We start from the raw sequence: 56,823 nt of genomic DNA, 5'->3' as shown, positions 1-56,823 counted from the left end.
ACGACACCAAGTTGGGCAGGAGTGTTGATCCGCTCCACGGTAGGAAGGCTCTGCAGAGGGATCTGGACAGGCTGGATCGATGGACCCAGGCCAACTGTATGAGGTTCAACAAGGCCAAGTGCCGGGTCCTGCACTTGGGTCACAACAACCCCATGCAACGCTACAGGCTTGAGGAAGATTGGCTGGAAAGCTCCTCCGCAGAAAAGGACCTGGGGGTGTTGGTCGACAGCCAGATGAATATGAGCCAGCAGTGTGCCCAGGTGGCCAAGAAAGCCAAGGGCATCCTGGCTTGCATCAGAAACAGTGTGGCCAGCAGGACTAGGGAAGTGATTGTCCCCCTGTACTCAGCACTGGTGAGGCCGCACCTCGAATACTGTGTTCAGTTTTGGGCCCCTCACTACAAGAAGGACATTGAGGTGCTGGAGCGTGTCCAGAGAAGGGCAACAAAGCTGGTGAGGGGTCTGGAGAACAAGTCTTATGCGGAGCGGTTGAGAGAGCTGGGGTTGTTTAGCCTGGAGAAAAGGAGGCTCAGGGGAGACCTTATCACTCTCTACAACTACCTGAAAGGGGGTTGCAGAGAGGTGGGTGCTGGTCTCTTCTCCCAAGGGACTAGTGACAGGACAAGACGAAATGGCCACAAGTTGCGCCAGGGGAGGCTTAGGCTGGATATTAGGAAAAATTTCTTCACCGAAAGGGTTGTCAGACATTGGAACAGGCTGCCCAGGGAGGTGGCTGAGTCACCATTCCTGGAGGTATTTAAAAGATGTGTGTGTGGATGAGGTGCTCAGGGACATGGTTTAGTGGTGGACTTGGCAGTGTTAGGTTTACGGTTTAACTTGATGGTCTTAAAGGTCTTTTCTAATCTAGACGATTCTATGATTCTATGATTCTAAATACTGAAGAACTTAGAGAGCTTAGTAAAGCACCAGAAGCATCCCAGTTACATCAGCAATTATATAAATCTGACTGCATACAGAAGACAGTTAATAATGAAAGACGTTCATAATTTCCAGACCAAAACAAGAGCCACAGCTGCATAAAGTGTCAGTAATCATAGAGGTGAGAGAAGCAACCAATTATCTCTACAGCAATTCTCAGTACAGTATAGTAGCTCCATTGAAAGAGCTAATTCTGCATCAGAGAAATTCTGAAATACTAAGAGGAACTACAAAAGGAAAATATCTAACTGAGGATTCACTTTTTCTTCTTTGAGCTAACATGTAGAAAAAGATTAGCCTTGTCTGGTCACCTGAAATGAAGGGACAGTCATATGGACACCAAGAGCTCTTCAAGGTACATGAAATTTCATACCAAACTAGTATAAGTCTACTTTGCACTACACTGATAATCAGAATTACATAATTTTTCTATTCAGCAAAATACAAGGTTGTTAAAATTTAAACAAGATCACTCTATCAATTTTTACTGATAAAGTTTCCAAGTGAGGAATGAGCTGTTATGAAAAAATATAAAAGTATTTTTCAAATGTGAAGAACAGACGTTCATTCTCCAGATTGAGGAACGGAGGTTCTTCAGGTAGACATAACAGAACTGATAAAAGTTAAGTTCCAATTTCAGACTATAAAAAAAGACATGATTTGTATATATGTATTTGTGTTTTTAGCTCATGAAACTGAGAGGCCAAAAGATTTTTGCAGGGTCACACATAAAGTCTGATCCTGTCAGGCTTTCTTTGAAGCCAAATTGGACTTGACTTGCAAAAAGCTGATGTAAAGGATTTTCTTTTAAATGGTGTTATGCCCCGTTTCACTCCTTACACTCGAGTACATACTGGAAACATGAAGAACGCCAAGTGCAGCTTTCCATGATCTTTTTGAGACAGCTCTGCAAGGTCTCAAAGCATATATATACTGTAAGGTCCAAAGTTTTACTGGAAGAGGATGAAGCATTGCACTTTAGATGTTCTTCCTTTTCAGTATTTAGAACTCAGGAAGTGACAAAGAGCACAAATCTGTTGAAGCGTCAAGGAATAAAAATGAACGATGACGCTCCACTTTAACCCTATTATCAAGCTGAAATTTCCCCACCCTCCCACCGGCCGCTCTGCCCCCTCACACAGGCTGCGTTCCCCCGCCTTGCAAACAGAAAGGTGCTTCCCCAACTCGGAGGAAACGAAGACCCCAACGCGCACAGCGCCCAAATGCCCCCCATCTTCCCTCCTGCCAAAACCGCCTCCCCAGTCCCGGCGGCTGACGGGCCAAGGCGGGACCCAGCGGCGCCAAACAAAACGTGGACAACTTTCCGCGGGCGCCGCCGGGGCTGCCCAACTCGCCCGGGCCCCGCGGAGCCGACTCGCCCCACGCCTCAGCAACGGAGCTGCCGCGCGCTCCTCGCCACCGCTGAGGGCCAACAGGGACCCCCCTGCCCGGGCACAGGGGCCGCGGGCCCCCGGGACCCATAACGAGCCCCAGCCTCCGATGAAGAGCGGAAGGGGCTGCGGTGCCACGGGACACCCCCGCCACCCAGGCGGAAAGGGTTAACCCTGCCTCGCCCGGGCGGTGAGAGCCGCCTCGCTCCCCTCCCCGGCGCCGCAGCTGCGCCCCGTAACTCACCTCGATCCCACCCGCCTCCTCATTGCGCCGCCACCAGGCCCCACCCCTCACCGGCCGGGCGGGGCCGGGGCTCACGCGCGGGCAGCCCCGGTGCGTTCTGGGATCGTCTCTGCGCCTCCTGCCCCTCCTTCCCTCCCCGGCGGCGGGAGCAGCTGGAACTACGCTTCCCGGCGTGCCCCGCGCAGCGCAGGAACCCGGAAGTGAGCGGCGGAGGCGGGGAGCGCGGGGCCCCGCGGTGGAACTTGCCCGGGTGTTTCCTGGCGACGGGGGAAGTGAGGAACCGCCGCCGCTGCCGCGGAGAGTGGGAGCCGCGTTTCTCCCCCTCCCGGGCGCCCGATCTACCATGAGACCCGCCATCTTCCCGCTCCTGCCTGACCCTGGCTGCCTCCTCCTCCTCCTCCTGGTGAGCGACCGGTTCCCCATAGCCCTTCCCTCCCCCGCTGCTCCCCCGCCCGGCCTGCCGCGGTCCCGCCGCGGGGAGCATCGGCCTGGGCTGGGCGGCGTGGGAGTGGCTGGGGGGCCTCGGGGCTCTTCCCTCCTGACCGCCAGCGTCCTCCCGCTTGCGCCGCTTGTGCGCGCCGCGAACGTGCCTCGGGCCGGGTGGCGGCCCCCAGCCCCGGAACGGTGCCGCCCCTGGCCTCGCTGGGGGCTGGGGCCGCTCCGCCGGCACCTGCTCGGCGGGGGAGGGGAGGGAGGCGAGCGGCGGCTGCGGGAGCGGCCCCGGTTGGCGGAGCCCGGTGTTGTGGCCGAGGCTGATAGGCCGCGGACCCGGAACGGGCCGGCTGCGGGGCGGGGCCGGGCCTGGGCTCGCCGCTCTCCGGGCCGAGGCTCGGGAGCCGCCGCGGGCCCGCGGCATTGGCCTGGCGGGCGGTGGGGCCTGGCCCCGGCTTCTCCGCGGAGAAGGCCGGCGTCGCGCCTCCCCTCTTCAGGAACCGAAGAGGGAAAGAGAGAGGAGGGAGCGGGCCCGGGGGGGGCCGCGCAGCCGCTCGGGCGGTAGCGGGAGCCGCGGCTGCCGGGAGGGAACTGCCTTAACGGCGCCTCTCCGGAGTCCTCTTGTCGCCCGTGTTTCAGTGCCGCTGCCCTTAAACTGAGGCGAGCGGGCTCCCGTGGCCGAGCGAGGACGGGGCTGCTTGTGCACTCTTTCCGTGAGCACGCCTGCAGCGAAGTAGCCCTGTCCGAGTTCAGTGGCAGAAGCTGGGAGAAGTTCCTGAGCTGTCTTGCACCGTTGTCACGTTTAACTTTAGCTGTCAGACTACAGCATTTTTATTTTTTTTTTTTAAGCTGGCATTATATGTATGACCTAAGCCACCTTCTGGCTTTGCACACACAGAAACTGAAATCACTGGTGCTTGTGTTCTGTGGAGATAAGTTGTCTGTGTTATATTTTAGCTGATTTTTTTTAAACAGGCTGATGTAGTGATTGTTACTTTTCCAGAATTGTATTGGGCCAGATTCTGGGCCTTTCATAGTATAAGTGACTTGCAGAGCTAAAGGGGACTTGTGTGAACAAGTTTAATAGGATTTGGTCTTAAGATACTAATGAGTTTAATCAATCTATTTTAAACATTTGGGAGAATAAAACTGGCCAGAAAATGAAGGAATAATTGGAGGTAAAGGTAGACAGAGCTTTGGGGATCCAAAGCGAAGTACATAGTAATATAGCTACTAATGAATGAATTACAGAATCACAGGATCACTAAGGTTGGAAATGTGAGGACAAGTACTTAATGAACAGAACAAGTACTCATTATCCCTTTGAAATGTGCACTTCTACCTGGATAAGCTCTGATTAAATTATTATAAACTTGCTGTAGTTTCAGGGTTAGTAAATATACGTGATTGGTATGGTTTGAAAAACACATTTGAAATATTTATATATAGATGACTATTTATAGTGTGTTAGCTCACTATATGAGAGACTAAGGTGAAGAACTAGCGTTTTCCGGTTACATCTGTGCGTTAAAAAAACAAGAATGTTGCTTTTGCGCTAGGTTGGTTTTTACCATTGTTTTAAGTACAGACTCCAATGAGCAAAAACAAGGAGTGTGTACTGTTTTAAAATGTCATTTAAATGAGTAAGTACAAGTTGGAAAAAGTGCACATGAGTTAATGAAAACATTTTTCTCTCTTCATGGTACAGTTGATCAATGCAAATTTAATATGCATCAGTTAGATCTATGTGTGCCAACTACAAAATAGGAAATGGCTAAGATCTGAAATTTCCCCATGTTTTAGTTGCTGTTTCTTTTTGTATGGATCGCTTAAAACAGTTTCTAATGTGATTAAAAAGAACTGTATACATAAAACCTCAAGAAGAATACAGGTCAGAGTGGTTTTTTTAATAAAATAAAATGTATAAAGTTATCTGTGTAATTCTTCAGCATCGTATCAGGCGTGGCCCTGTGTTGTAAGGTGCCTGGTTACATACTTGGATCAAGCCAATGAATCATTGCTTTTAGTAGATTTGTTAAGAATTTTGGAAAAGTTGTCCTCAGCAGACTGGGAGGGATCCTTTTTCTTTAAAATAGCTGGAAAACTCTTTTACAAAGTATGGTGCTGTTTTCTTGTGGCATTCGGAGAATCTGGTAGGGTGTACCAGATTGGCTTTAAAGTTCTGGTAAATTTGTTTTTCTTGTTACCGACAGCCATGAGTAATTAAGACTAGCAACAAAACCATGGTCTTCGTTGGTAAGGTTTGGGAGAGCCTTCTGCTCTGCATCCAAAGGATGTGCCATCTAGCAAAGCCTCTTTGAGTGTGGCAGTTGGCATATTTTGTGGATAAGTGAGCTTATTATTGTTACATCAATGGTTCCTAAAACAGAATACAATAATAAGCTGTTTTCACAGCTGCATATAAAGCTGGCCTTTCTTAGTAATAGCAATGAAGTTAAAAATTATTTAGATTTCCAGACATTTGGATAACCATATTTCTTTTCTAGATGGGGAATTAAAATGCTGCAAAAGGAAAAAGAAGATACAATGTCAATATCAAAAGAAGTTCTTTTGTTTAAGAAGTTTGACAGTAAGAGATCACTAAAATTTCAGAGGGCTTTGGGTCTCACTCTAGTATTCTTCTCCCTGGTCTCACTGACAGTTGGGCTTCTAGGACGGAGATTGCAGCGCAAAGTGTTACAGGGATACCTACCAGTCCCAGCACAACCTTTTTCCCTTCCAGCTTTTCAGCCTCATGTACAACCCCGTTGTACTGGGCTGCTGGGAGACAAATAGGGGCTGGAGAGAGGACTGGGGAAGCACAGGCTGGTGTGACTCCTGCCTCTGCAATACTGGAGTTGAGTGGAAGGGCGAGCAGCACACAGCACAGGCTGTAGAGGATCATGTACAGCTGATCACAAGACGGGAATAAGAGATGCATAGTAATATCATGTGGTCCCTTGTGCTCATAGATTAAGATGTTTCTGCCGTGTTGACATATTGCTTAATGGTGGGTAGGATAGATCTTTAAGATTAATCCAAGACAGTGGAATAAATGCTGACAGGACAGTGGCTCATCACATTCTCCTCTAAGGCAAGGTGTGGTTCTTTGGCTTTGCTTTAGCCAATCGTTCTGTATGTTTGCCTCTACTTGCAGGTGTGTATACTTCTCCTGTGAAGAATATGCACAAGACACTTCTTGTACGTGCTTCCTCTGCATATGTATGAAAGACATTTGTCATATTGCTCAGTACTTCACTGGGAGGCTCATGCACAGTATCCCTGAGGAACAGATGTGTCTAGAGGAAACTACTAACTGGTAGTGAGGGAGATGGAGGGGGAAGTTCTCTGTGGCTTTTTCTTTCCCTCAAACAACTGTAAAAGGATTTCCTAATTCTTGCACTTCGATCTGTGGAGGTTTATTAGCTTTCCAAACGCCACTACTGTAAGTTTTCTTTGTAGCTTGTTTGGAAAGGTGTCATGGACAAACTAAGAACGCTTACTTAACATATTTGGCAACACCTTTGGAAGAGCGTATTTGTCCTCTCATATTCTGAGAATGTGAAAAGTTGGAGTGTTTTCTGAGTCATAAAGTTTACCTAGTTTTCTAATAAGTAGTAACTTCTCTTCACTTGGGGTTATTACGGAAGCCTGTTGTATGTTCCACTTATGATTCAGTAGCCCCACTATGTATGCTCTACCCTATAAGTTGATGCAGTTTATCATTGGCAGGTAATACTTAGTGTTACAGTTGGTCTTACACTATAATGTTTTTAGTGAAGCTTTCAAAATACTACTTAAATAGCAATGCAATTTCAGCTGTTAGGAGTAGTAACTTAGAAAAGGCACTAGTCAGTGAACTTCAGAATTTCCTATTACACTTTTAACTGGAAAAATACTGTAGGGTAATACTTCTCTTTCTTGTTTGACTGCCCCTGCCTTTCATGTCTTGTTAATATGCCACCAAGTACCCAAACAGTGAAAGTAAAATGAAATAAAACTATGTCTTTTAACTTAATATTAAATGCTGTGGTAAGTAGTAAGTTGCCAAAAGAGAAGTTGAACTCTCTGTACATTTTACAACGTATGGAGCATATTTCTGTGCATTTGCCTCTCTCTGTGTATGTATTAACAAAGAAATTTTATAGCTGGGAATCCTGCTCAAAATGTAATATTCTGAATTTGAGCATTAGTCAAAGATTGTAGTTACAAGCAAATTTTAGGCCACTGAGCCTTATGCAATGAAAGGGGTTCCCTCCAAAAGTAGCATGGGAGTTCTGAGTTTTTCATCATCTGTCATGCCCTCTAAAGAGTGAAATAGTAGTTAACTGAGGACCTTTCCCTAGGTTGGGGGTGGAGGGAGAAGGTGGGGAAGCTTAGACTCTTGCTATGAAGAAGCATTGCATTCTTCTTGCTATGCCATGTGATGGGCAAGTTTCCTGTTTGGAGTGCTCAGGGGGGAAGAGAGGAGAAACTGAACTGATTCTTCAAACAGAAGATTCGGACAACACTGGAAAATGTATAAATGAGTTATTGACAGTAGGATGTCAGAGATCCTGTTGCTGGCAGCTGAAGAAATCTGTGGTCACACACTCCTTCATTTTCTTTTGATATCCTTACTATTCTCCGTAGTCTGCTTTGGGTTTTTTTGGCAAGACAGCTTTCTTAAGCAAGAGACTGGTCTTCATACTGCCTTCTTGGGAAAGCAGAATTACCGCTGGTTATTCTTCTACATGCCCAGCAGTTATCCCCTGTGTTTTAATCAAACCTATTTCTTCTGAAAGACTTAAGGATTATATGCTGCGATTCAGGAGGACCAATTGTTCACCTTGCAGGCTCTTTTGAAAGCCTCACTTATATAGATTCCAGATACTTTGTTTGCTTGAAGGGAGGGAGTTGTCTCATGCGAAAAGCAAGTGTACAAATATGCCGTAGATTTTATACCAGACATTCTTCAAAAGCTCCTCAAGAGAATCTAGAGATATTATCAAGTAATAGATGCTTCAGTAATGGAGTGGGTTTGGATGCATTAGCAATACCTCTTTTCTTTTTTCTCTCTCTTTTTTCTTCCTGTCCCCCACCCCTGCTTGTTTGAGAGTGACTTCTCAGTGATTTGGAGGAGGAACATTTAGGAATGTAAGCAGAAGCAATGTAGGGTGTTGGTGCCAGAGCCCAAGCAATGTTTTCTTCCAAAACTAAACTGGAGAAAGCTCCCCTGAGAAGTAAAGGAGGGCATGTACATTGTAGAGAATTAGGAAAGGAAGTGAGATCAAATTTCCTTCTGAGAGTTCTGCATTTGCGCTTCTTTCCTCCCTGATGTGTCTTCATTCATCAGAAGCATGCTAACTGTTGGTAGAAACATAAGTAATTTTCTTTTTCAAAACTGTTAGTAATGTCAGCTGCTCATATAATCTAATTTAAAAAAAAATGTTCATAACTCTGAGATTGTAGAAGTTTGATTAAGTTTAATTATTTTAATTTACTGGCTCTCAGGTATTTCATTTTACATTGTTAAGGGTTATTCTGTAAAGCTGTTACTATACTCAAAACTACTCGGAATATTTTTTTCACTGCCAGTTCAGAATGCTGTATTTCTCCAAGCCAGCTGTAGGACCCTGTCCATATTAAATTATGCTCTGGTGACAACAAAAAGTGCCTTACAAAAAGCAACAAGATATATTGCAAGAGAATTCCATAGTTTTTCCTTTTTTAATATATGCTACTACTGAGAAACTGACTACCTTGATAATACACTGTTTACAGCTAAGAGCCATTCATGCCAATAAAACATGTGCAAAGTTCCAGTACCATGCCCTCCAGATAAGCACCTGTTATTTGCAGCCTCTTCTAGGAATGAACCAAACCTGGAAGTTCCTTCACATGCATGCACATACGCCTTTTCTTTAATCTGGTAGTGATCCACAAGATCTGCTCTTTGTGTAGCTGATAGAACATAAATGTTATCTTGTTGGCTGTAGTGGCACTAAGCAAAATGCAAAGTGCAGTGGTCTGTGTCTTGAACCATATACCGATTGAAATAGTGAAAGCAGTGAGGACAGAACATCATACACGGTTATCTAAATGCAGGTGCTCTATGCGTACCTTCAGCAAATAACTGGTTCCCAAGTAATTATGTGTGCAGCACAAGGTTTCTGGTAAACACAGTAAATCTGTGTATCTGGTTTTATTGTAGTAAATGTTTTGGGTTTCTTCCCTCCTCTTGTTTCTTGATGTACATTAGTTTGACTTTACCAAGAAAACTTTGATGAACAGGAGTATTGTGAGTCTCACTGTATTTACCTGATAGGGTCAAGTTGTAGAGTTTTGGTTTTTGATTGCCACTGGCAGTTTGATCATTTAAATTGGAAGGGATGTCTAAAGGTCATCTGGTCTTACTCCCTGCTCAATGCAAGACTAACTTAGATGAGGTTGCTCAGGGTTTTTTCCAGTAGAGATTTGAATATCTCCAAGGATCGAGGTTCTACAACTTCTCTGGGCACCTGTTTTAGTGTTTGATCCAAACCTTGTTGAAAGTTTTATCTGAAAAATCTATTTGGAGCTGCAGCTTGTGTCCATTGCCTCTTGTCCAATCATTATGCATCTTTGAGAAAAGTTTGGGCTCTGCCTTCTCTATAACCTCTAGTTAGGTCGTTGGTAACAGCAGTCATAGCTTCCTCTTCTTAAGGCTGAACAAATGCAGTTGTCTCAGCCTTTCCTTGTATACCCTATTCTCCAGCCACTATTCATCTTGGTAGCCATCTGCTGGACTTCATTCCCATATGTTGATGTCTGTCTTGTACAGACAAAAGCTGGACAGAATCCTTCAGATCTGGTCTTACAAGTGCCAAGTGAAAGGGAAGAATCACTTCCCTTGGTCTGCTGACTACACTTTTTCTGATGCAGCCTAGTATGCAGTTGTCTTTGCTGCAAGGGGCACACTGCTGACTCCTGTTTGATTTGTCCCCCAAGAGCTTTTCTGCAAAGCTGTTTTCTATCTGTTTGGCTCCCAACCTGTGTGGGGTTATTCCACCTGAGATGCAGGACTTTGCCTTTATTGAACTTCGTGAGGTTTCAGTCAGGCCATTTCTCCAACTAATTGAGGTCTCTCTGAATAGCAGATCTCCCCTCCAGTATATAAGCCACTTCCCCCAGTTCAATATCCTCAGGAAGTTTGCTGAGAGGGCACTCTGTTCCATCATTCTGGTCATTAGTAAAGACAAATCTTACACCTAATATTGATCTGGAGAAACTCTGTTAGAGACCAGTTGGACATGGTATTTTTGCTTACAGCCCTTTGAGCCCAGCAGCCCAGCTGCTGTGTCACTCACTTTGTAGTTCACTTATTCAGTTCATAAATCACCAATTTAGGTCTAAGGATACTTTGAGACACTGTGTTAGAAGCTTGCTGAAGTTGGCGCGAACGACATCCAATACTCTTCCCTCATTTACAGAACTAATCATCTCACTCCAGAAAATAGTCAGATTGATTTACTTATTCTAAATCTATGCTGGATGGGTGTGGCTTCTGGAAAGAAAATTTGTCTCCATAATCCTCCTGAGGACCCAGGAAAATGCATTTTGTCTGGTTCTGTGGCTCTGTGTATGTCCAACTTGCTTAACAGCTTTCTAACTTGGTCTTCCACTCATGTGGGTAATGCTTCTCTTCCCTGGTACTCTACTACTAGGCTCAGACCTCATCAGTAGAAAATTAGACAAAGATGACATTGGGTATCTAAGCCTTTTCCATGTCCTTTGTCACTATGTCCCCTGCTAGTTGAGCAGCAGGCCTACAATTTCCTTAGTCTTGCTTTTATTGCCAGCATACCTGTAGAAACCTTCCGTGTTACCCTTAACATCCTTCTCTAGTTTCAACTCCAGCGGAGCTTGGGCTTTTCTAATTTCATCCTGCCTGCTCAAGCAATGTTTCTATACTCCTATGAAGTATTTATTTTCTTACCTCTACTGTCTGTGTACTCCCCCCCCCCTTTTTTTTTTTAAAAATCTCATCCAGAAATTCCATGTTAACCCATGTAGGTCTTCTGCCCTACCTACTTTCTGCACAGTGGAGTGGATTGTTTTTGTGCTTTGAAGAGGTTGTCGTTGAAGATCAACAGGCTCTCATGGGCCCTTTTGGCTTTCAGAGCCATGTTCTGTCAGTGGGCTGAATTGTTATTAAGACCTGAGCATCATCAGTTCTTGTCACTTTTTTCAGGGTTCTGCAAGATACATTTTTTTTCTACTAAAAAATAAGTATCGTAGTAGATTATAGATGGTAATTATTGTGAGACCCAGTCATTGGTGAGCTGTATCTAAAAGTTTCATCAGCAGTGGAGATGAAATGAAACACTGGACATCCCAATGGCTTGTTTTCTGGAAGAAGCAGGTTACCACACTTTATGTGTTGGAGTCGCCCAGCTGTTTCACTTTGGGACCAAAATTAAGGATATGATAACTCACACGAAGGTTTCAGGTATATGGTTTGCTGCTTTCACTTTCAAAGGAAGATACTTCTTTATGGCATGAATTTCTTTAATCACTGAAACTTTGTATCCTAAATGGTGTTCATGAACAGGAACCTGAGCAGAAAGCAGAGCCCTGGAACTTGAGTATAGTAAGTGACCTGGTTCCTTGGCATACTTTTTGCAGCCAGCATGTCACCTGTCTTGCCTGACATCAGTGATTCTTGCCTGGTTTTAGTGTGTGTTTCATTGAGGTGCATCCAAAAAAAATAGTCTGTAGGGATGTCAGGTTTTTTGATTCTTATTTTTATAGATTTGTGAAGAGAAGTGAGGACAGTAAGACAACTGGCAGTAAAGCTTACGTTTCATCTCCAAGTGGATTTGTGTGGCAATTGGGCATAAACATGGAGAGAGCTTGTTTATTAGGAACTCTGCAAGAAAGTATTTTGAAAGGCAAGGAATAGGTGCCTGTTCCAATGGTCTTGAAAATGAAAACAACGGCTGTGATAGTGTTTTGCTGTTTCCTATAGCTGTTGTGATCATGAAGTGATGATATAATTAACTTTCTCAAAAGCTTCACAAAGGGAAGGCTTTTCAATGATGTATCCACGTTTGTAATCCCAGGAAGAGCTTTTTGTTCCTTTAGTCACTGTCTATCATTTCTGTCTCTTATAGTTTATTGAAATCCTCTTTCTTAAATCTTGCTGGAAACACTTAGCCCCTAAATTCTTTGCCAGTCATAAAAATTATGGATTTTCATAAATGTGTGTGTGAAAATACTTTTTTCTTTTTTTTTCTTCTCTCTGAGTCAATTCACTTGGGATTTTAGACAGAATGACTGAAAGACAAATTGGTTGCTTCACAAAGGTAATTAAGACAGTATGTGGTGCAGGGGGTGAACAGTTAGGGGTTCTTTCCCACTAATGATCTGTTAATTAGTGAAGGGAGCTCAGCTAGTATATAAGCCTCTCAGGAATTACCTTTGAATGACATTTAAAACTGCTTTGGTTAAGAACATATAATTGCGGGGGGGAGGGGCCTTTTTCTTTTTTTTCCTAGTATTTTTTTTCTGTCAACATAGGCCAGCAGAATTTGCTAAACTGGTGCAAATATGTACATATAATTATCATGACATAGCTATTAAACATTCTTTTAAAATAAGCCATTACATAGCCGTGATACTTTGCTGAGGATTTTGGTAACAATTTTGGTTACAGTAGTCCTCTGTGCTGAGAACAGCAAGCTCGCTACATGGAGCTGGTTAATTGCAGAGTCAGCGTGTCTGATACTTGCTACCAGTTCAAGCACTGCACCATGTGAATGTGTTAATATTATTTTTAGGACCAGTCTGGAATACTTGCTTGAATATTTTTGTGGGAGTCATGGTTGGCATGGTTAATATTCCTTGGGGGACGTAAACCAGCAGTGGGGTATCTCTGTATCATGTTATTTTATGCATTTCAGAATATCTGTGGCATGTGTACTGTACTCTGCATTATTTACTCTTCTGCTGTCCAGAGTTATCCAGGATAAATTGACTGCATATGTGCAGGCCCTTAGCAGCTGTTTAGGGCAGAAAGAAAATAGCTCTTACACAGTGTGAAATTAGCCACTCATTCTTCAAGCTACATGCAGATGTGGTCCTAAAGGTGAATTTTTCTCTTCAGATTCAGGCAGCATTGCTTTAATTAATCTTCTTCTGTAGAAGATAGCCAATGGATTAATTGTAAAACTTAACATCTTCTTTTTTTCTTCATTTAAATTGATATATTTTTCCAATGCCAACTTGTCAATTAGAATGCAACTGTGGAGTAGTATTTCTATTGCTGCTTATTTGGAAAGATCCTTGTCCTCTCATATGTCATTTTAAGGTAGCAAATAATAAATACGAACCTAAAAATTGAGGCAGAGCATTTGTTAAAGACAAGCTAATGGATTGCCAGCGAGCTTTAAACTACTATGTTTGTAGTTTGCATCTTTAGAATGGAAGTTTTTGGAGTGTGCATCACATGTTTGCCTGGAATGAAGAAAAGAAAATAATCAAAGTAACATAAACAAAGATGATGTTTTCAATTGATTTATCCTAAAGTTCAGAGTTGTGATGTTAAGGGAATGGGAAGCTGAGGCAACAAAACCCTATTGTATTTTAAAAGTTTATAATTTTGAAATTCTAAGGTGTTCTTCCTCATTTCATTTCCTCAAAAAAAGATGCAGGAGCAGCAGCAGCATAGGACTTAAATGGTTTTAATGTATAGACAAAAGCTTCATATACCTCGGACAGCTGTGTTGCAAAGTACTGTAGTTGTCTTTTCATAGTTGCACAAAACCTTAACCTCCTGCTGAAAGGTTAGGTGGTCATCTGAGGAAATGTGGCATCTCAATCATGCTGAAGGAGGAAAAAAATATGTAGCATAAGGAGGGTCTTTGTGGTATTGGAAGTATTATTGCTAAAAGCGCTAGATCTGAGGGTTAATAAATGGGGGTGGTTGCATGCGTATTCGTGAGTGGGTTAGTTCTGGCTGAGATTGCAGGGCATAGCACGACCATGTAATGCTAAAACTGGAAGAGGGTAAGAATGTAACTTGAACTGATAATTGTCATCCATACATTTGCTGCTCTGCGTTGGGAGTGTTGCTCTGTTGTTTAGTTCTGATTGTCATTGCCTTCAGCATCAAATAAGGATGAGCCAAATCAAGCTGGCTGTGCTTCTGTGCTTTCAAACTGCTTTTGTTATTTGGAAGTACAAATAGGCAGCAGCACTAGTATGAAGAGTACAATTTAAACAGTGTTATCAGAGACTGGTTTGTCCACGTCTTCCCTTACGTTGTCTTTAGAGTGGCAGTTAAACCAGTATGTTTTGCTTGCCTTTGGGTGGACTGGGTGAGGAGAACGACCCTAGCTGTATTTTTCAGTTACGTGTTTTGTTTGTCTAATTGTAATTTCTATTGCTTTTTTCAACCCAATGGCTCAGCTGCATAGTTTAAAGCAGTGTGGATCTTGCACCTCTGGAACCACAGGATTGTGGTACTTCATCTTTAACAGCTGATAACAATATGTGAAATGCAGATTTCTCCAAGACTGCACTTTCTATTTTATGAAAATTGCTTCTTAGGTATTTCTATCATGGAGGGCTAGTTTATATGTGTTTATCATAGCCTTTATTTTTCCATTTGAGCAGTTGGTTTTGGTAATTCATGCCTACTTTTAAAACAAGTTCCATCCTGACAGGTAAAACTGCACAAGCTTGTCTTTGCTTAACGTTTCCAACGTTCTTGATACCGCAAAGAGGTAGATAACTTGATGTTTTGGAGCAGAAGAGTGAAAAGATAACTTGATGTTTTGGAGCAGAAGAGTGAAAAGGTATTCAGTATTGCAAGTAGATGATATGGTTAATGAAAAGATAAGCAGCTAAAAGTGAGTAGGTGTTGAAATTGAGCATTTCTCTTAAAATAAGTTGGGTTTTGTCCTGTTGAACAATAATCTCAATATATATTAAAATCTACCAAAATAGAAGTTGTGTGCTATTTTTAAAGCAGTAGGATGTGTGTAGGCAGCAAGTATGGAAAATTCAGTTATCCACTTAAACGTTCAATCCTTCAGATTATTCCAAGGTAGCGAATGTTCATGTGACATAGGAAATACTGTTTCTCATGAAAACACTACGTCTACTTTTGGTTTCTTCATCCAAGATTATGCTTTAAAGGAGATATTCCAAATTCTCTGGCCACTCCTTCTACAGAATACCATAAAAGTTTTGGTTTCATTGTAATATCCATTTTCATCACTAGCCCAAGAATGAACAAAACGTGTGTGTGTGTGTGTATATATATATGTTATTTAAAAAAATAATAATTCTCATTTCTTGTTCTGCAGTGGCCCTGTGTGTAAAGACTAGAATAAAGGGCACAGGAAAGACTGTAGAAGATCATGGTGAATAACAGGATAGTATGTTGATTTCCATAATGATCCATGTGTCCCTCAAAACACAGTTCCTAATAAGCCTTCTGTTTAGACTCGGCTATTTATATGAAATGACTCACCATTTATTTTCTATTGCTATGCATCAAAATACTTTCCCAAAGATTTTAAGTGCAAAAATGGCTTTGATTTATCTTAAAACACAGAGAGGAAAGTATTGAGAAATTATTTGCAGTTCAAGGTTACATATGTGATCTGTGACATGAAGAATGGAGTTACGAGTACACACTCTCCAAGGTTTAAACTCTCTACAATGAACGTTTCTGGTAATGGGTTTTATGTGTAATAGCAATGGCCAAAATAGAGAACAGGCCTTTTTATTTGACTTAGTGAAAAGGGGCAGCAAACTATTGTGCTTTGGTAGCTTTATCAAAGTCTTGACAAGATAAGACCAAGCTACTGTTTCTTTTGTATTGCTGGATCGCACCTTTAACAAGTACAGAAACTTCAGGGTGCTGGCTTTCATATACAGCAACAGCTGCTTAACTTGCGCTAATCATTTCGGAGATTGCATTAGTGTTTTACGTGCTTTATTACTTCTTCAGAGTGAATCCTTGTGTTTCCAGATAACCAGAGCAGTTGGTAGTTCTGTAAAAGAATGAGTTATCAGAATATGAGGTTGTCTCTTTTTCCTAAGAAGCTGCACAAATTATACCTTTTTTTTCCAGGGGAATTCTAGGTTCTTGTGTAAGAGTAAGAAGCGTGGTAAATAAAGTATCTAAAGGTCTGGAGTTTTCAGTAGTTTCCTGGGGAGCTGAAATCATGGTTTTAAAGCTGTGGAACAGGCTTTAAGGTAGGCTCATATTTCTGAGGATGTGGAGCACTCTAAACATTATTCATTAATAATATAGTTGTTCAGGCACCTATTTACATCTTTTGTAGGTATGTGGACTGTGTTGCATCTAAGTGGATGTTTAAGATAAGGAAACCAGTGTGTTATGGCTCTGATTGGAGTTTGTCCTTTTCCCTCCAGGCCAAGAGAAATAACTGAAAATTGGAAATAGTTCAACTGAAAATAAATTACAGGCCTTATCTCTGTGACATTTTTTTTTAGGCAGGCCTCATGTAATTTTTTTTTGAGCCCTGACTTAAACATTTCTGTAACAGACAATGATCCTTAGGTTTGTGCCCAGAGACTTAAGCTTGAAAATTTTGTTTGGATTCATGGTTCTGCTATTAATAGCTTTATGGAAAAATGCAATGCATTGAACTGCACGTTGTGATAATGAGGTTTAATTTTCATCTCTGCAATGGACTTTTTGAATGAACATCTTGTGTCTTCTAATAATAATTCACAAACTGTTGAGAGGTTAACTTACCCATTTTTCTGGGGACCTTCAGTATTGTGGTAACAGGCCATTGAGATATCTCTGGAGCTATGAATCATTCCCAGTCATACACAACAATCCTACAGCTCCTTTTCTTGTGTGTTAAGTTCAGTTGTAGGAACTATTAGCTGTGAGGTTTTTCCTGATTTGGAGTGTCAAATCAATATAATTTGGAATTTCAGATACCATTATAAATTGTGAATGGGTTTTTTGTTTCTAACGTTTTCATTGGCAAAAAGTTCTTCAATATTAATAATACATGTACCTATGCCAAGTATTCCTGTCAGATGCTTAAAATGGGAGTAGATGACAAAATATGTGGAGGAAAAAAATCGCACTACCTCTTTTTAATATGGTGGTCTCTGTACCTAGCTCTGTGTAGTTATAGCACTGTTTGGCTAAATCATAAAATTGAACTGTCTATCAAGGCTAAAGAACTAAGTTTACTTTTCTAATATATATATTATCTGTATTTCAGTTGAGTTAGATTTTTATATCTGTTCTCATGAAAGTTAGTAACTGCAATCCTTAAATCTATTTTCAGTAGCTACCTTTTGAGTGTTTTAAATTTCCCTGATTAAATGTAAGATACGGCTTTTGAGAGGAAAAATAATAGGAAAAGGATTTTTTGGTACCAGTTTAAAAATTGCTCTGAGAACTTAAATATAGCTCAGAAGTGATCATTAGTTAGTGTTTTGCTGGTTTAGGCTGGGATAGAGTTAGTTTTCTTCACAGTAGCCGGTATGGGGCTGTGTTTTGGATTTGTGCTGGAAATGGTGTTGATAATTCAGGGATGTTTTGGTTACTGCTGAGCAGGGCTCACACAGAGTCAAGGCCTTTTCTGCTCCTCATACTGCCCCATCAGCGAGTAGGCTGGGGGTGCACAAGAAGTTGGGAGGTGACACAGCCGGGACATCTGACCCCAACTGACCAAAGGGATATTCCATACCATATAATGTCATGCTGAGCAATAAAGGGGGAAGGTTGACCGGGGGGCCGCTGCTTGGGGACTGGCTGGGCATCGGTCGAAGGGTGGTGAGCAATTTTTTTCATTTGCATCACTTGTCTTTCTTGGGGTTTACTTCTCTTTGTTATTTTCCTTTTCATGCAATTACTATTATTTATTTATTTATTTCAATTATTAAACCGTTCATATCTCAACCCACGAGTTTTCTCACTCTTACCCTTCCAATTCTCTTCCCCCCCATCCTACTGGGGAGGGGAGAAGTGAGCAAGCGGCTGCGTGGTGCTTAGTTGCTGGCTGGGGTTAAATCACGACAAGTGTTTTGAACTAATACAGTTTTGTTTCATAGTCTTGTAATGAAAGTAGCTTATATTACTAATAAAAATCCTACTTAATCAACAGATAAGGGATGGCGGCAGTTAGTCTAAATTATGAAAACGTTCAGGTACAGTCTGGATTCGAGTGGTGACAATTAGAGTTGAACTGCTCTTGCTGAGAGGGTGAATAATGTTCTTTTTATTTATCCCCACCATTCTCTATTTACTGTTATCTCTCTCTGCTCTGAACTTTGTGGTTCATTATGGGGCTTCTGGGAATGCCGCCAACGAGATGCTCCTGATTGATGGTGCTGAAGCCAAACTTCAGGGTCTCTTACAGCAACGCCAAAGCTGACAGACATTGTATCCCAGGATTGCTTTCAAATTGTATCATCCTACAGCAGGCTGTAAAACCGTCTGCTTCCTGTTGTCCAGGAGTTTAATGCAGACCTCAGAGCAGCAGCAGATTAGCGGCATGCATAAAGAAAAAGGTACTCAGGGACTGGAAGTCAACCGCAGAGTCCTGTGGAGCTAGGACTTCAGGTAGTAATTGTGACATGTCAATCTGGATTAGATGTGGGCTAGAGCTGCTTGCTGAACATAAAATGATTTTGTGGTAGATGAGAAAGATGATTTAGTCATGTGCCTTTAGGATTTCCCAGCAGGAGGAAAAGGTAAATGGAAAGTTTAGCAAGTGAAAATGAAGGCTGTTCTTGTTGGCTGCCTTGCAGGTGTAGTACTAATTAGAAATCATAATGCTCCAAGAATAGATTTTCTGTATTCTTCAGATAGTTTGCTCTGGAAATGAGGACCTCTATTTCATTATGTGAACTAAAAAATAAAGATGTGAAGAACTAAAATGCAACAGGACCTGGTTTTCTTCCTTGTAGTTTTAAGATTCTGCACAGTTAAACTGTTACACTCTTCTGTAAGGAAGTCATGTGTAAAGTAAGATAAGCTTGGAAAAGAAATACCACTAAACCTATAGGCCTGTCTCTTCTGTCCAGTTAGCAATTAAAGATCTAACAGTGCTAAGTGGTAAGAGTAAAATGTTGATAAAAGGTTGACCTAAATCTCCTGAATAACCAGTGGGCTTCATTAATTGGATGTGTGGAGTGGCAGTTGAACAGCAACACTGTCAGCAGAACATGAGTTGAAATTGGGTGCGCTTTTATTTCTTCTTTGGAAAAGGGATATGAAGCCTAGCAGAGGTCTACCTTTGGGTTGTGAATGGAATGGGTTTTGGCCAAGCATTTTGTTTTTTGGGTAAGGCTGCTTGCGTAGCCTTGTGTCACGTGTCAGAGGAGGATAATGTCTTACGGGCAGTGCTTTGAGGTCTTTCTTTAGAAAAAATCGGAATAAATGTCAGCTAATTTGTAGTTACTCCTCAGAAGCCAGTATGGGCTCCTGGCAGAAGTGGCTAAGTCATCTGCTAACTTCAAGTGAGGATCAAAACTGGATCAGAAATATTAGGATTTCTGTACTAATCAAACTTCCCAGTAAAAACATGAGCAGTGTTACTGTCCTAAACTTTCAGGAACCTGAGCTGATATATTCCTGCCTTATTTGACAGTGTTTCTGAGGCCCAGAAGAGTAAAAGCATATGTGCCATCTCCTCCTCTTCCCTTCCCCCGTATGAGCTAAATTTTATCTTTGTGAATGCATTGTTCAAGTCCTGACTTTTTTCCCTCAGCAATGCATTCTGTAAGTGTATAAAGCTTTCTGCATTCATTTGTTTTTTCTATAGTTCGTTTTCTCATTTTTCTATAGTGTTAAATGATTGTGAGTACATTGTAAACACGCTTATCTAACCTGTGCAGTTTCACACTCAAGTATTTAGTATTTTAATATTATACTATATCGTTATTTTTTTGAAATCTTTTTCTTTCATAACTACTTAGTTTTACCTTAGTTTAAGTGTTTTAAAAATACAAATATAAAAATATAGCTAATTTTATGCAATACAAAAGACAGCGACCTGAGTTGTTTTCAGGTGTACTTAGATAGCCAATTTTCCTTTTGAATTATTTTTGCGAGATGCTTTCTTCAGTGAGTTTATAGCCATCTTGTGAGATCAGTTTGAAAATTATTTTTTTCCCCAGTTACAAATGTGAACAGTCATCCATGTGTCCTTCTGATGTAGGCCAGTGGAGTAAAAAGTTTGCATTTAAAAGTAAGAAATTCTGAAGACATTCTTTAGTCGGTATGTTTTTCAGAACATATGTTCAATACCTGTTTTAAAAAGCGTGTAGCTGACATTCAGAAATTATTTCCTCAAAAATGTCTTGTTTTCTGCCCATGGGTATCAAGCACAGGCCTCATCAAAAGTCAAAAAATATTCTCAAAACAGTGTAGCTTCTTAGCAATTTAAATAAGAATTTGTATTCCTTCATGTTAAATATTAATACTGGCAATATCATAAACCTTCTTGCATCTACGGGACAGCAAGATTACTGGGTCAAAAGGATGTGTTTCCTTCCTTACAGGCATTATACCTTTATGAAAGCTTCAGCTGAAGTGAGTCTTGCATATTTATTGACATTTCTTCAAGGAATGCTTTTTTTCCCTGAGCCTATCTAGTTATTATGAAGGTTTTGGCACCCACAATTACTTAGTCATTATGAAATGCTTAAGAACGGGATTATGAATATATTTTGTCAAAATAGAATTTTTTATACTTCTAGTGGAAAAAGTATTTCTATTATCTCAGTTTTTGTGCGACTTTTGGGGAAGGACGTTCTTAGTCTCAGTCTTTTTCCGCTGCTGTTTAATATAAAGGGGCAATAGGATATACAGCTTAATTTCATTTTCACCTTCAGTATATGAAGATGTTTGGGGTCTTCGTTTCAGTACATACAGCTTGCACCACATTTTTCCACAATAAGAGTTAAGAAAGCAATCAAAACTTTTATTCATGCTATAAAGAAATATAATTTTTAATTTCCTTTTTCTGCATATAGCACAGTCTACTAGACAATTTTCTTGGTTAGTAAGCCCTGTGCTTTGATTTTGCAGTTAAATATTTGCATTGCAAGTTAAGGTGTCTTGTAGCAATCTACAAATGAAACTACAGTTCCTGATCTATTTAAGTATATCTGCTGAATAACATAGCCTATTTCCCGATTGCAAATAATATGCTTATCTATGTTATGTTTAATTTATGTGTAATCTATCCTGTTAGATAAGATTTGTGTTGCTGCTGTAAAATTGCATTAGAAAAAGCCATGTGGGTTTAAGAAATTGTTATCTTACCCGTTCGGTATGTTATAGCAATACAAACTTCTGAGCTCCTGTGAAAGTAGTTTCACCAAGGCCTACTGTGGAAATTCTTTCTGAGTATGAATGCTGATGCAGAGCTGTGTGCAGCAGCTAAAATGTTCCTGCTTTCTAGAGGCTTGTGTGGATTTTCTGTGTAAACAAGCATTGTCCAAGATTATAAGCAGGGTAAGTAACTCTGTGGTCTTCAAGAGTATGATCAGAGGTTCCTGACACCTTGCGAGGGCAGCTGAAGCCTTGGAACTTCGATGAATTAGCGAAGTCACCTGTGATAGGATTGGATGATCGCCAACTAAATGAACCTTGAGTCTTCTTTTGCCTAGAGCAATATTCCAAATGTTATTGTTAATCATAACTACTGCTTCAATTGTACACAAGCTATGTCTAACCTAATATTTGCAGGAAAACAGCATGTGTGTACGAACAAAAACTATGCCAGCTCATTCACATGCTTAACTGACCCATTGCTACGAATGTAACTACTACTACCAGCACCTCCCCATAGCAACACCATAGAAGTCCTCATCCCATGCACCACTCAGGGGGTGATGGGGAGGTATCTGCACTGATGGTTGCTGTCAGCTGTCACTCATCTGGGGGTAACCTGACCGTTGTGGACCAGGATCCATATACGTAGCTTCTCTCTGCAAAGAGTGAAGGTGGGGTCATCCCTTCTTGCTGCCCAGCAGTCAGCAACAGCAGCATCTTCAAAGGCACTTCCCCAATATTGGCCTGCCACAACTTGTGCACTGCATAGCTTGCTTAATCAGATTTTTTTTGGCAGACCATGTCATTATGCTGTTAGTTTCAACAATGGACCTTACAGCTCAACTGCTAGTTTTGTTTCTATACAGTCATCTGAAAGCCACGATTCAGACATTTGTGTCGGGCAGTTTACGTGCCACAGATCTTAGACTTGCATATAAGATAAGTATCTTGTCCAATTACCAAGTGAGAAGCACTGGTACGTATTTTGTATTACAACAGCTGGTGTGCTTTCAGCCTGTAGTGTAAGATGGAGTGTATATGCTACCCAGCGGCCTCTATATGGGAAATACGAAAGGATCAGTGTCTTCACTGAAAAGTGTTTAGTGATCTATAAATCAGAAGGAATTGAAAATGATTGCTGCAAATCTCACTTACATGCCATTTACAGTGATAGCTTGCGAGCTATGACAATGTCTCGCTGCAGAAGTATCCCACAATTTTTGAAGCTAATCTTAATGGCAGCAGGCATCCAGTATGGCTAATGTTTTTGAGAGGCCGATATTTGATATACATTTACAACAAATGTTAGAAAACTTGGTGTTTGACATTGAATTAGTCTTTTGATGAATTGTAATCAGTGTCAAAGATGAGTGTGCCCTGGGGACTTGCTGCTTGTAGTCATGGTTCTAGTATAGGTCTGGGATAGGTTTCAGGCTCTTCCATAAATGCAGAGATCCTTGTATCACCGGATCCTTGTATTTAGCTGCTCTCTGTGACATTATTTGGATGGTCTTTATGCTTCCAGCTAAATTTTTCCTTGGTGTCTTTGGTAAAAGCAGCTGTCAGCTCTGCCTCTCTAGCCATAGGCAGATTTTCTTTGCAGCTGCAAGGGATAAACTAAGGCTCTGGGAATGTCAAATAGTGTGTATGTCGTGTGCCACTGCATCTTAGTGCGAGGACTAATTCTTCAGGTATCATTGGGAATCTCAGGTCTACCTGGCTCCTTGACTTGTATGTTCCTGTCAGTTCTCTAATGAGAACCTTCCTTTTCCTTTCCTGCCATCTCTGTCAGCTGAATCATGGAAACCATGAATGGAACCATAGAATCATGGAAAATGAGGCTGGAAGGCATCTCAGTAGAGTGTCTGGTCTGAGCCCTGGCCCTGCTTAGAGAAGTGCTGACTTTCTGACTGGGTTGCTCAGGATGGAAATGTTGACGTCCCAGACCAGAATCTAAATTGTCCCACTCAAAAACTTGCATGCTCATATCTCTCAAAGCAAAAGTAAGTTGTGACTCACTGATATCTCTCATCTCTCTCACCTGGGACAGACCAGCAACTCTACCACCCTTTTCCCCCACCATATTTTGAGATAAAAGAACTGGGCCTGTTGCAGTGAATATGACTGCTCTTCCATAAAACTGTGTACTGCTGTGGTAGTTGCATTAACAGTAATACATGTATTGCTTTGTAATTGAATGATCCGGCTGATATATATAGTCTGATATGCCAGTTGCGTGCTGTGTCTTCAGCAGCGTCAAGAAAAAATACAGAAGGAGATAAAAGATTGTAGCTAGTTGAGTTAGATATACTGAAACTGTTTTCTAAAACAGCAATAAAAATGGAGGCAATTGCAATCTTTACCTACTAAGAAACTTTTTAACCAGACAAGCCCTGTAAGTGACAGAAGGAATTACTTGTCTCTGGGTGAAACTGCTGTGCCTGCACGCTTCTGGGCTGTGTGAGATTGTTAGGTGGCTAAAATGGGTTTTCAATTCTTTCTTCAGAGTGAATTTATGAATAGAAGCTATTCTTAAAGGTACAAAATTTACCTGTAACATTTCTGCCAACATAATAGAGAATCATATGAAGAGATAGCCAATTTTGCTTTAACTGTGAAAGTATGTTATATCTGTAAACAGTGTTTATTTGTGTATTTGTGGTACTGCTGTCATCTGAAATGCTTTGACTGAATTACAATTACTTTACTGTTCTTCTCTAGCTTTTGAACTGCAACATTTAAAATCATAGATTTGTTACTACTTTATTGCTGAAACTTTACATACCTTACTGGTTTGCTTTCTCTTTTTAGGTGTCCTGGCTTTTTAATCCAACAAGAAGTGAAATAACAAGTCTAGATAGTGGAAATATAGATGACATTTTAAGTGAGTACTTTTGAATTTATTTAGTTTTTCTTTGTATGTCTACAATCACTTATCTGTGTCAATCTTGCAATGTTATTAAATGAATATGCATACCTTAGCTTTGAAAATGTGAATTGCAATCGGCATAGAAGTATCAAATGCCTATGATCAAAATTAGCTGTCTGAACTAATGTATCACCTAAGAAATTACTTCATTGTCATCTCAATGAGGATTTGAAGTGTCTAAGAAAAATACCTGGTATCTTGTTTGCAGATGGGAATGCTTGATTACATAACCAAAACCTGTCAAGAGAGCATTTTAAAAGTTCCCCCCAAAATAGCAGCAACTGAAACCCCTGGTGATGAGCCTTAAGTATCTTGCTTGTTCAGCTGTGTTTTTCCTGAGGTTAAGCATTGTCCTGATTCTGGTGGCTCATAGAAAGGAGACTCATAAATTGTACAGATGTCTATTCCTTGTCTAAAAAGTATGCGATTTTCCTGTATCTGGTTGTCTTCACAGGAAGAAAGTTATTACATTGTTTCAAATGTATTCAGAAAAAAATCTTTATATTCTTTTTATTTAGGTCTGTACTAGAATCTGCCTACTATTACAGGATTGCTTTGTGTAGTAAATGTATGATTAGTTGATATAAGATCTGTTTGTAAAAACCTTTTATACAGTGGAAAATATGGAATCCTTTTGTAAAATGTTATTCATAAAAGGGAATATATGCCAAGTGTAAGTACTTTTAAAATTTATCCTATTACTTTCAACAAATACTTTATGCCTTGGAGGTAACCCCGAATTTCTCTGTGCTTGTTAATTTCCTGTTCACCACTTGCATTCCTTGCTGATAATGAAAATCTTAATGCCATAATTTTAATCAAAACTGTAGTTTTTCCCAGCCTTCTCAAAAGTTGTCTTTTCCAGCATGTTGTCTTTTCCAGGCTTCCAGTGTCTTAATCTTCACTCGTAACTGCTTGGTAACTTTGTCAATAGTGCATATTCATCTAGCAACATTTCTGCTTTATAAAGCTGTGGCCGATATTCTGTAGTTCCAGTATTTATTTCAAGGCTTTTTTCAATGTCTAGGCCACTACTAATAATAAAAATCAATATACAGCGTAGTTGTTATATTGTGTAAAGATTACAATTTATTTTTCTGCAGGAGATTTGTCCTTCTAGTTTTGATACATTTTCCTTTTTTTTTGGTATGTGAAAAATAATGTATAGGAGCGTTATTTCACTACCTCATCACATACATCTCTAATGTATTGCATTTTTTTCAGTATCCCTTAGCATTTTTCTTTTTTGGGGACTGAAGGTTTCTCTGTTACCTTTTGCCTTAGTATCCAGCTTCTTAGCAACTAAGGCAGGTAAAGACTGACCAGAGTAAGTTGCATAGGCAGGCTGCATGTTGGTCATTCTTCTAACCCAAATAGTTGACATGTCAGCTTTTAACTGTTTTTTAATGCTTACGATAGTCTAGATAATGCTTAAAAGGCATACTGGAGTACAACTTCTGGCTTTGAGTGCCTTAATTTTAAATCCAGAATTACTTTTTGTCTCATGTGTCACTTATTTACATCTTTGACATCTTTTGTGTCTTAATACTTCAAGTATTGACATTTTTAATGTCTAATATATCAATAAAGTCAATAAAATACTTGACTGAAGGCCTCTTTCATACTTCCCCATTTGATATAGATTACATTTCAGATAAGAAATCCTAGCAGTTTTCTAGCAATCAGACTAAGCTGTATGCTGAATAACCTAGAAATATTGCTTTTATAGATTTTGTGTGTATTTTTATAATCTCAGATAAAAGCACAAAGATGTTTGCCTCACAATGTGACATTGGTTTTTTTTTTCTTTCCTCTCAGACAATGCAGATGTTGCTTTAGTTAATTTTTATGCTGATTGGTAAGTTATACAAGTTTTTTTTTCTATGTTTAACTTCTGTCTTTTGAAAACTGTCATGTTTGGCTGTAGTTTTCTAATTGAAAGTGCAGTGGTATGTTGCTTTCAAACTAGTTCTTTCCTGTTTTTTTTGTCCTGATTACTTCCCCTTCTGCTGTTCTGCCATCTTTTGTTTCATTTGGGGCTCCTATCAGAGGGAAAAAGCTTTTATAGTCGTATGGAATAACATGCAATGTAATGTAATAGATGTGGTGTTTGGTTTTTTTTCCTCTTGGTAAGACAGATTTCATCAACTTTTTGCTCTTTAACATAGGATAGTCCAAAATATTCCATTTTCCCATTTTCTTCTGTGTTGGTCCCATGCGTGTGTGCTACAAAGAAAAAGGCTTGAAATTACACTAAAAATCAAATCCTTCTCTAATCTGGAAGAGCTTCCAAGTGGAGAATTAGAGAAATTATAATTGAGGAATGAAATCTGAGCAACTGAAAAAGGAAAGATTTTGGGGCCAGATTGGTTAGACATTATGAAAGACATACTTAGAGGGAACTGTTTACTTGAAATTATGCAAGCTTTTTTTAAAAAACATATCAAGTCATCGTTAGAATTAATTTAAGCACCATACCCCCTTTTTTTATTGTGTAAGAAGTAATTTTAGGTGTTCTGTTCTGCTACACCATTAACATTTTAAAAGAATCTTTAGCAAGGAAGAAACCAGAAAAGTATTCAGAGAAAACTTAACATGCAAATTAATATAGAAAATGAGGTTAGAAAAATAAATAATTTTCTGTCTTCCTTGATTAAAGTAGTCTTGGATGTAAATTGCTTTATAATGTAAAGCAATGTATAAACCGAAATACTACATTTTAAATATTCCTCTCCCTGCTGTTTTGCTTTGAGAGCATAAAACGTTGTCCTTCAGAATCAAAGGCTGTGTGGGTGATTAGACTTCTGATTCCTTTCACCTCTTTCACATCACACTGTATGTCTAAGTCTGTAGGTGCGTATGGCCTAGAAATAGCAAGCACGCAGAGCTCTACATGAAAAACTTTCACTTTGCCTTTACTGATAATTCATTCAACTAGTAGCAGGCTAATTTTGTTTTTTAAAAGTGATTTTGAAAAACTCATACCCAGTCTTTTCATATAGAATGAAGTTTTCAGTAAAGATGTCTTTAATGCCTTCATTTAAACTTTGCATAGATAGACATTATACCAATCTAAATCAGTTTAATAACCTTTGTATATACCTCTGTCATTTTATAGACAATTTTTATGCTCATAGAATCGTTCAGGTTGGAAAAGACCTTTAAGATCATCAAGTCCAACTGGTAACCTAGCACAGCCAAGTCCACCACTAAACCATGTCCCACAATGCCACGTCTACATGTTCTTTGAACACCTCCAGTGATGGTGACTCCACCACCTCCCTGGCAGCCTGTTCCAGTGCTTCACCACTCTCTCAGTAAAGAAATTTTTCCTAATATCCAGCCTAAACCTCCCCTGGCGCAACTTGACGCCATTTCCTCTCATCCTATCACTTGTCGCCTGGGAGAAGAGACCAACACCCACCTCTCTGCAACCCCCTTTCAGGGAATTGTAAAGAGCAATAAGGTCTCCCCTGAGCCTCCTTTTCTCCAGGCTAAACAACCCCAGCTTTCAACTGCTCCTCGTAAGACTTGTTCTCTAGACCCTTCACCAGCTTCGTCGCCCTTCTCTGGACACGCTCCAGCACCTCAATGTCCTTCTTGTAGTGAGGGGCCCAAAACTGAACATTATTCAACAGTTTGCATCTGTTCATTTGCTACCACAGACTAAACTGATACTAGGCACATTTAAACCAATGGAATTTTTCTTCAGAGAGATTGCATTTGTCTACCAAGTAAGGCATTTGTTTGAAATGTTATAAGTAACTAGTTAAGTAAGAAACTAGGTCTAATCTCTTACCTGTTCTGTATAGAATTATGCTATAAAGGCTGCCTTTTAAAATAAATAAATAAATGAAACTTTTAAGGTGGTTATTTTCAGTTTGTGATCTGCAGATACCTGGTGGATCATGGACTACTTCACAAGGTTTTATTAAGGATAACTAAGGAAAGCAAACCTATGGAAACTGAATTTAATGCACTGAAATTTGGGGTTTGTGTTGCCATTGAAAAATCATTTTTGGATTTTGCAAAACACAAACTGCAGGAGGCTAAAAATTCATGTTCTGGTATCTTCCCTCTATCACAGGAGTATCAATATTTTAAAACTTGATATAGCAAGGTAACAAGTATCCTGTTTTAGGACCCTATTAGCACAGCTCTTTCTGCAAATCCTCACTTGTATCAAATCCTCTCTAGAATGGGTTTGCTTTGAATCTAAAGATTTGCATATGCTTGCAAGTTGATTCACATTATAGTAGGCCATAATTTTAAAACATTACAGCCATAATTATCCTCGTTACATGTAGGCATTCAGTAATAACCTCTCAACATAGTGTACTGCCAGTCTATGATGTAATGTGACCTTTGAATGAGAACAGATCAGTTTTGCTGATGAAGATACTCTGCTGTAAGGGTGGAGAAGAATGAGGGACAAGGAAGCCATGTGTAACATATACATACTACATAAATGTGTAGCATACAATTGTGCTGCCCAGAGTCAGGTTTCTTTCAGAAAATGGCCTTAAGTCCTGCTTCTATTTTGAGAGCAAAACCTGCCTCTTCATTTGAATGTTTGCTGTTGTAGTCAAAAGGCATCCCCAGGCTATCACTGTTCACTTGAAGCAGGGCTTCAGTGCAGGCTGTTTTATTGCAAGTCTGTTCCATGAGGTCTCATTCTGAGAACTTCTACATTGCCATTATACGTCTTCAATTTAAAATTCTGCTGTGTGTTTAGAAGAACAGAATATAAAATAATTTTACTGACATTATAACAATGGACTTGTGCACTAATGTTACCCTAAACTCCACAAATCCACCAGAGCATCTTTACAATCCTACAGCCTTTCTCCATGGGCAAAAAGAGAGGATTTGCTTTAAAATCCAACATGACTGGAAGAAGGGACCCATGGGATTCTCTTGGTTCATAGTGCTGTAATAGCAGTCTGTTCAAATTCTACCAAACTTGAGCAATAATATAATAAGCGATACTTTTAACTTCTGTTGTTGACCTTTATAAAGTTACCTCTGATATCTCTTGAACGTGATTGTTGGTGAATATTTGAATCTTAACAATCCAAGTAACTTCTTTTACTATATTTTTAAAATTACTTCCCCAAGGATAAGTCATGTAGAAAAAATGAAGAACAGTCTTTCTGAATAGAATGTATTTCCTGAAGGCTTAGAGTTGATTAATGGTGTTTCTTAAGCAGATAAAGGAAGGGGGCACATCTTGAACTATATATTCTTTTAGAAAGATTTTTTTTTTCCCACCTGAATTATTCAAGTTACTTTCGAACCTATTTTTCTCCAGTCAGTTACTGGGATGATTACAAGCAGATGTTCTTTTCCAGTAGCTTTTCTTTCTTTTTTTTTTTCTTTTTCCTTCAAAGATTAAAATAATCCCTGAGTCATCAGTTAAAATATTTCAAATTAATATTTTGAAGTTATGATTTTGTGTTCTATTCATAGGTGCCGCTTCAGCCAAATGCTGCATCCTATTTTTGAGGAAGCTTCTAACGTAATTAAGGAAGAGTATCCAGATAAGAATCAAGTGGTGTTTGCTAGAGTAGACTGTGATCAGCATTGTAAGTAAATTTATGTTTTTCTGTGCTATCCTGCCAGTAAGTTACTCATTGTATTGAAGAATATATTAGACAGCAATCTGAAGTGTAGTTGGACCTGCCCTGTCATTTAGCCCAGAGAGAGTTGCTTGTTGTCAGTGAACCTGTTCTTCCAGATTTGTCAAGGCAATCTGCAGTGTTGCTTTCTCATTGCATCCATAAACATGCATGTATATCCATTCAGCCTGTCTCATTTAATGGGGAAAAAAGAGCTGGGATTAGAAATTGAATTGGCTCACTGAGGGGTCAGAGAAGCACTAGTGCTACAAAATGGTGCAGGTCTTCACAGCCAAGAAAAGGGACGGGTAGCCCTCCACTGTCAGCATCAAGATGATGTTCTGCTCAGGTCTTCCCTCCAACTAGGACTCATGATGGACTGTAAGTTGACTTTTGCACAGCCAGAAGGGGATCAGAGCTTTTCTGCATTGCTGTTTGTACGTATGCCAACAAACAGTTGCCTACTTGGGTTCTCCTCCCACCCAGAAATACATGAGAATGATATGCCAAAACTTACTCATTTTATGCTGGTATTAATCCCCAAAGTTGCGTTTTAATCTTGTAATAAGTAAAATGTAAGGAACATCTGCTACACATTGAAAGACAAATGGATAGTACTGAGATTTTCATTATGGTGCTTTTTATAGTATAAGATCAGCTCTTCTGTTCTGTGCTTCTGGAAGAACAGCACTTGCAGACATAGTTTCTTTACAGTGGTTTCTGATTCCCGAAGAGTAGTACCAGTTGCAAGTGGCTTCAAATCCCAGCAGAAATTCAGTTCTAACCAATACTGATCATAATATTTGGGCTTTACAAAACTTAATTTGTAACAAGAATCACAGTTGGAAATTTGAGGAATCACTGTACAGAGTTATTAGTTTGTATTTGTAGCAAATCCTTGGGACGTGCTGTTGACCTAATAGTTTTGGTTTAGTGCTCTGCTAAAACCCTAAAGAGAGAACCTTATAGAACAGAAAAAAAGTCAATTGCGTATCTGTGAAAAGTAACTGATTTCATTTACCTTTTTCTTTCCCATTTTGCCCGTCTAACTTCTTGGGTGTTAGAGAGGGTTTTTCCCTATAATGAGCATTCTTGGCTTGAAGTGTCTTGGTTCTTACTTGCAGATTTAAAAGTCAGTAAGTGCCCTTGAGCATCTTCCACTGGTACCATTTTGTACTCTATTTTGTATGCATGCATGTAGTTGCCCAACAATAAGAGCACGTGTCCTGCAATCTTGAAAGAGATCTCAAGCATAAAAAAAAAATAAAAAAATTAAGGGAGCAAACAGTGTCAACTCAGTTTCCGAAATGTAAGATAAGCTGATTCTTCAAACTTGGGAGTGGCCGAGGAGATTCTGTTTTGTCCCTTCCCAAAGATCAGTAAGACCAATTCATGACCACAGGAAACTTAAATGCCTCTGGGATTAAATCTTTGAATCACTGGGTTATGAGATCCCCTTTATAGCCTCAGCTGGGAAAGAGGCACGACAGTATTCGCCTAGGGTATGTGAGGTGGCTTTGAAGCATTCAGCTGCCTTCCTACATTGGAGTGGTAGGGACGTGTTGGGGAACTGATACAAAAGTTTGAACACACGTGTTCTTGAAGAGCAGTTACATTAGACACACAGTTGTAGAATCTCCTTTTCTGAGCAGATTTCTTCTAGTGCCTTGAATACAGTGTATTACAGTGCATTTGTGTAACTGCCTGTAGCATTTCCAGAGAAGCAGCAGAATGGAGAGGTGTGGCTATACTTAGAGCTTCACAAGATATGCTTTAGTCTCCTTGACTTATAAGTCCAATAGTATTTTTTTCTTTCTGATTATGATGTTGTCTCTGTTAAGTGAATGTTTTCCTACCTCCTTCCTGAACAGCCTTTTCTAGAATCATAGAGTTTTTGGGAGGTTGGTGGAGTTCTTTTGATTTGGGGGTTTTTTTTGTTTTGTTTTTGGGGTTTTTTTGGACCTGGAATACCTTCCCAGATGTCAAATACTTAACTACATTTTTAGCTTCTTTCTTTTTCACACTTGGTGTTGTCTTCTGCTTCCAATCATCTGTCTATATGGTGTGTGCTTGGAGATCTTAACCAACAGCACAGCATTAAGTATTCAGATTTGCCATCCCTAAAAGTCAATTTTCAAGTAAGGCCATGAAATCCTTTGGAGTAGTATACTGAAGGCAAAGCCTGATACAGTCTTCGCTGAAGTTTTCTTACTGAGTTTTTTTGTCTGTCTTTTGTTCTGAGATCTACTGCAGGGTCTACACAAATAAACTAACCCTGACTTTTACCACTACAATTGTAGAAAATAAATGCAGTTATAGAAAACATTCTGATTGGTTTTGTATCAGTTTATTAAACCAGTCACACTACATACTTGAAATTACTTTTGTCTATACTTCTGTATATATTCTATCACTTTCATTAGTGATAGTTTCTCAAATTAACTTGAATCAGTTGGGGGGAGGGGGGAATTAAGGACATTCATACTTTCAGTTTACTTGATTTTTATGGTTGTCCTAATAAGTCTTATCTCAGTGTTTAACAGTCTGGTTGGCTCATCTTTTTATTGAGTCAAGATAATGAAACTTTGTAGAAAGTTCTCACTAAAGACTGTAGTAAAATCAGCCTGTGTTGCTGACTTTTATTGTTAAGGTTTACATTAACAACTGAAGTCCTTACTTTGTTTGCTGCAGCTTTAGTTGCTTGTGTATCTCAGAGAGTCTTTGGGCTGCTGGACGCCCAGTGTTTAACCCTGAGATGTTCCTGTCTTAGCAGTTATGTGCCTAAGAAAACTTTGCCCTTACACCTCAAGTATTTGAAACACTTTAGAAGCATGTTGCTTAATCTTCTCCTCATATGCTCATTGAATTGAGCTCATCAGAGCTTATTACGGAGAGCTAAGGCCTGGATGGTGGAGGGGATGCTACAGCAGAGATTGTCTTCCCTCCCCTGGGAGTAGGGGTAGTGGGCTAAGTAGTATGAGGCAGCCAAGAGTTTTAGTCTGTCTTTTTATTACTGGAACACCATGAGTTCTTTGTGTCCTTAATTTAAGAAGTAGATGAGCATGACTTCTGCTGCAGAAGCTGTAAAATGTGAGAATTAAAAATAAAATCCTATAATGACAGAACAAGTCTTTTTCTGCAAGTAGCATTGCCTTTCTGAATTAAAATAGCAAAGCTGTATATGTCATTCCTGGTTTCTGGTGTTTATTTGCTGGGTTGTAAGCAATGGTACATTTCATGGCACACAGTTATTGGGTATGTCCTAAAGTTTTAAGTATTTTAACTTTGATTTTAATGTATGTAATAGCAGCTTTTTAGTAAGAGGGGTGAATGTTACTATATTATCCAGCTTTGGCCTGCTGTAGTAGTTTACTAAATGTTGGAGTCAAGATTGTTATTACCTTTTTTCCCTGTTTTACCTTTTTATTTTTGTATGTGTTTACATACTTCAGCAACACTAGAAGGTTTATGCCAATATTTTGGGGTTTGTTATGTCTGCAGATTTCATACCACTAGTAGTTCACTATTAGGATGATGTTGTAGAGGTGGTGGATTATTTGCATTACAAATAACTGTTTCTTTTTGAAGCCAAGACTCTGTAGGGAATCCAAATACCTGATTTCAGGCCACTCAAAAACAGCTTTCAGAATGGTCAGCCAGGCATAGATACTTTCCATTTAATGCACTATTATTGAAGCACACTGCAGGGCCCAACAGCTCACACCAACTTCTGAGGGTAAAGCAAATTAAAGAGAATTATTGATGCGCGCTGCCAAATGTTTGATGCTTAATGACAAAACCATCATTCTGTCTGCTCTTATAGCCAACATAAAGATGATTTTTCTGGAAACTGATGGGACCCAATGTGATTAAATACAAAATTTAAATATTAACGCTATATTAAGCCTCTGTATGTGTTATATTTTACACCAGTTTGTAATATTGTGGAAGATAATAATAACTGAAATGTGCAAGATAAGTCATCAAGCTGTTTTTAAGCTGGTGTGGAACATACACTGAAGGTAAATCTGTTGAAGCAAGTACTCTTTCAGTTTCCAAGACCTCATCCTCTTATAACTTACAAATATCTAAGTTCCACTACATTGTTTGCTGTTAAAATCTTTGGTGGTTTTGGTGTGTTTGATTTAGTAATTATTTATCTTAAAAATTATGCACCTCTATTCTAAGTGTAATACCTGGTAAAAGTGACCTTCCATGTAAAATGATAGATCTTTCTGCATATACATTATTAGGAAGGTTTTGTTTTGGTGGGGTGGTTTTTTGTTTGCTTGTGGGTTTTTTAATCCTTTGTCTTAAGCGCCAGTGTTGGAAACCCACTTGGTATCATGGATTTCCCATGTCTCTGTTCTCTGTGAGTGAATATTGCAATATAGAAGAACTCATGTTTCTGGAGGAGAGCTTGTATTTTGAACAGTTTCTGTGAATTCAATATTAGGAGTTGTGGTAGAGAATGCTTATAAATTAAAGTATATATTGTGTTTCTAATTCTACTGCACCATTATTTCTTTTGGTTTCTGAGTTAAAAAAATTTAAAAATAGCTGGCTTGAATAAATCTTTGTGCTTCTAAACAGAAAGCAACTTCTCTCTGGTGGGGTGTTGAGAAGTGCTTTGCTAGATAGACTGTTTAGAGAACTCTTGTTCTTTTTTTCAAAACATCTGTGAGTGGTGCTCTCATTCAGTACAGTGAGCTGCTGATCTCTCTGGGTCTGGCCATTCCTGTAATGCACGCTAATGTTAGTCTTCAGAGAGTTACTTAGATTGTATTGCTCCTGTGCCTTTGGTAAGCAAAATAACCCAGTACGATAACAAATTTGGAGGTTCAAAATTAACTATAAATCAAACTGTCAACAAGCATGAGGATTTCATTGCATTCCTGCCACTTTGCCTGGAAAAAAATATCGGACTGAAAGAGTTATCTTTGGATAAAGTAAAAAGTGGAAGTGATTCAGAGAGGTTGTTGATGGCTCTCCTCAGGAGAGCCATTTTGTTAGTCTGTCAGAAAAGGTTATGGGATGCCTACTGATGAGGCCCTGCTAAGAGCAGGCATGGCTGTTGTGAATGCTCCTTTGCAGCAGAAGGTGGTCTAGATTTGCTGTTTCCCAGCTTCTTAGTAGCCAAGTTTGATGTAGAACATTGATTGTTTTTCTTGTACCTGTTTTGGTCCAACATACAAGTCACAGTATCACAATCACTGGGGTAGGATGCCTACTTTAGATGGTCTCCAAAGTTCCTTTCTAATTCTGCTTCCTATGAATATTCCCAGGTGTCATGAGAGGAGTAGTTTAACTGGGGAAAATTAACGCTGTGTTACAAAATACTTAACAGTAAGGTGAATGTAGTACTGTATGTAGGAAAGCAGGAGGCAAAAAAGTGTCTTTAAGTGAACTTAAAATTCAAGAAAAAAGCTTGAGGAATAATAAGTAAGAAGGTACCTATCAAGACAGATTTAATTTCTCATTTGTAGCGTACCCTGACAGGTAGCCTGAGGGACTTCAAAATATGTGATTGATCTCAACTGAGCAAGCAGAATACCCATTTGGTAGTCCCAGCTTCAAATATACAGCTGAACGAATTTGTTACCTTTGATGTGGAAGGTATTGCACAAGGGTGAGGAAGAGGTAATATGATTTGACACAAAAAAAATAGATAGTGTTAGATCCAGTAAATTCAAGCTATATATATACACATATGTAGCTACGCAACTTCTGTAACCATCATGTAAAAACAAAATTAGGAAATGCAGTAGCTTGGGTTCATGCTAGCTCTTCCTCAGACAACATGAAAACCCTCTTTAGAAAAAGGGACACTATGAGTATTTTCAGGAATTATTTTTATGGTGTTTGAGTTTTGGAACTCAGATTTTCTTCCAGATAATTTTTCAGACTCTTGTAGTCCTCTGTTTGGCACGTGAATTGCTTCAGGTGGTGCCTTATATTATGAGATGGGCATTTAGGATAATTATCAGTATTGTTCAAATCCTAGTGGACATGTTTTTTGAGAGCCAGTCCTGTAGACTTAAAATCTAAATATTTGTTTGGTGGTATGAATTATGACCCTGGAAGACTAAGACAGTGGACTGAGTTAATGGTGCCGTGATACCCTGATCCTTTTAAATATTGCTGGTTCTTCAGTGGAAAGGACCTTAACTACATTGCGAGTGGGAGCCTGCATCAGTATAGTGTGTCTTGATGCAGTTTTTCAACATATTATTCATTGTACATTTAATTTTAATTTAGTGACAATAGACTTGAGATTCTCGGTGACTGGGTAGTTTAGAAATGGTTGTATACCAACAGGTATCCATGCAAAACAGGGAGGAGAGAATCATCTGAATTCAACAGTTATTGGAGCTCTGCTTGAAATTTCTGATTTGTAGAAGACAAGAAGATGATCAAGTATGTCAATAGCTTCCTATCATAACTAATATGAAACCATTCTGGCGAGTGATTTAATGATTAATTGGGCAAAATACAAACTCAAGGTTTGTATCTTTTCAGTACCTTAGTATCTGAAGAAAATGTGAAGTCATAGCAAAGAGACTTCTTTTTTTCCTCTTCTTTGGGTAGGTTACCCTTATCTTTTTCAAATACCTCTTTTAATCAGAAAATGGACAGTGAGAATGTCTGGAAATATTTTTACATATAATTTAGGATTTACTATAACTAATGCGATCTATGAATGAGTTCAAACAATATTCCAAGTATTTACATTGTGTATTTCCAATTTGAAAAGGAATATAATTTTGTAGTTGCTCTGCTTATGCTAACTCTGCCTGTATCAAATGCCAGGGTTTAATGAAGCACTTAAGGTTTACTCTATTTGACTTTTGAATGAATTCAAACAATTTTTCATGTACTTGCATTTTATATTTTGTAAAAAGATGGTTTTCAAATACTTACTTGTGTAGGACTGTCATCTCTCTGTGTTAGTTCAAATACCGATATTCATGGAATCTCAATGTAATTTGTAAAGCGCATGCAAGTTCTGACTTATGAAATAATTGTTGAATTCAGTCTTGACAGTGGGGATTTTATTACAAGTAGATTTTTTTATGCAACTTCAGCACTTGAAGATTTGCATCCTTAGGGAGTGAAATCTCCATCTCAGAGAACCTTCAAGACCCCCTGAGATGCCTGTTCTGCAACACATGCATCCTTATATAACTATGGAAATAACCTGAAGAAAAAGTCCATATTATGAAACAAAAGTGTAGTTTTGGTGTCCACTTGTCGTGGAGTTCAGTAACATAGTAATAGTCTTTAATCTCAATGTGTTTTTGCGAAACCTTGATATGTAGTGCTCCTTGTCTCTTATTGGACCCTGGTCAAGTTTTCATAGACTGATGTACCATCAGACCAAAGGTCCTTCTATCAACAGGAGAGAAGGGCAGCAAATGCCTGATTTGCTGACATTGTTTTTCTTCCGCTGAGCAAATATAAAGTGATTCCTCCCCTGCTAAACTTCCCACCTTCTTGCAAGCAGCTCTTAGGGACTTTAACTAAAAAGTGATGGCATTTTAAAGGAACAAAAAAAGTATTGCTGTAATACCTGTTAATGTTGAATATATTGGCATCTTCCCTTGAGAAATTTGTATTAATTTGAAATAAAAGTACTCTGAGTTGAGGACATAAAATATCTTACCCTTAATTTTAACTGTAATTAGTGTATTAAGAAACTCTTCTGGGATATTTAGGACACAGTTCAAATCCTTGCTTAGTCAAAATCGATAGGCTGAATTCTGCAATACTTTATAGTGATGCAAAGCTTGTTAGGAACTGGGCTTAGCTGGTGAAGTTTTTAAGCTTAATGGTTTGAGGGATGTTAAAGTACTTTTTTGTGGAGTAGATATGGTTCGCATTCCTTTGCCGTGCTCATTTTGTTTTCTGTTCTTGGTTACCTGGTTTCTCCAGTCCTTCCTCAGAAAAACTCCTTGACACTTTTTTTGCTGAACTTCAACCATATCTGGAAGAGGGAAGAGCATTCAAATCTATTAAGTACTTAGAGTGGTTGCTAGATATTAGAGGCACAAAACCAATTTCTGCACTGTAGTAAAGGTTGCTGTAAAAGTTAAGGCTGATGGATCATGTTCAGTGTGCCATGGAACCACTTGCTGGTTATGTATAAGTTTCCCTGTCAAGGTGTATCTGCAATGCCTATTGCAACCAGCTGTGTCCCAGTGATTAACCAAAGTGGAAAAGGGACAAAGGGACACTTGAAGTACTCTGGTGGGGCGTCGTGAAGAACTGTATTATTGCCTTTAAGGGGTACAGGACGCACATTCATGGGAAACTGGGCTTCATTGCTTCTGCTCGGCTTTCTTGTTTGCTGCTTTTCTAATTTTATTGTAAAACCTCTTTCTATTTTTTTTATTCTTCTTTTACATTTGTAAGTCTCGTGAATAAATAACTTAGTTAAATAACTGACCTCTTATATGAAGGTGAAAATAGCTAGTACTCTTACGCTACATGAACGCAAATACGTGTTACTTTGTTGTATGAAGCTCTGTATGGTCCAAGTCTAGAAGAGAGCTGGGCTGCATGTATAGATGTGAATGAAGAACTGTCTTGAAGGGGATGCTGAAACTGAGTGACCAGAAAGGTGTTTCAAAACCTGAACAACTCAGAACTGTAACAGTAGTCTTCTGGCCTTCACAGGCTTCAAGATATTTTGCATATGGTTCACGTTCTCTAAAATTTAAGACCTAACAATTAGATTTCCAGCATTGTAATTGAGATAAAAATCATAGTGAGTTTAAAGAAAAATAGGGGATTATTTATTCTATTAAAATTTTCTCATGTGGATTAATTAGCTGAGATTTGGCAAGCTTTTAAGATTCTCATGTTCTTGTTATGCTCTTAAACTGGGTTTTCCAGTTGTTCATAGGAAGTGTACTAAATGAGTGTAGCTGACCAAGTCAAGTATTTACTTAGCCCAGATTTTGGCCATGATTTTTTTATGAAGATCAGTACATGTGAGAAATACTGTAGCTGCTATCTGTTCTCTCCCCTATGGTAGTGTTTGGGTTTTTTTAGTTTGTTCTTGTTTAAAGATGTGGAACTACTGGTTCAGAGATTCCACTTCAGTGTGCACATACGCATGTATAAGATACCATGTTCAGTGTATTTCTGTGTTTGTAGGGCTTTGGTTTTATTTTCTTAATTTCTTTTTAGCGGATATAGCTCAGAGATACAGGATAAGCAAATATCCAACTCTGAAACTCTTCCGGAATGGAATGATGATGAAGAGAGAATACAGGGGCCAGAGATCTGTGACAGCAATAGCAGATTATATCAGGCAGCAGAAAAGTAACCCTATTCGTGAGGTCCAGGATTTGGAAGAAATTAGTTCTCTTGATGTAAGTCTTCCAATTTTATTTGTTCTAAATATATTATTCTTCTTTTTTTTAATGTTGAACTGGTGAAACATAATGTATTTGAAGTACATATTTATTTCTTTTTTTCCATTCAGAAATGTTGTGAGTGCTTTTTTTAAACTGAGTGGAAAACTGGATCATTTCCAGTATTGCAAATTATTCCAATGTAGTCACTTTCAACTGCATTCATTTTGTTACAATAACTTCGCTACCAAATTACTTATTTTACTTTTAATAATTTGAAAAGAATGGTATGTTGTATTTGACAAGATATTTCTAATATTCCTCACTGGAAAAATACTCACAAGGATGCTTCTCAATATTGAAAAGGCAGAAAAGAAATAACTTCTGCACAGTTATTGACTGTTGAATGAATGGCATCTCTGTATTTAATATTCTTAGGGAGTAACGATAGTTTTTGATAATTTGAGGTAAGTTATAATTTAACCTTTGTTTTTACAGCGCAGCAGAAGAAATATTGTTGGATACTTTGAGCAAAAGGACTCTGACAATTACAGAACCTTCGAAAGAGTAGCGAATATTTTGCATGATGACTGTGTATTCCTGTCTGCCTTTGGGTAAGTTTTAAAATGTGTTGGTTGCATGACTTCATTATTGAAATTGTGTTAATGAGTTGTATATAATTTAATTGGATGGACTTCTTTAATACTTTCAGTGTGTCATAACTAAAGAGACTAGACCTTAACAGATACAAACACTGAGAAAAGGATAGGGGGAGGGGGAAAGAACTCCTCCTAGCCTTAATGTTTGCTGTGAAATCCAGCTTTGGTTTTTGGCTCCTTTTTCTTTTTTTCACTCCTTGTCAGTATAGTTTAAATGTAATTGTGGAGATTTTGGGGGGGGGGGGGGTAGATAGTTGTGTCCCAAAAACCTGCTTCTTTGGAGGGAGAGGGGAACAAATAGGGAAGAGCCTGATAACTTTGGCAAAAATTTTACCAGCTTTGCAGACTGAGTAACTCTATTTTTGCAGCCTCTTAATTTTTTTTTTCTTTAAAATATGACCATTTTGGTATGGTTTTTTCCTTCTTTTTGTAGGGTTTCTTTCCTTCCTTTTTTTCTGTAAAGAATAATTTAGTAGTTGCTTGCTCATTTCCTCTAAATGTCAGGGGAGGGTACCTTGTTCCAAAATGCCTCATTTCTGTGCCTGGGTCTGTTTCATGTGAGTTCTATGTCACTGCACATGTTAACAGTTTAGAAAGGCAATTGCATTGACGAGCTACATAGTGTGAGTCTAGAAGAACAACCTACAGAAATTCAAATTTCTCCTTGTTATACAGATTTACGGCAATATTTTAAAATATTGAAAGATCTTCACTGGAGGAAGAAGAATAAGTTGGGAGTGAGTGATTCTCTTTTTAAGTAGCGTAATAAAATGCAATTAGAGATTCTTTCTGCAGTGTTTAATGTGCCAGCACCAACCAATTTAAAGTGATTGGGCATTAATGTGAATGCAGTGGTTTGCAGTCTCCTCACAGTTGGAAGATCAGGAATTTGCATGGGATATCCTAGCTTTTATACCATATACAGTTGCCCTAAAAGTTTTTTGAATTTGATGTAGTGAAGAATAGTGGAGAAACTGAGGGGATATATCAAGGTAGAAAATGTTTCATCTGTTTGAACAAAATTTGTTGTCAGTCACTGATGCCTCTTCCAATATGTTTCCAAAAATACGTTTGGCGTTGGGGAGAATATTTGTAATGTGCAGGAATACACATGGCTTTCCGTTCCTTTGGTTCCTAATTAGGTATCCTGTGACTGTGTAAGCAGTCTTGGCCATTAGAGAATAATCAAATCTTGTAAATCTGTGGTCTGTAGGTCTGTCAGTCTTATCCCCAAAGAGTGGCCATTATCTCAACTGTTTTCTGATGAGTATATCCATGCTTGTTCTCAGGGCAGCCAGTCTGAGTTGTTATTAGAATTTTAAACTAATTTTTGCCCCCTTATATGACTTTTCAAGAATGCCTTTTTAAAAATCATTAGTAAGATAACAATACTTTTAAGATTCTCTCTCCTGTTGTTTGTGTCTGTTCGTCTTTGGTTTGCTTTTTGTCAGCTTTGTGTAATGAGAAATAGTCTCCCACCACTCAATGTTAGCATTTGCTTGTTGGACGCCATTCTTGAAGTAGTTACTACGGGGTTTTTATTTTTTTCTTTTTTTTTTTCTTTAGATATAAGCAATAAGCCAATGGAACAGATAAGAGTTTGATTGTTTGTAACCTGCCCCTGTAACTACAGATTGCACAGCAGGCTTGTTGTTACTCTCTTCTTCAGATTTCCGTTCCCTTGCTAGCCTGGAGCTGTTAGTGTTTTAAAGCACAGCTTTCCGGACAGCACCCTTGGAAACGAAATGTTTTCACCTCTGAGTGGCTGTAGCTCTTAAGCTTCCTAAAAAATTATATGTGAAAATACTTCAAGGGAGATACTGGCTATATAACAGTGTTTTTTATTCAGATTATACTCAGCAAAATGTTTCATGGGGAGCTGGCCCTGATCAGTGGAACTCTTCTGACTGAGCATCTGAACAGCCCCTGGGAGGGTTTTTTGGGTTTAGCTATTGACACAGTTCAATAGGTATATGGTTTGGGAGGTATATGGTACCGTGAACTGTCATGTTCAAACTTCTAGTAAGCTAAAATAAACTCAAACCAATAAATTCGACAGGAAAAAAATAATTACTTTGGTAACTTCTGTCAAGGCAGAACTGTTTCCTGCTATGACAAAATTATTCTGGCTTTAGGTAGTTGTAATACTTATTTTTAAACTGTATTAACGGTACTTAGTTGCAGATCATCTTGGTGCTTAAAACTATTATGAAATCAACTGGTCCTTACAGTTCTGTTAAGATCTGAGGTGACCACAGAGCAAGATTAATGAGAGAGTTCTTGTAAGCAGAAGGAGATAGGAGGGATACTGATGAAGAGATGTTAGAGGTAGATTTTTAGAACTAGAGGGATAAATCTGAAATGTTTGTAGACATGGAAGAGAATGGCCGTGTGCCACTGAGCCATAGCATAGGAAGCCAAATGCAGAAACCCAAAACAAACAGCCAAAGAACGCTTTTATCTTAAACAGCTATGATGAACTGTAGATAATTCATGGAAGAGAGTGATGAATCTGGGAACTGTTTTAATGTTACATTAGCAAGCAAATAGGGGGGAGTTGTGTGGTTCCAAGAGGTTCACATTCTACATTCCTGCTTAAAGAAGAGACAAAATGCAAACTGAAGTGTTTCCATTTTGGTAGTTGTTTTAAAAAGGTGCATCTTCAGGCATTTGGGATATTTTCGCATCGTGTCTCCACTTTGAGTTATCTGAAACAAATCAGTCACAACTGCATCTGCTGAAGTGGAGGAACACAGAAAAGGACCTTTTGGGTTCCACCGCAGGCTTACCCTAGAGCATATATTTCATTATAGATTATTATCAGTTTACCAAGCAGTGATTGGGGAGGTGGCTTCACTTTCGTCTTACTCAGTGGCTTCACTTTCGTCTTATTCAGTGAAGGGTTGTTTGGGATGAGAGTGGTTTACCTCAGTGATGATGGTCACAAAGAAGCCTAATTTCACATTATGGGATCAGTCATCATGTCTGGAATACAAAAATGTATTTTAAAATACACATCTCTAAACTGGTGCAAATACTGATAGGTGTAACATACTATGCAAGACATCTTTTGCATGTGATAAGAAAAGGATAATTGGATCAAATAAAATAAATAAAACATAGATACTTTGAGTTAAGCCTTATGATGCCTCTTTTTTTTCTTGGCCCACTAAATTGTTCAGACCCATGGAAGGTTTACCTCATCTTGCAGTGAGATAAATTGAGATATTTTTATTTCTCTTTTTTTCTTCCCTCTTGCATCTCTAATCAGTCTTCACCAATGGTTATATTGAGTCCACAGAAGAGATACTATAATTGGAGAAGCTGGAACACTTAGCTAATGTTTCCCAGAGGCTGACATGCTTTCTTTTTAGCCTATGCTAAAAGAAGTGGGTAGTTCATTTTACTCTTTTGTGGCTCTGTTGTGACTGGGATTAAGGACCCACAAAATATTCTAGAGTCAGGGGAGGAATTCACTAAGGTAACATACTAAGCTGAATACCAAGGAGGAACTGCATGTGTTCTCCAGGTACACACATAACATATCATTAGTGGTCAGAAACTGAATGCTGTGTGTTGTGCTCTCTTAGGTCTGTTCTGAGGGTAAAATGGACAGTGTGGGCTTACTTGCTATCCATTTTCTCATTGCCTGTGCTGGTAGAGCACCTCAAAGCCCTTCTTTATCAGAGTAGATAAGATGTAAATTTCTAGTGTAAACAATGGAACAGGAAGAGTAAATGCAAACAAGAATCCAGCTTTCTCTCCTTTCCTTCCTTAAGAACAGGTATTATATATTTTTTTAAATTTACATGATTATATTAATTCATTAACATTTTCTCTGATGGTCTCTTATCCAAAATTGTACTGGCATTCATCACTTGCACTTCGAAGCCTTTAGTCCACACTTCTAATCTTAGGGATATATCTTGCTGACTCCCTTAATGCCCTGTTATCTAGAGAGGGCAAGTTTCTGTGGAGTCACTTTACAGTTTACTTTAAAGAGCAAGGATTTTAATTCTCAAATTTTGAAGGGAAAAAAAGAAGTAAAGAAAGAATAGCAAATTAAAATATGAACTTTGGTATCTCAGTTATTTTATTTGTCTGTACCAAGACATGCTTACTGGTTGGTTTGTTGTAGGGCTATTTCAAAAGCAGAGAGATTTAGCGGAGACAATGTAATCTACAAGCCACCAGGGGTAAGTGTAACTATGTATTTTATTCTGCTTATTGTCTTTATATGTGAATATGAACTAATGGAGACTATATTCAGATCATTGAGCATGTTACTGCATCTCAAATCTTAATTTTATTTCATCACTAAGTAGTGTGAGAAATAGGGTCATAGGAACTAGTGTTTCTGAGTTAGTGAAAAAGATCTTGGTCTCATTTGTTGCCAGTTAAGTGCACAAAACCTAAATCTGTCCTTTTAAATGTCAATGTCCAGAAATGTGTTGGGTTTTTTTCTTAGAAACACAGTCAACTCATCATGTGTATAGATACTTTATGTTCTGTAGAAGTCTTAAAACACTGTGAAGTTCAACAGCTGGTGCACTTCATGTTTTTCAAAGCAAGTGACAATTACTAAGTGTTTCTCTGACTGTTACTTGCCTGTCCTTTGTGTCTTAGCCCACAAGGGCTAAGAGCTGTTCTCTGAATTTAAAAAAAAAAAAAAAGGAATTAGTAAAATTAACTGTGTATTAACAAACTCTCATTAACATAGTTTTACTTGAGGAAAAATTCAGTGCAGAACAAAATCTGCAAGAATTGCTTTTTAGAAACATAATCAATATCTGAAAATCTGCTCCTTTCTCAAATTCAGTGTATGAAAAGAATTGCTTACAAAAGAGAAATAAATAAAGACCTAAGAGGGGAGGGAGTTTCAAATCTTTTTCTGCAAAACCAGAATTTATTAGGTTACCTAATTTATATAATGTTTCTGAATTAAGGTGTGCTTAATCATGGCCACAGCTTGCGAAGTCATGCTTCACTTCATGTTAACCAAAATTGTAGTTACATTAAAAGGTGGCAGCACTGAATTCTGAGTTAAAACTACTAGCAAATATAGCAATACTATTATTTATTCATATCTCTCTGGCAAAGCAAGTGTAAAATACCAGTTTCAAGTCCTGATGGACATTATGAGGGGGTTTTTTGTGAGTCTTTGTAACTATCAGCATGAAGCAGCTTAATATCTGCATTTAGTTTATATCTGAATGGGGTTTGGGGGTATGGAGATACTATTTCTCAACCTAACAGAAGTCTAAATAGCCTTTATCTGAAGTATCCCTAATTTGCAAACAAAGTATCTCTTCAATTCTTCTTAAGATGTCTTCAAAAGTGGAGCTGACTGCATAAATGGTCATATGTAATATTTATTTTCCTGTTGTACTTTTGTAACATAGTTAATAGAAATGTTGCATGCACAAGGGTTGAATGGTGGTATAAGATTGACTTTGAATATTTATACAGCTACTGTTACTTTATGACAGGTAGGTAATCTTCTTTGTAAGTAGCAATGTCATTTTTACTGTTTCTCAACTAGTGTATTTTTCTTTTCAACAGGAAAATGCTCCAGATATGGTGTATTTAGGCTCGCTAACCAATTTTGATTTGATTTATGCATGGACACAAGATAAATGCGTACCGCTAGTTCGAGAAATTACGTTTGAAAACGGGGAGGTAAGAATTTTTTCCATCGTTCTACTTTTGGGGTTTCTTTCTCAAAACCATAATGTCTCTTTCATGGTCTCTAATCCATGCCAAAGAACTTTCTGCATGGTTTGCTTTTTCCAGAAAATAGCTGTCAGGTAATGTCTTTTCATTCTTCTGGAGCTTTCCGGTTAGACTTGAAAGTCACTGGAGGCAGATTTGTAGTAGTTTTGTACACTACCAAAGAAAGAGGTTATAATCATGCATAGAGATCACATAAGAAGTGTATGGTGATTTGCGCAGTGTGAACACTTGGATGCCAAGAACGTGCATGTGTAAGAATATGTGTGTTTGTAAGTAGGTAGGGGTGTGTAACACCTTGAATAGTTTGTATTATTTATCTAAAGTAAATACATACTATTTATACAGATGTTATGGCTAAATGTTGATGTAAGATCCAGGCACAAATGTTGAAGTGCTTTTTGCATCTATTATGATCTTGAAAAAATGCTTCTAGTTAGAGTAGAAAATATCCATGTCAGCATGTCCAGGACAGTTTGAAAAATAGTTGTGAACTATTAGTTATAATCAGCTTTTAAAATGTAATGTTAAAGTTAGTAGTAAAAAAATGTTACTGTATTAACCACTTAAAAAGCATTATCTAATAAATAAGCACATTAAATGGTGGCTGACTGTCTACGGAACTGGCAGTCTTCTGGAAATTGTAATAAAAAACCATGTGAATTTTTTTTTTTTTTGGTCAGTCTATGTTTAAGCACTGGTACCATCTTAATCTTTTTAGCTTCATAGGCTCTTTCCCTTGGGTTTCTTCTTTTAGCTGTAATTTGTAAGACGGAATTTGGGGGTTTGCTTTTCAACATACCTTTTCTTCTCATTATCCTTATTTTCTTTCAATGCTTTTCTGTTTTCTTTTGTAACTTACTCCTCTTTCACCTATTTCCAACTCTATTTTTTTTTTTTTTTGTAAAATAACCAACAGGAAAAAAAATCTTTAGAAAATTAGCAAGTTTGTAGAATCTCAAAAGGAGTATTTGTACCTAGCCACAGCATCTGCTAGAAACTCTGGTGAGGTTTGTAACAAATTGTGGTATGTTGTCCACACTGGATTAGAAACCAAAGAATCAGTCATGTGATTTGTTCTCAGTGTGCACACTTAATTTTTTTATCTTGAATCTGCAGTGTATGTAACACAGCTGTTACATACAGGCACGTACAACACACGTCAGATTACGTGATGGGGGAGGGATAGGGTGGAATGCAGAAAATGGTTTAAGTACAATCTTCTGGTCAACCCCGCCAACTTTTATTGGAAAGTTCTGTTAGTTAAACAAATTCTAATTCTCATTTGCAACTCAATATGTAAAAGATGCCACATGTTAACATGTTTAGAAGTGTGTGGTAGATTTTCAGTGTACTTTTCCCATGGATTCCAAGTCTTAGAAGCCAAGCTTCATCATTGTCAGCTTGTACCACATTGTGTTGTGGTTTTTTCTGGTTGTTCTCACAACCCTCGATTCCTGTTTACTTAGGCAGATATTTACAATTCCTATGTGACATTTTGCCTGGCAACATGTGTTTAAAAATTTCAGTGCTGCCAGTACCCAAACAAATTTAAACATGGCAAATTGAGATAATTCTGCCTGCTGGGATTGTACGCTATTTAAATGGGCTTTTAATGCATACTGCACAATATTACACGATAAAAATGTGAAGTGTTGTGACTGTTAAGCTGTGTTTATGGTACTAGAATACTGTAGAAATAAGATAAAGTCTGTGGTAGAAATTTTTGTCTTTAAATTAAATTTAAAATCAAAATTGGCCTTTGTAAACTGCTGGTAGATTTTTCCCTGATTTTCTTTCTTATTGTTTTCACTATCTGATAAGTGTCATGGGCAGGCTAGACAGGAAGATGCCCAATCTGAACAGAGTTCATCATTGTGACTTTAGACAACACATAGTAGTTGAACTCTGAAGCAAGGTCTTCCGCTTGAGAAGACTGTCCATTCGAGAGAGTCCCTGTGCTTGATGAAAAAAGGTTGTTGGGATCAGTAATATCATTCAGAAGAAATCACCATTTAACCTGTAATCAGTCTGTTTAGTTTTATTTTGTATAAATGCAGTAAACCGTGTAGTCTAACGATGGTGCTGAACTGTAAGTTTTTGAAAGGGTAAAAAGTTTCTCAAAGGCATAGAGAAGTAATGTCAGCAGCTCAGATCTAAGGAAAAATCTTTCGATATTCTCAGTGCCAAACGAGACAGTAGCTTTTGGGGGAGCAGTCCAAAACAAATGAAATAGCTATTCCACTTGCCACATCCTGATCAATAAGACATGCTATGAAAGCTGGAATAGAAAAGCAAACAAAGGAAGGTACTTTGCAGAAACCAGTTAGGGCCAAAATTAGCAAAGCTTTCAAGCCAACTGTCCTGACAACCTGTTTGGAGATCAGTTCATCTTGTGAGTATAACTCGCCATATATAAGGGGTTTAACTTTGCAGATATTGAAATCAAGGTTGTCCCTTTAGCTTCCTGCAAGCAAGAGGGGAGCTTAGAGCTGGAACACCAAGCTTGGTTTGGGACTTCTCCCTCTGGAAATGTACCTGCTGAAATGAGTGAGGAAACAGAGCCATAATTGTAGTGGCATGAAACAGACTTTTTCCCATGACCTAACAGGATAGAAGACGGAGACCCAGCCAAATTCATGTGTGTAAAAATGAAAATGAGCAAATGTGATTAGTGGTTGGTTTAGGGATGGATTAGGAAGCTTGGGTTTTGTCAAGAGCATTGAAGTTAGGAGGATATTTGCAATCTGCTGTTAAAAGACCAAGCTTCAATTTACCTGACGGAGTTGGTTGAAGGGAGAATGACAGCCATTTCATCTACACTATGTAACTGGATGCCTACTGATGTGGAAAGCATTTCTTCCAGCTTACTGTAAATCAAAGATATCTGAAGAAATTTTTCTATTTGGTGGCAGAAGGAACGACTGCTATCTTTCTCAAAAAGCATAGATTTTATTCTGATACAGGCCAGAGTCAAAGAAATAGTAGCACTTGCTTGTACACCAGTTGTGCAAATGAAAGATAGGCAGGACTGTAGGCATTTGTTAGGTGATAAATTATTCTTTCTTCAGTCGGGCTCTAGTGAGTTGAGCTGATGTTCCAAGGTGCCTAAAAATCACTTTTGAAGCCAGGAAATGCCTGTTGTTTGTGTTTTGTTTGGGTTTTGAGTAAAAGAAAAAGCCTGAATAAATTATTCAACAAGTTCCTACATTTGTCTGTCCCGGGACAGAGATCTTTAAAAGCCAGTCAGGCAAGAATGCATTTCTGTGAGGACTATGAGGAACTAAAGCTTGCTTGTGCAACAAAGGTTTTCATTTCTTCATCAATTTTAGTAATATACAAACCTGTGAATTTAATAATGATGTTACACAGATGACCAGTCAGGACACCCTGACTGGCAAAAGAGCAGTACTTGATCATAACTGATAACAACTATGTCATTAGCTTCTGGGTTGTTTTTTTTAAGGATGGAGTTACATAAAGATACTTATTCATTGTGTTATGCTAAGAAAAAAACAACTTATTACATGAACCAAGCTAGGACTGGGTCTAGAATACGCACTCAGCTTTTCATAGCATTTAACACCATGCTGTTCAGGCCTTATTGCTGTTTCTATGAAGATGTGTTTTCTCAGAATTGGGCTATTTGTTTTGAGCAAGTATTCCAGTGCAAGTGTATCCCTTCCCGAAATGTTGATAATGAAATACCTTCATCCTTTATCTGCTGTGTATGTTACAGAGGAAGGAAACATGGTTAACTATATCACTTGGGTATCTTAAATGAAGGGTCAGCAGTTAACATCCTTAGTCCTGTTCTTTCAGCTGTTTTTAAACTAGAGGTCTCACCGAATTTGAAAATTGCTGGAATCACTTACTTAGGTTCCTTTAAGAAATGAGATTTGTTGTTTACTTTCTGTGCAGGAACTGACAGAAGAAGGCCTTCCTTTCCTCATACTTTTCCACATGAAAGATGACTTGGAGAGTTTAGAGAAATTCCAACAAGAGGTTGCACGACAGTTAATAAGTGAAAAAGGTTTGTAGTAACTCCTACTACTTATTTTTACTGGTATAATTTTTTTCCTTATCTGAATGACTTCATGTGATTTGAGAGGGCATTAAAACTTCAGTGTGTTTTGTGGCCAAAAACACTAAGAAAATCAGTTACTTTGGTGTTAGTTATTTAAATCTATTTTCAAGTTTTGCATGTTGTGTCTATCTAATATCTCCATTTTTGTAATACTTACGAAAGTGTTTACGTTTTCAACATAATAATAAAAAAATCTTAACATGGATTTTTGTCTGCTCACAATTTTAAGGTACAATAAACTTCCTCCATGCTGACTGTGATAAATTCAGGCACCCACTCCTCCATATTCAGAAGACTCCAGCAGACTGCCCTGTGATTGCCATTGATAGCTTTAGGCACATGTATGTCTTTCCAGACTTCAGTGACTTGTCGTAAGTATTTTTCTTTGTGCATTTTGATTTGAGAATAACAAAGGAAAAGAAGTGCTCTTATTTTAATCAGTTCTATAATAGGAAGATTAATAAATCTGGTATAGGTAAGGCTGCCTATCTATGATTTAATGTCAGAGCCTTAAAGCTATATGAATTGGTGCAAAGCCATTGTTCAAATGGAGTTGCATTGCTTTATGCAAGAAGAGAATCTCCCATTAAGTTTTTAGATGCTGCTTTTCTTTGAATTCAAAGGTTTGCTATTTTCCATAGTAATTAGGTGTTTGGAGCCTGGCATGGTATTTTTAGTGGTAATCTAGATATAGCAATTAACTTCAAAAGGTTTAAAATACTGCAAGGAATGTTTAAGTGCTGTGTTATGCAATGATTACTGTAAAATGCACCATGTAAGAATTCCCAGCCTGCTGGTTTGGTTTTTCCTGCTGTGCAATTCCAGTCTTCCTGCATTATTCTAAACCTGGAAAGCTGGCAGAGAAATCCTTGTTGTGTGGGTTTCTGAAATTTTCCACACGCAGCTTGGAAAATGGCTGATCATTGGCACATTATCTGGATAAAATATGTGAGAGAGAAGTATCAGGGTGCTTAGGTGAAATGTCACTTTGATAATCCTCTTTACATCAGCCTATCTTTGCATGTTGTACTGCTTTGGAAGCAGATGTTCTGTCTGCTGTGGTTCGGTTGGGGAGTGAAGATACGTACATGTTGTCTTCAGGGGCTTTCAGCATAAGATAAGCATTCTGTCTTTGTCTTCAGGTTGTGTGTTTAACTCCAGTTTCTGTCTCAAGGGAGGTACCTGCATATACACTGCTTGTCAAGTCCTGGCTAGATGCCTAGGCTTTGAGACATGAATTTTTGCCCATTCAGAATTTTTGCCCATTCATACTTTTAAAAACTCAGGGTATTTCATTTTTGTCAAAGCCAAGGATTCAAAGCTCAGAGTTAGCATGCAATGTGAATGTAACCCTATGTCTAATTCTGCCATTCCAGCAGGCATTTTTCTACCTGAAATGTTGACATTTGGAAGGAGGGTTCAAACTTAGCTTCTCCCCATAATTCTCCACAGGCTTATTCTTAAGATGTAGCCTCTCTTCGATGTATCTCAAATAGTCCTTTTCAAATATCTAAAGCTATGTATGTGGAAACTCTGATAGTGACTATTTTTCTCCCTTTGTTCCTTTTTCTTTGGAAGATCTTGTTCACTGCACATGCCAGTGCTTTAAAAAAAATGGTGGGATATTTGCATTTTGAAAGCACTCTTTTTACTGTCACTTTTGAAACAGCCCTAAAATAAATTAATATCTTTTATAGGGGAATAGAGATGTCTAGTTTAGACTTTCATGTTATGTTTCTTACACGTTCTGTTTCTGTGAAACACTATGAGAATAATAAAAGCTACTTGCTTGTTTGTATGCCAGTTGTTACATACAAATGGAGATGAGGGAGAGAGAGATGTCAGGATTGTAGACAGTTGCTTAATGATAAATAATTATTCAACCTTACTCTAGGAGATTGAGCTGATACTTAGAAATACCTAACAAACAGTTTGGAAATAAGGAGAGCTTGGAGCTCCTGGGGTGATAATCTTCTGTGTGTGTGATTTGGATTTTTGTTTTGGTTTTGTTTTGTTTGTTGTTTGTTTTTGTGGGTTTTTTCTTAAATAGTAATAGGTAAAATCTTAATTCTGAGACTTTATCTACTTGCAAGGATTTCTGCTGCTTTCTGGACTCTCTTGCAAACTGGCCCCAGACTGTCTCTTGTAATCTCAGTGCTGCCACCAACCAATAGGGTTTGGTTATGGTACTTTGAGAACTGGCCCACTAGAAGATTTCCTCACTTTAGGGAGTTGTCTTTTTGGAGAAGAGCCACTTCATAGGCAAATCAGACCACCACACAATATTTTGTCCTCATACTTTGGCCACCTGGCCCTATTCATCCTGCTGTTCCAGGTCAGAAATGATAGCAAGGAGTGTTCAACAGATCAGTTGTAGCTTCTCAGCAAGAACTGGCTGTGCTGCAAGAGGCTGTGGGCACCAAATGTTCTTGCTGCATTAGGAGAGGAGAATAGGTTGGAGGAGAATGTCTCCAGCACTGTGCCTGACCTAGAACAGGGCAGGAGCTTCAGGTAAAGCAGGGAGTAGTGATTCTGCTGTCCCTAGAACCAGGCTGGAATGAACCCCCTTCTCTCTATCAGTACTAGCTCCTGATCTGATCTGTGAAGTAAAGAGACCCCTCAAAGTACCACTGTAATACTGATTAGTTACAGATATCACTGTAGTGATACCTTCTGACTCCACATTATACTGCATTTTATCCATAGAGTTTTCTAATGATCTGAAATACTGCTGATAGTCCATCTGACCACACTTTGTCCCTCTTTCCTAAATGTAATAATTGGTCTGATGAAAGACTCCCTACAAAACCTGTCTCCATTCATAAATTACCTTTTGATTGCATGCATAGTGCTCATGTTACAGTTTTTTCTCATCTTTAATACGTATTGGATCAACTCTTCATTTTAAGCTTTTTAATCTATTTGACATTTCACAAATAAAATTGGATGCTGTAGTTTAGCACATTTGCTGTGGGTGACAGTAGATGGTCTTAGATTAGATTTACATTGATACCCTCTTAGTGTTTATCTCTAGCGTATATGCAGTTGCTCAGGCACTAGAGAGCCTTTCAAAGATGTTTTGTCAATACTGCTACCCAACTGCCATTTGTATCTGTAAACTGTGCATTTGGAACCTGCTGTTCTCTCTTACATTATGGTTAGTGGGGAGCTGAAGTGAGTATACAATGAAGTTATCGGCTAGTACAACTCTGTGGGAGTTATTGAAAAGATGAAATACTTGCTGTGTTCTCAAGAAACAGTGGAAAGAAAAAGAAGCTGGTAGGATACCTTAACAAACCATTTGGCTTCCTGTCCTCTATTAATCACCTAAAAGTGGACATAGTGTGCCAGATAAACAGAAATTGGCTACTCTAAACCATGCACTTTAAACCTTCTGTGTTTGGACTTAACTTGTAATAAACATGTGGGTGTTTCTGTTGGATTTGTTCCAGAGTTCCAGGTAAACTGAAGCAATTCGTACTAGACTTGCATTCTGGAAAATTGCATAGAGAGTTTCATCATGGCCCTGATCCAACTGATGTAGCACCTGGTCAGGTAAGGTTACAACAAATAAATTTAATTTGGCCATTTAATAAAGACCTTTTTTACTTCTTGTCAGAGCTGTACTTTTTAACGTGTGTGTACTTTTAACCTCAGTCTCCTGAAAGAGAAATCTGTTTACAGAAGCATAATATACTTCTGCTTAGCTCTTCCTTTAACTTTGGGTAAAGGCACGGAGAGCGCTAGGGGGAAGTATGGTGCCTGTTTGACTTGAATGAGGGAAGAGTATAAGAATGTATATTTTCTCCACTGGAACAGAAGATCTTGGGCCAGATGGCTGTTCTGAGATCATAGAGCTGTGCTTATGCTTTCCTGTGATTTCAGTGCAAAAACTGATGATACATCATAGATGCATTATTTCCCACATGACACCCTATGAGAGGGTACTTCTAAGGGGAAACATCAATTGACTGAATGTTTTATATATTTACTCGTAGTCACCAATCCAAGCAGGAGGCAGATTTTTAGAGCATCAACAAAAGATTGATAAGCGTCAATAGGGCTTAATACTTTTATTAATGCAGTTAACAAGCGGCATTAATAGTGGTCACAGGTGGCATTTGTCAGTTTGGATTTGTCACTGTTCTGCTGAAAGATTGTCATGCTGTATAATTACATGCCTGGAAGTCACTCCTGGGATCTCTTCAGGAACACAACTACTAGATCCTGCTCCAGACAAAACTCCGGAGCACATCAGTGTTTAGTTTAATTGAAGAGGCAGAAAAGACAAGACATTACCAGCCCCGATTCCCTCTGCTCAGCCCAGTCTTCTAACTGTGTCTTGATCGGCCTTGTATCCTCCTGATACACCACCCAAGTCACATGCTTGGTGTCATGCTGAAAAGTGCAAATGTAACAGCCGGTCAGGTAACCTTCTCATTACCTCAGGCCCTCTCTAAAGAACTAACTGTTTTTAAACACTTGTAAGTTATATGTTGCATTGTCTAGAGCTCAAAGAGCCACGTTGATCCCAGAGGAGACCCCGTGCCCTTGTGTTGGGGTGCCTTGGGCCATCCCAGAACCTATGGGTGAGGGACAGAAACAAAGTATGGCTACAGGCTCCTTTTCCTGGTCATCTGTGGGACATGGTAAGGGTGGCTCTGCGCTAAGCCATGTTGAGTGCAGTCTCCTGTGCCCTGCTCAAAGTTAAAAGATTTAAAAGTGTGAAAGTCTTGGAGGGCTTGCCTTGGGCCAGGAAAATGACTGCTTTTGAATGTTGTCATGACTGGCTGTGAAAACACAAGGGCTGAATTGTTTCATCAGTAATTCATTTAATTGGTAACTCCCTGCCTTTATCAGGAATTCATTGAGCAACCAGATTTCAGGTCAACAGGAGAAGACACAGAAAACGGGGCTGGAGACTGAGGCATAGGCCATGCGGTCAGTCAGCTCAGAGCTAGACCAGGCGTGCGTGAGGAAGAGATGCTCTGAGGCAATTGCAAGCTGGAGGAGGCTTGGCCGGGGAGGGAGGTAGCCTGCTGAGTCCCTGGACCCTGCTGCTGATCTGGGCACAGCCTCGTTGCCTAAAGCTGCAGGCTTGCTCTTGTCTCCATTCTGCCTTGAAAAATGCCCGCAAACCCTGGGATGTTTACTTTCTTATCTCCGTATGGCATCCTGCCATCTTGTGGAAGATGTGCATGCACATGCGATGGAAGTACTGGCCTTAACTAAACTGGAGGCTGCTGTCTTAGGTCATGTATGTCTCTTGAATTGCATGTGTGGTTTTTTCTTTAGTTTCCATAAAAAACAAATTCTAAAATATTTTGGCAGTGATGTCACTTTTGCCCTGGTGCATCTCAAAAACAAACACACAAACCAGAATACCTTCAAAGCAAGTGGTAGATAGACTCAAACAAATCTACAATGGGGTGCATTTGAGATATTTTTAAGTCACTTGTGTTGATGGCCGTTACCTTCAAGATGTGCCAACAAAAGGAATATCCTTAACTGCTGGTGCTTAATTAATGCGTGTGTGTGTGTATTCCACCTACCTGAGACTTACAATGTGCCTTCCAAAAAAAACCCCCAAACCTCAATTTGTGAGAATGCTAGACATTAGTGCAGTCCCATAATTAATGTCAGAAATTCATTTAATGGAGGTGATTGATTATTAAAATTAGTCTAACAAGCAATTGTACTGTTTGTTCTGTTTTTCAGCCAATTCAGGATTTAGCAAGCAGCCCACCAGAGAGCTCATTCCAGAAACTGGCACCCAGTGAACATAGGTACACCTTATTGAGGGAAAAAGATGAACTTTAAAAACTTGAAATAATCTCGCAAGCCTTTCAGACAGCAGCATTGACTTCTGTGTGGTGGAAATAGTAAACCTATATTTTCATAATTCTATGTGTATTTTTATTTTGAATAAACTGAAAAATAATTTTTTTCTCCCCAGGCCTGTAAATACATTTGTTTGGTGGGTCATTCTGTACAGCATCTTTCAAACAGTACGTTCCCAATGCTATAGTAAAATATCAGAGACCCATCCAGACTCTTGATCTAACTCTGTTCTGTAAAACTTTTATAATCTAAATGAAGGTATCCTTGCCAGAGACATGCTGTTAACTTGCACTATCCCATTAAATAGGACTTTTGGGTTGTTTTCTGTGTAACCTTGGTAGTATGTGCTTTTTCTTCTTCATGCGAACAGCTATCCTGGTAATCTATTTCTTTGTCACACGTTTCTCCAACTTAAGAGGGTCTTCTATTCTGGATACTTGGGAGGGGAATAAATTAAAGTTTTACAGAATTTCGTGTGGTGCTTTTACTGGATGTACATGTCTAAGCGATTAAACAATTCTATTTAAAATACCAAGTGAGGACAGGAAAAGTTTTGATAATAATGGCTGTACTTTGAATGAAAGGGCTGTATTGACCTGCTCTGGTTTCCTGGAATTAAGATTGTTATATTATTCACATGGTTGTGTTAAAAGAACATGAATGCTGGAAACCCTTCAAAATAGGAGAGGACTAGGGGTGGACTGCTATCTTACTTTTGTCAGTCTTAAATTATTCTCTGTATGTGTTACAATTAGTCATTTTTGTTTTTTTTCTTTTGGGTCCCTGCTTTCCTGGCAGACATTTACTTTCTGAACAACCATTGCAAATTTTCTGTTACTCCTTTTGTCTGGCTCTCTGGCTTGTGCCTTATTTATTGCATATTCTTTGAATTCTGCTCTGAAGAAGGAATTACTACTTTCCTTGTGGGCTTTTCTGTTGTGTGTACTACCAGAATACGGGCTTTTCTCAATGAATCTTCAAGCTGCTTGGTGAGATGAACATATAGAAACCATAACATGGAAAAATATCTGTTAATTTGGGGTGCATTGCTGGAGATGAATTAGTACTGGATTTGTACAGTACACTTACTACAAAGAATCTAGGTCCCTGACGTGGGCCCCCAAGGTTTAGTGTCCTTAGAAGCAAGCTTGTCCTTTGGATAGGTGGACCACTGGGTTCGTGTTTACTTCAGTGAGTGCTCCAACTTCTGCAGTTGACAGCTCAGGATTCCTTTTGCCTCTCAGCTAGATGCCACCTACTCAGTTACTGTGATTGATGGAGGACT

The 56,823-nt window shown here is 38.9% G+C and overlaps 1 protein-coding gene across 1 annotated transcript; it reads left to right on the top strand.

Annotated features, from left to right (window-relative positions):
* Window positions 1-2,831: 2,831 nt before the first annotated feature.
* Window positions 2,832-56,006, top strand: ERP44 (endoplasmic reticulum protein 44). The gene is made up of 12 exons (XM_059815288.1): window positions 2,832-2,976; window positions 24,127-24,199; window positions 26,063-26,102; window positions 29,714-29,829; window positions 39,055-39,239; window positions 39,720-39,835; window positions 44,019-44,076; window positions 45,443-45,559; window positions 49,532-49,643; window positions 49,927-50,068; window positions 53,150-53,252; window positions 55,416-56,006. The coding sequence occupies exons 1-12, from the start codon at window positions 2,917-2,919 to the stop codon at window positions 55,515-55,517; spliced, it is 1,224 nt and encodes a 407-aa protein (XP_059671271.1). The 5' UTR covers window positions 2,832-2,916; the 3' UTR covers window positions 55,518-56,006.
* Window positions 56,007-56,823: the final 817 nt, after the last annotated feature.

Source organism: Gavia stellata, chromosome 3 (assembly GCF_030936135.1).
Source record: "Gavia stellata isolate bGavSte3 chromosome 3, bGavSte3.hap2, whole genome shotgun sequence".
NCBI classification, from domain to species: Eukaryota; Metazoa; Chordata; class Aves; order Gaviiformes; family Gaviidae; genus Gavia; species Gavia stellata.
The sequence above is the reverse complement of the archived record's forward strand: the minus strand, read 5'-3'. Positions and strand labels throughout refer to the sequence as shown.

What these genes read in the sequence shown, in the direction of transcription:
- ERP44 (XM_059815288.1), top strand. Translation starts at nt 2,917, where the DNA reads ATGAGACCCGCCATCTTCCCGCTCCTGCCTGACCCTGGCTGCCTCCTC. An exon ending in GCCTCCTCCTCCTCCTCCTG is followed by an intron (nt 2,977 to 24,126) that starts GTGAGCGACCGG and finishes TTCTCTTTTTAG; the next exon opens with GTGTCCTGGCTTTTTAATCC. An exon ending in GTTAATTTTTATGCTGATTG is followed by an intron (nt 26,103 to 29,713) that starts GTAAGTTATACA and finishes TTCTATTCATAG; the next exon opens with GTGCCGCTTCAGCCAAATGC.